Source organism: Octopus bimaculoides, chromosome 4 (genome assembly GCF_046866305.1).
Source record: "Octopus bimaculoides isolate indiv1 chromosome 4, ASM4686630v1, whole genome shotgun sequence".
NCBI lineage: Eukaryota > Metazoa > Mollusca > Cephalopoda > Octopoda > Octopodidae > Octopus > Octopus bimaculoides.
The window spans coordinates 15,293,582-15,365,670 of NC_142931.1; the positions used below are offsets into that span (position 1 = coordinate 15,293,582).

The 72,089-nt window shown below is 36.9% G+C and overlaps 3 protein-coding genes and 1 pseudogene across 20 annotated transcripts in view; 2 read left to right on the forward strand and 2 right to left on the reverse strand.

Annotated features, from left to right (window-relative positions):
* Positions 1–8,951: 8,951 nt before the first annotated feature.
* LOC106877053 (mitochondrial inner membrane protein OXA1L) lies at positions 8,952–23,464 on the reverse strand. 2 transcript variants are annotated; one of them, XM_014925845.2, is made up of 9 exons: positions 22,393–23,464; positions 20,522–20,695; positions 18,755–18,962; positions 17,838–17,981; positions 14,673–14,758; positions 13,407–13,571; positions 11,708–11,812; positions 10,042–10,201; positions 8,952–9,208 (listed from the first exon to the last, which is right to left on the reverse strand). In XM_014925845.2, exons 1-9 carry the CDS (start codon positions 22,465–22,467, stop codon positions 9,057–9,059), a joined length of 1,269 nt encoding a protein of 422 aa, XP_014781331.1. In that variant the 5' UTR covers positions 22,468–23,464; the 3' UTR covers positions 8,952–9,056. The 2 variants fall into 2 exon arrangements, with proteins under 2 accessions (XP_014781331.1, XP_052822856.1); XM_052966896.1 differs by lacking the exon at positions 22,393–23,464 and adding an exon at positions 21,629–21,742.
* Positions 23,465–23,495: 31 nt separating this feature from the next.
* LOC106877027 (putative RNA polymerase II nuclear localization protein SLC7A6OS) lies at positions 23,496–32,885 on the forward strand. Of its 3 annotated transcripts, XM_089350318.1 has the most exons (6): positions 23,496–23,696; positions 26,445–26,762; positions 28,746–29,052; positions 31,186–31,281; positions 32,346–32,415; positions 32,446–32,740. In XM_089350318.1, the coding sequence occupies exons 1-6, from the start codon at positions 23,496–23,498 to the stop codon at positions 32,549–32,551; spliced, it is 1,098 nt and encodes a 365-aa protein (XP_089206444.1). In that variant the 3' UTR covers positions 32,552–32,740. The 3 variants fall into 3 exon arrangements, with proteins under 3 accessions (XP_089206444.1, XP_089206443.1, XP_014781299.3); XM_089350317.1 differs by having other exon boundaries at positions 32,346–32,740; XM_014925813.3 differs by lacking the exon at positions 23,496–23,696 and adding an exon at positions 24,394–25,652 and having other exon boundaries at positions 32,346–32,885.
* A 5,937-nt stretch (positions 32,886–38,822) lies between these two features.
* On the forward strand, positions 38,823–39,093 carry LOC149135969 (signal recognition particle RNA; annotated as a pseudogene).
* Positions 39,094–60,660: 21,567 nt separating this feature from the next.
* LOC106877240 (uncharacterized) overlaps positions 60,661–72,089 on the reverse strand; it is a 156,995-nt gene continuing 145,566 nt past the window's right edge. For all 15 annotated transcript variants that reach the window (XM_014926142.3, XM_014926126.3, XM_014926104.3 and 12 more), the window contains one exon: positions 60,661–61,254. In XM_014926142.3, the coding sequence (XP_014781628.1) occupies positions 60,857–61,254 (398 nt within the window). In that variant the 3' untranslated portion in view covers positions 60,661–60,856. The remainder of the gene's footprint in view (positions 61,255–72,089) is intronic.

Here is a 72,089-nt window from a genome sequence, read left to right on the forward strand (position 1 = left end):
TCGATTATATCCTTTTCTACTCTAGGCACAAGGCCCGAAATTTTTGGAGAGAGGGGCAGTCGATTAGATCATCCCCAGTATGCAACTGGTACTTAATTTATCGACCGCGAAAGGCAAAGTCGACCTCGGCGGAATTTGTACTCAGAACATAACGGCAGACGAAATATCGCTAAGCATTTCTCCTGGCGTGCTAACGTTTTATTATTTCTTTATTGCCCACAAGGGGCTAAACACAGAGGGGACAAACAAGGACAGACAAAGGGATTAAGTCGATTACATCGACCCCAGTGCATAACTTGTACTTAATTTATCGACCCCGAAAGGATGAAAGGCAAAGTCGACTTCGGCGGAATTTGAACTCAGAACGTAGCGGCAGACGATATATCGCTAAGTATTTCTCCCGGCCTGCTAACGTTTCTGCCAGCTCACCGCCTTGATAAGTCGATTATATCGATACCAGAACGTGACTAGTATTTTATTTTATCGGATTTGGAGCTCTATTGTACTCTGCTGGTCTGTTGCATGCTAACTCAGATGAGCAGTCGATTAAATCACCCCCAGTACCTAAATGGTACTTTATGTTATAAACGCCGGAAAGATAAAAGACAGTCACCTCTGCGGGATTTGAACTCATCACATAAAGATTCAGAACAAAATACGATGCATTTTCAACCTTGGGCTAAATAGCTATGTTATTCTAAATTCGAATTATACCGAGATCATCTTTGCCTCTCTCTCACTCTCTCTCTCTCTCTCTCTCTCTTCAGAGTTGATAGAATAATTACCAGTAATATTCTTGGGTTGATTCAATCAACAATGCACCTTTAGTACAATGAAAGAAATTCTTACTTTTTATTTTCAGTTTTTAGTAACTCTTTAATGAAATATCGATATATAGGCGTATTGATTAATGAAGACATCAATAAGCTCTCACACACGTAGATAGATAGATAGATAGATAGATAGATAGATAGATAGATGGTGGAATTTTCCAATTCAGACTTCACATAATGTAGTATTATGGAAAATATCCATAATTGCTTCAATTTCCTGAACTTTCATGAACCTTTACTGCTGTTTAGTATTAAACAGATAAATACGTCTTGTCTCTCCCCATTTTCTTTCTTGTCCTGTCTTTTTCAATAAATAAAAGTGATCGCTTTAAGTTTGTATTCATTTATAGGAAATTTAAAAGGTCACTTCATAAATATAACTAAAATTAATTGTGTATAATTTTATTTTATTTTCCTATTTGCCTACAGAGAAAATAGATTTCTCTGGGTTTGACTCTTATTATAAAGCAACATTAAATTCACAATAAGTGATTTGAGAATTCAGGTTAAATAGAAAAATCAAACATGGAATATTCAAGATATATTAATTCACAGCAGCTTATAAGACTGTGTTTGTGAAAATGTACATCGACAAGTCAATTAGATAATTTTATGTTGTAGAAATGTAATGGGGAATGTACGTTGATATTTTTCCTGTCAACTGAATTAAACTGTGCTATGAAGTGAAATTTATGAAAACAAATAAATGGTTATCGTGCGAACAAAAAGCCAGTTAAATATATTTATATCTACAGGTGGAGATTCTGTAGAGGCTGTGCCGAGTAGAATTTTAAAATGCTATTAAAATAAGAGCTGATGCATAATTGCTACCAGAATAAAAACAAAAATGAGGAACAAAGAGAAAGCGACTTGCTTGCATCGAGCGAATGACATTTAGTGAGAAACAGAGAAACAAACAGATTATTCTGTGCCTTAATTGGATAATTAATTCCACAGATTACACGTCTCTGATTGGTCAAAACAACATTCTGGGACAAAAGCAAGTTGAAATATCGATAGCCAAAATGGCATCGCTACAAATTTGGTAAATGACTGACTGAACTTTTCTTTCTGAACTGTTTAGTTGTTTTTTAACCCTAGGTTCTGCTCTAACCAAGCCGATTACTGCCTTCAGTCCGTACGATAAACCCGTGTTTTATTTTTGTTGGCAGCAGCAACAGCAGCAGCAGAAGGCGGAAGCGTTGTTGTTGTTGTTGTTGTATACATTATTGCTTTAGTTGTTACTATTATAATGCTGTTATATTTTTTAATGATTTCACTTCAAAAAGTGGAGATCGATTTCGTGACGGAGGCTACCTTCCATATCATTCCTGATCGGACAGATCTTTGATAAACCGTGACAAATCTGTCTTTTATTTTATAGTTGTGGTAGCAATAATAGTTGTTGTACCTCGATAACCAATAACTGGCGGTCCCTCTAATTAGGGCCCTCTCAACTGCGAAGTTGATGAATAAGGAACATAATGAAAGGGGTTTTCAATGCATCGGTCCAGGCGCCTTTTTGAAAGCAGTGTGTATATATATATATATATATATATATATATATATCCTTTATGCTCATCTACGAGAAACGTTTTTGAGTAGGCATAAAAAGATCCTATTTTATTATGTTGGCTATAAAACCCAATGATACCAACAGTTTTATGAGGTTGTGCCGATATAGTGTAGGATGAAAATAGTAATAATAATAATCCTTGGATGGAATTTATAAATATTTTAATGCATCGCTACGCGCGTTTCCACAAATCACATGTTTCTTACGATCATAGTCCGTATTCCTGGGGTGGTTATAATACACTCCGTAGTATTCATGGACATCGGATGGATCATAGTTCATGTGTTCATTTCATATCGCCTGATGAAATGAACACCTAAACTATGATCCATCCGATGTCCATGAATACCACGGACTGTATTATAATCACCCCAGGAATACGGACTATGATCGTAAGAAGCATGTGATTTGTGGAAACGCGCGTAACAATGCGTCAAAATATTTACAAATTTCATCCATAGATTATTATTATTCGGTGAGCTGACAGAATCGTTAACACAGTGGGTGGAATGCTTAGCAGTATTTCGTCTGTTTTTACGGAATTCAAGTTCCGCTTAGATCGACTTTGCCTTCAATCATTTCAGGGCTGATAAATTAAGTACCAGTGGAATACTGAGGTCGATGTAATTGACTCATCCCCTTCCCCCCAAAAGCTGCCTTTGTAGCAAAATTTGAAACCATTATTATTATTATTATTATTATTATTATTATTATTATTATTATTATTATTATTATTATCATTATTATTATTATTATTATTATTATTATTATTATTATTATTATTATTATGTGTGAGTGTGTGTGTGTATGTGTCGTTGCGTGTGTCTCTCTCTATATATATAGATATATATATACTCCAACATGAACGAAGCACATGAGGTAGGTGTGTGGGGTGAGTGTTTGTGTGTGTGTTTGTGTTTATATATATATATATATATATATATATATATATATATATATATATATATATATATATATATATATATATATACTCCAACACGAACAAAGCACATAAGGCAGGTGTGTGTGTGAGTGAGTGTGTGGGGGTATGAATGTGTGTGTGTGTGTGTGTGTGTGTGTGTGTGTGTGTGTGCGCGCGCACATGTTTGTGTATGCACGTGGGGATGCCAAAAAGTGGCCTGAAACGTTCTCTGTGGGACAAACCTGTTGTAGTTCAGGTTTCCGCCGCTTGAAGTCACTTGATGCGACCTTCAGGTATCAGTCTGCTGTTCGGCGGCGTCCAGTGGTGTCATACTACCACGTGATGAGTCTTTGTTTTGCAGTGTTTCTTCCTGTTCGTCGATTTTTCGATAGTTGAAATGAAGGAACAGAATGCTTCCTTGAAATTCTGTTTTCTGATGGAGAAAACGACCACGAAAACAGTTGTCACGCTTCAGACAGTTTACAAGGACACTACTATGAACAAAACACAAATTTTCGAGGGGCTTCCACGCTTTAGGACTGGTGCCTTGTAGCTTGAAGACCAACCTCATTCAGAACGACCGTCGACCTCCCGAACGAATGAAAACACCGTGAAAATTTATGGACTGATCTTGGAGGACCGTCACTGAACAATTGACGCACTTGTTGATATGACTGGTGTGTCCTGGAGCTCCCGCCAACGAATTTTGAGCGAGGAATTGCGAATGAAATAAGTTGCAGCAAAAGTATGGACCTCGCTTGCTCACGGAAGATCAAAAGCACGACTGAATGCATGTCGTGAATTGAAAGAATTGTTAGAAGTTGATCTGGACCTCGTTTCGAAGGTCATCACTGGTGACGAAAGCTGGTGCTACAGAATTTACAGATGTGGAAGAGGTGAAGGAAAAAATGATGGAGGCGTTAAGAGGCATCACTTCGCAAGAGTTCCAGCACTGTTTCGAATAGTGGAAAACGCGCCTGGACCGATGCATTGCTTCAAATGGAGAATACTTTGAATCCGGTAAAAGTTTAAACACGTGAAACTAAGTGATTAAAATAATATTGCCAAATTCCGGTTTCTTTTGGGTACTCCTCCTCTCTGTGCATGTGTGTGTGTGTGTGTGTGTGTGTGTGTGTGTGTGTGTGTGTGTGTGTGTGTATACATGATTTGTATGGATGTGCATGGGAACATATATGTGTACAGTAATCACTCGCCATATCGCGGTTCACCTGTCACCCCTTCAGTACATCGCGGATTTTTTCTGGCTAATATATGCAAATTTATATAGCGGATTTCTGCGGCCGATAAGTATTTATTGTTTTTTTAGATTTTAATTATTTCTGTGGTACAATAAGCATTTTCACGCCTAAAAATTAATAAATTTATAGTTAAAAATACAGTAGTGCACTGTATACACATTAATTAGAATATATTAAAAGAAAATACGTAGTGTGCCATAGATGAGTAAAAAAAGAATCGTACATACTATATGGAAAACGAAAACTCAGGAGGTGAGTGTATGGTGTTGTTTTGTATTTATAATAAAATAGATATATACAAATAAAAATAATTTTAAATATATACAGAACAGTGCAGTATCTACTTCACGGATTTTCACGTATCGCAGCAGGGTTTATAGTTTTGGACGTGCACGAACATTCTCACATCCGATAATTAAAGAATCAATCAATGGAGAACGTAGTTCGTTACAAAAGTCCAGGGCTAATGTAAGGGAGACAACAATTACTTTTTCCTTATAAGTTACCTCCCATGATATGTATTTTTTTTTCTTTCCTTTTATTTCTTTTCGAAATTCGTGTAATTTCGTGTATTCTCTTGCAAAAATGGATATGAGTACCAACGTTCCAACGTAGTAGGCATGAAACCATTTTATATTCGAAAACAATATACGTATATCAGGTCATCCCATAAGTTCTGTCCGAATTTTGAATAAAGAAAACAAGTGATCAAATGTTATATTTAATTGAAATTTAATCATCAATGTACTTTCCCTGATTATCTATGACTTCCTTCCATCTATTTACAAGCCTTTTAATCCCATCAATGTAAAATTCTTCTGGTTTCAAAGCGAAGAACTCCGAAATGTCAATTTCGACCTCTACCTGGCTTGCAAAAGTTACGTTACCCAAATGATTCTGTAAACTACGAAACAAATGGTAGTCTGAAGTAGCAAGGTCGGGAGAATAAGGTGGATGAGGAATATTTTCCCAGCCAAGCTCTTCGATCTTCTGTGATGTGATCTTTGCAGTGTGGGGTCGCGCATTGTCCTGATGAAACATCACTCCTTTTCGATTCATTAAAACGGGGTTTTTTTTCTTCTAAACTTGAGCTTTGATAGTTTTATTAGGTGGTAACAATTCACGAAGAACCTTTTTCCCATGAAAAAGACTTTTCTCAAGTTCCAAATGTGAATTTTTTTCTGTGTTTTCTACATCCCAAAGATGGAGTCTTGTATCTTTGTTGGAAACCAGCTCCCTCCTCAGCGGAAGATTTATAATAATTTAAAAATAGAACATACATACATAATGCGGTACTTAAAGCTCTTGTACTCTGACTACAAATTCTCATTTGTACACATCACATGGGTGCATTATGCTACGCCACTACAAATTTGCCCAAAATCTTAGAAATGCTAGGTTTTTCGAAGAAAAAGCAAAAGAAACAGGTGTGGATTCTCTATAAGCGGCACAGTGAAGATTTGTAAGACATTCCAAAGATTTTCCACCTGATATTCTCTAGATGTACTCCTTTGAGTGTGTACATTGACACCTCAACCAACACATCATTTCAACCACACATCTACAAACACCGAGAACTCTTTCAATTCAATGTCTTATTGCTTTGTTAGCGAACGGTTTAGAAACACCAAAAAAAATTACAAATATATTTATATCAGTTAATTAATTTTATTGTACCGTAATAAAGTAAATGTACGTGTTGTTCTTAACTATATAAATGTTATAAATTTTTTACAGATGTCCTTGGGAACATACTGGCCATTCCTTTTGTTATCACCAAGAAATTTGGAATTGATATGGGAGGCAACTCTTGAAAAGTTATTTCCCTTGTTTTAAAATTGCTTAGATGAATGTTCATTATTTTCGTTCAAGACCTTTTTCAGCGTATTCATTTTCACTACCACTTTCGTGAACATTTACTAATTGGCCTTAGTAGACGTTACCTAATTGCCTAATGATCTATAATCCTGAGATTCACAGAAATACCCTATAGATTGAAGTATTAATAAAAAATTCAACGAAGGAAAATAACTCAATATGCGCATGATATGGATTGAAATGTGGAGGCGCAATGACCCAGTGGTTAGGGCAGCGGACTCGCGGTTTCGATTCCCAGACCGGGCGTTGTGAGTGTTTATTGAGCGAAAACACCTAAAAAGCTCCACGAGGCTCCGGCAGGGGATGGTGGCGAACCCTGCTGTACTCTTCCACCACAACTTTCTCTCACTCTTTCTTCCTGTTTCTGTTGTGCCTGTAATTCAAAGGGTCAGCCTTGTCACACTGTGTCACGCTGAATATCCCTGAGAACTACGTTAAGGGTACACGTGTCTGTGGAGTGCTCAGCCACTTGCACGTTAATTTCATGAGCAGGCTGTTCCGTTGATCGGATCAACTGGAACCCTCGACGTCGTAAGCGACGGAGTGCCAACAACATGGATTGAAATAAATCTTGAATAAGATGTGCTGTGCGCAAGAAAATCTTAATGATTTGAAATCTTCCTGTTATTTGGAAGAAAAAAAAGCAATACTTGATGGTGTTCGTTGGCAATGTAAAAACAAAACGAGACAATTTGGAAAACTATTTTATTAAAACCAATTTCTTTTAAATATAAATCGATAGAATTCTTTGAATTGAGGTTAAAAATTTAAATTGCAATTTCACTGCACTGTTGCTAGCTATAACTTCATTTAGTAAGCTCACAGGATAAGGAATTGGATAACTTTCTCACGTACAATGAATGAAATTCTTCAGCAGTAATAATATATTTTATAAGGCCTAGGGTCAGCTATCTTTTGGGAACAGGTACCTGTTAATTCTGGAAACCTACTTAGCATCATATCATCATTTTTCTTCGTTTTAACATCCACTTTGCCATGCTTGCATAGGTTGAATGGAGGTTATTGAAGCAAATTTTTTTATGACTGGATGCCCTTCCTGTCACCAACCCTCGCAGCCATGTTTCCACAAAATATTACAAACAAAGGACACCACTTGCATGATGGTGACACACGTTTACAACTATCATGTGATATCAAGGTAAGGGGACAGTAACACACACACACGTGATGAGGTTATTTCAGTTACCATGTATCAAATCCACTCACAAGGTTTTGGACAGCCTAAGGATATAGCTGAAGAACCCAAAAACCATATGGTTTCAAAGCAAACTGATTACCCCAAAACCAGGCCTGTACCTATCGAAGGAATTATTTAGCACTCATCTTCATTAACATAAAAGCTGAGATGTCTAAGTTCAATTTCTGTTAGCCTCAATTTAGCTTTCATCCCTCAGGGGATAATGAAATGGAGTACCAATGAAGTGTTGGTGTTGATGGTATCAACTAACCCCTGCCCTCAAAATCGCTAGCCTTGTGCCTAAATTAGAAACCAGCATTATTCAGTCTGACTCATGCACTTAGATGACCAAACTCTCAGGAAAAAAATGATGCAATTACAAAGATTCATCATCATCATCGTTTAACGTCCGCTTTCCATGCTAGCATGGGTTGGATGATTTGACTGAGGACTGGCGAACCAGAAGGCTGCACCAGGCTCCAACCTGATCTGGCAGAGTTTCTACAGCTGGATGCCCTTCCTAACGCCAACCACTCCGAGAGTGTAGTGGGTGCTTTTACGTGCCACCAGCATGAGGGCCAGTCTGGGGTACTAGCAACGGCCATGCTCAAATAGTGTTTTTACATGCCACCTGCACAGTTGTCAGTCCAGCGGCGCTGGCAACGACCTCGCTCGAATGTTTTGATAGCAGCTACATGGCCCCTTCTATTTTGAAGCCAAGTTTTTAGGTGGTTCAGTAGAGTTGCAGTAATTGTGCAGCTGGAAATGTGAGACTGAAGGAGATTTTGCTGCCATTTCTAGTCGGTCAAACAACAATATAGAGCTCTCCCTTTGGTTGCAGGAATGTGTGTACTTAGTTGAAGGCGACGAGCTGGCAGAAACATTAGCACCGCCAGGAGAAATCCTGAGCAGTATTTCGTCTGCCACTACATTCTGAGTTCAAATTCCACCGAGGTCAACTTTGCCTTTCATCCTTTCGGGGGTCGATTAAATAAGTACCAGTTACGCACTGGGGTCGATATAATCGACTTAATCCATTTGTCTGTCCTTGTTTGTTCCCAGTGTGCAGCCCCTTGAGGGCAGTAAAGAAATAAGGAATAGTGTGTGCTTAGAGAGATGAGCTTATATAGGTAGCTACATTGAAGGGGTTTACCAATTACTTCAATACACCTCTCAATGATGATGCAGAAACAAAAGTTGTGCATTTCAACAGAAATACTGTAACAAAAGGGTTAAACACAAAAATAAATAAATAAATAAATAAATAAATAATTGAAACAAGACATTTTTCATTGAAATATGGAACATTTATGAACAAACAGTATCTCACTATGTACAAAAATGGATGAAGGCCTTCAATTCCAGTTTACTAATAAAAACTCATTTCACTTCACTTCCTTTTATCAGCTGATTTAGCAGAAATGGCCTTTGGGTTGTAGGCATAGGTCTTCTGAATTGGACCCATACCAGCTTCTTTAAATTTAAGAGCATCAACTTTTTGTCTTTCTTCCATTTCAGCAGCAGTTTTGGCGTTGTTCCAACCTGAAAAAGAAATCAATATTTTATCAATAATAACTAGAGGTTCAATGATTGAATGATTAATCATCATTAGATGAAGCATTTTTGCATGTCAACACACATCGACATCATACAACTTGGATAAAAGCAAAGTACCAAGTTATCTAGCAGAGAGTATTTTTTTTGTTTGTTTTTGTGTGACTCTGAATATCATCATCATCATCATCATCGTTTAACGTCCGCTTTCCATGCTAGCATGGGTTGGACGATTTGACTGAGGACTGGTGAAATGGATGGCTACACCAGGCTCCAATCTGATCTGGCAAAGTTTCTACAGCTGGATGCCCTTCCTAACGCCAACCACTCCGACAGTGTAGTGGATGCTTTTTACGTGCCACCAGCACAGGAGCCAGTCAGGCAGCACTGGCGATTCAATGTAGAAGGAAGGGACTTCTGTTTTGAAGATGACATGAACAGCAATTTTCACAATAAACCCCTGCACCTATTGCTATTGCTTGAGGTAAGTTCTCCTTAGTAAGTAAGGTTCACTGAAGATCTTTCATCTTAAATTAGTAAGTCATCATCCTTCTTCTTACTGTTCAGATATTACTGCCAGAACCACTGACATTGAAGTCAGTTCAGTTCTCAAGTGAAACCCAAATACACACCAAGTGGTTTAACACCTCTACCTGGTCCTCGGTGGCTTGTTGTGGAGTTTACTTTGTTGCACGAATTTGGACCAGACACCTGGTACAAGTGCAGGAGTGACTGCACAAGACATGAGTTCTGTCCCTTATCAAATTACATTTAAAAGGGAACAGTTCTTCATACAAATCATACACTAAAAGAATACTCACTTTCTCTGAATCCTTCAATAAATCCCTTCTTCCGGATGCTTGTCTGGTCGTGTTTAACAAGCATTGGAATATTCAAATAATTTCGGATAGCTGGGATCTTGAGAAATAAAACTTGGATCAGTGAAAAGGTGTTCGATGTAAACCAGTAACACAGCATAGCCTGGAAAAAAGCAAACAGAGACATACATCAAAGGTACCTATGCAATAACGGTTTCAACTCTTTCACTACACATTTTTCCTTTATGGAAAAATTAAGCTCTGTAATTAACAACAAGACTGTCAACAACTTGAAATGGGAATCTAACTACTAGTTTCATCTTTCTTTAACCCTTTAGTGTTATGACAGTTTCCTCTAATGTGCTCTGTCCCCTACAGCCCTGCTTCATCAACTCTATTACTCCCATTTACACAAACTTGCCCTTCTTGATCAAAACGAATTTACAACAAGCATAACAAATTTTATGCAATCTCTTAATATAATAATGAGCGTAGTGTTTTTATATATATTTGTCCAGAATCATGCCAGATGTAGACGAGGAGAGAAAATAGTAATTCAGTGAAGGAGAAGTAGTGAGAGTAATAGCACTGACCGAGAGGGAGTGAGAGAAAGCAATAGTAATGAGAATGGAAGGGGTGAAAAAAAATCAACGTTTCAACTCTGTGTGAACATATGTGTGTATGTGTGTATGCGTGTACAAGGGAAGTATGTGAATGTTTGTGTGATTATTATGTACCTTATTTTGTATCTTATTTATATATAAAATACTACAATAAGCCATCATTATTGATGGCACGTGGTCAGCTAGTAGTAAAATGTTGACAGCCAGGTATTAAGAACTAGAGACTGAGCCTGGTGCAGCCTTCTGGCTCATCAGTCCTCAGTCAAACCGTCCAACCCATGCCAGCATAGAAAGTGGATGTTAAATGATGATGGTAATACTGATATAGTAGCATGCGTTATGAATTAATGCTTCTATCTCTTTACCAACACACATACTCAACACAGCAGTGACAGAAACATAAAATCTAATTTAATCAAAACAGAATACAAGTGTCAACTTCCTTATTATGCAGAAGGGTTCTTCATCATCATCATCATCATTTAACGTCCGCTTTCCATGCTGGCATGGGTTGGAAAATTTGACTGAGGATTGGCAAAACAGATGGCTGCACCAGGCTCCAATCTGATCTGGCAGAGTTTCTATAGCTGGATGCCCTTCCTAACGCCAACCACTCCGAGAGTGTAGTGGGTGCTTTTACATGCCACCGGCACGAGGGCCAGTCAGGCAATACTGGCAACGGCCACACTCAAAATGGTGTTTTTTACGTGCCACCTGCACAGGAGCCAGTCCAGTGGCACTGGCAACAACCTCGCTCGAATGTTTTTTCACGTGCCAGTAAGGCGACACTGGTAACGATCACGCTCAAATAGTGCTATTTACATGCCACCGGTACAGAAGCCAGAGAGCTGCTCTGGCAATGATCACGTTCGGACGGTGCTGTTAGCGCTCCACTGGCACAGGTGCCAGTCTTCCATACACATCTAGGAACATATGATCTTGTATATAGAACAATGGGATTCTAACTCAGATAAAGTTTCCAGTATATCACTGAATGGCATGCAAACAGAGATTTTGAAGCTGTAGAAAAGTATCTCAATACAAACCGTTGGAAATCCTGATATAATGGGAAACAGAACAACAGGCATCAGTCGGAAGGCCCACTTCATTGTGTGAGACATGGTTCCAGCTTTTACACCATCAACACCAAGCTGCAATAAGAGATATTTGGAAATCAGTATGATATAGACATGAAGGCAAAAGACTACTAACTCACAAAATCTGCATAAAATAACGAAACATACATCAAATAAGCTTGAATGAAAACTGCTTGTTTTTACATTTATATACATAGATTCTTTAACACTACTCCTCAACATCTCATTAGAACATTAACAGACAAGAATATATGTTATTTCATGAGAAAGTGGAGAATAAGTTCCACATTCAAAAATAATATTTTCAAGGCATGTCGAATAGATTTTTAATAAAACCCTTAAAATTAACTTGAAAAACAAGACATACAACTGCTGTTGTAAAAGTTTTCAGATACAATAATATCAAAACTTGAATCAAGAAACAAGCAATGTCTGATCAACATTGAAAAGCAATCTGCAAGCGTATTCTTCCTCTAAGACTTTGATCTAATTGACTCCACTCATCACCTCCTAACACTGGAATACATTTACTTAAATCTCTCGTTTCACATCTCTATTGTTCCAGCTACACTTTACATCCCAACTTCTTAACTGTTCTTATATACAAGCCACGGATGTCTATATTATTAACATTTTTATAGCAACCTGAGACTATCTGATTCTATTATGCAAACTTCCTGTTTAAATTGATGTAAGTTTAAACCTGCCATCATCGTTTAACGTCCGCTTTCCATGCTAGCATGAGTTGGACGATTTGACTGAGGACTGGTGAACCAGATGGCTACACCAGGCTCCAATCTGATTTGGCAGAGTTTCTACAGCTGGATGCCCTTCCTAACGCCAACCACTCTGAGTGTAGTGGGTGCTTTTACGTGCCACCGGCACAAAGGCCAGTCAGGAGGTACTGGCAACGGCCACGTTCGAAATGGTGTATTTTACGTGCCACCTGCACAAGGGCCAGTCCAGCGGTCATGTAAATTTATATTACAAACACCAAATCAATACTAAATTCTTCATTACTTTCAAAATTATTCAAGATATCTTTATAAGCCAAAATAGTGAAGAGAGAATCAGAGTAAATGTACAGGTTGGCATAGAAAGTTACAAATGTTTAGAGAATGGCATTCTTGAGTAATCCATTGAATAAAAGAATTTAGATTTTTGCTCTAGAAAAGCTGACAGTCACATTTCTTAGAAGTCTTAGATTTTCATCTAGGTTGTAAGTCGCAGTTTTGTGACTTACAAGCTACATAGCTGAAATTTTGCATGGTGGTACATCTTTTTATGGACATAGGGTATATATCTTTTTTATACTTTCTATAAATCAGGTAAAGCTGGGTATTGCTTTATAATATTTCATACTTTCCCTCTGTCCAATTGTACTTCATCATCATCCTTTAACATTTGTTTTCCATGCTGGCATGGATTGGACAGTTTGACCAGAGCTGGCACGCCGGAGAGTTGCACCAGGTTCCAGTCTGATTTGCTTTGGTTTTTATGGCTGGATGCCCTTCCTAAAGCCAACCACTTTACAGAGTGTGCTTTTAACATGGAACCGGCAAGAGCACTTTTACATGGCACCAGCAGAGGACTCTAGCAAGCCACAAAACTGAATCTAATACGAAGACAAAGTAAGAAATGTTCATACCTCTATGGTAGCTAAGAATGTTGTCACAGTGAGCAATGGTAAAGCATAATAGGAGTCGACCAGAGAGAGATCAGTGAACCACAGAATACCACCAGTGGTCAAACTTTCCACAGGAAGGTTACACATCCCTCGCAGACCAATGAAGACAGATAAGAAAACTGGCATCTAAATAAAGAAACAAAAACAAAAACTACAATTACAATTGGAAATCAAAAGACAGATCATCAACATCATCATCATCATTGTTTTTAAAGTCCACTTTTCTATGCTAGCATGGATTGAACAGAGTTTACAGAGGCAAATTCTCTACAGCTAGATGTCCTTCCTGTAGCCAATCCTTACCTGTTTTCCAAGCCAGGTAATATTTCCCGATGGCCAGAACACTGAAAATAAATGACACTGCTTGTATGACAGTGATGCTCATTTACAACAACCACATGATGTCAAGACAAGGATACACCCACACACAAACACATACATAGAATAGGATTCATTCAATTTCTGTCTACCATATCCAGTCACAAGTTTTTGGTCAGCTCAGAGCTATAATATAAGACATTTGCCCAAAGTTCCACATGTTGGGACTGAACATGAAATCATGTGGTTGGGAAACAAGCTTCTTAACATAGCCATGCCTGCACCTATTCACTCAATGTACTCATTCACTCATCGAATCTACATTGCTAATGAAGCATTCTTCAGACATACAGTGATCCCACTGCTTGCAGCCATGAATTGCATCTTATCATAGATATATAAATACCTACCAACAAAATCTCACAAATGAAGGTGCAGAAGTATGACTATGTAACTAAAGATTTCATTTCACACCTACATGGTTTTAGGTTCAATCCTGCTGCATGGCACCTTGGGTAGGTATCGCTTAATACAATGTCAAATTGACTAATGCCTTAAGAGCAGAATTTGATAAATGGAAAGTAGGCAGAAGGCCATTATATATGTGTAAACATTTCACAGATGTATATTAACAAAGATAGGTTTAAAAAACACAAAAAGTGCTGCTTATCCAATGAGATCCCTGATGATATTTGCTCTGCACCGAGTTACACAGACACTCCCTAGTCACACTCAACTTTGGAAATACTGTGAACCAGCTACTGCCCCATCAGAAAGCTTTACCAATGAACTTATTGTTCACCAAGTGTGATATAAAATTAAATTTTAAAAAGTGGCAAATATTACTAGCATAAAACCAAAACAAAAAAATAATAAATTTGAAACTGTATTATCGTTAATTTTACATACCTGTGCTAATGGGACAAGAAAGTTCCGAAAAGGTTTTACTTGGTTGCGTTTCATATACTCTATTAGTTCATTGCCAGCAAGTGAAGCTAAGGGGTAAAATAAATAGTACAAGAATTTTAGAAAGAATGTGCCTAGCAATTATCAAGCAATAAACACTCCCAGATCAAACTGGAGCCTGGTGCAGCCCCCTGGCTTCCCAGACCCCGGTCGAACCGTCCAACCCATGCTAGCATGGAAAACGGACGTTAAACGATGATGATGACGATTCATTTAATGCCCGTTTTCCATGCTGGCATGGGTTGGACAATTTGACTGAGAACTGGTAACCAGGTTCCAATCTGACTTGGTATGGTTTCTACAGCTAGATGCCCTTCCTAACGCCCAACCACTCCAAGAGTGTAGCAGGTGCATTTTATGTGCCAATTACATCACACCAGCATCAGCCATGACTGCTCTCTCACTTGGCTTGACAGGTCTTCTCAAGCATGGTGCATTGCCAAAGGTCTCGGTCACCTGTCATTGCCTCCATGAGGCCCAATGTTCAAACGATACTTTTTACATGCCAGTTACACATCACTGGCATCGGCCAGTAAAGTTATGCCTCGACCACATAACAGATACTGCATCAATAAAACTATACATAAAGTATATTGGTTGCACATACATTGTGTATGTGTTTATTTATGTACCTATTTGCTGCACGACAGCATTTGAAAAAGCTCCCTACAAATCACTGAGTGTTAAAGAATAACCAAGTGTCCCAGATCAGGCGAGACAACTTGCTCCGAATGACCTCAGTCATTAACACTTAGCGTCATGTAGGGAGCTTTCCGCAGACACTATCCCACAGAAAATGGACATGTAAACAAAACTCAAACGCTATGTATGTACACCCAATGTTTACATTACTAGAACTGCTTTTAATTCAGAATTTAATTTTCAACCCTACATTTCACCATATCACATTGGCAAAGCTTTGTAGTTACAAACAGGTGTAGACATGGTTGTCTCGTTAATACTGGACACAGGTATGGCTGTGCAGTCAAGACAGGTCTCAGGTATGGTTGTGTGGTTTTGACCAGGCACAGGTATGGCTGTATGATTGAGACTTGGCACAGGTATGGCTGTGTGAGTAAGACTGGACACAAGTATGGCTGTGTGGTTGAGACTGGACACAAGTATGGCTGTGTGGTTGAGACTGGACACAAGTATGGCTGTGTGGTTGAGACTGGACACAAGTATGGCTGTGTGGTTGTATGGCTGTGTAGTTGAGACTGGACACAAGTATGGCTGTGTGGTTGAGACTGGACACAAGTATGGCTGTGTGGTTGAGACTGGACACAAGTATGGCTGTGTGGTTGAGACTGGACACAAGTATGGCTGTGTGGTTGAGACTGGACACAAGTATGGCTGTGTGGTTGAGACTGGACACAAGTATGGCTGTGTGGTTGTATGGCTGTGTAGTTGAGACTGGACACAAGTAAGGTTGTGTGATTAACACTGGACACAAGTATGGCTGTGTGGTTAAGATATGGCTGAAAGGTTTTTCTTGGCATCTACACATTTTTGGGTTCGATCCCACTGTGCAGTACATTGCATTCTTACTGTAGACTCAGATCAACCAAAGTCTTAACAGTGAAATTTGGTAGTTAGAAACTGTGTAGAAGCTTTTGAGATGCACTTCTTCTGCTCCAGAGACCTAGACTTAACAATGCTACCTGGCTTTTGAATACCTTTACTAGAGCACAAATTGTTACAATTATCCTTAGACCAAGTGTCCACTTCAACATTAACTTCCTTCTTTCCTCCAACCACACTCAGAGGACCTGGAAAGGGTTACTGGCACTTCCCTTTCTTCCTTCCAACTCAATGATTGCAAAAACAGAAAAACAAAATCACATCATCCCAATGAAACAACACATTGAGACAGTGTATTTGCCAAACAACTATACCACAATATAAAAGAGCAAATTGGCAAAATCGTTATAGCACTGGATACAATGCCTTGTAGTATGTTCCAACTCACTGCATTCTGAGTTCAAATTCCACCAAGGTCAACTTTGCTTTCATCCTTTCAAGGTCAATAAAAGAATACCAATCCAAAGCAAGTGGATTAATAGAGCAACTGGAAAGACAGGCAAGTTGTCTGGCAGTATCTGTTCCAGTTTTTGGCATTCTGACACCAAGGCCTGTGGCATCATTGGTGCCAAGTTGTATCAGTCCAAAACAAAAGTCTTTCTATACTGATCGTGTGGAGAAGGAAGACTTGCTTGCATGGCCAACTACCAGTCTTAGTTAAAATAAACAGCCATGCCCAGGCCTGCTCATACACGTGTTGATGCATAATCAACCTTAATGACAAAATTTTAAAATAATTATATCATCACCATCATCATTTAATGTTTTTTTTCCATGCTGGCATGGGTCTGATGGTTCAAATAGAACTGATGAGCCAGAGGGTTGTGCAAAGTTCCAATGTCTACTTTGGCACAGTTTCTACACCTGGATGCCATTCAAAATGCCACACTATACAGAATGTATTGGGGGCTTTTTCATAACACCAACAATAGTGAGGGGACCAAATACTCACAAGACAACAACCCCTACTGACCTAGCCAAGTCACCTTTACTACCTTAAAGGACACATTAGATAAAGTCATCTTGGATACATTGTGCCCCACCAAAATTGCAGGAAGGTCATGGCCAGAATGCCTTTGATCACAGATCTGCTCAATTAGAGCTGACCTGGGTTAAATAACTTCAGTTAAAATTTAATTTTAAGCATTTAAATTTGAATATTTATTTAGTGTTGTTGTTTAACCCCAAGTCAGGGCTGATCAAGCAGGACTATGCTTGAAAGACATTACATCCATGACCATTCTATCCATTTTGGTGTGTTTTGGGTCAACATTATCTATTGTGTCCTTTCCTTATTTAAGACAGTAAAATGTGATTTGAGGGTATTTTATTTGCTATTTCTAACAAGTCAAGCAAAAAAATTGAGACCCCTTCATTGGTTCATTTGAAATTTTATTTTTAATTAACAGAAATAATGATCCTCAAGTTAATTGAAACCTTATGGCAATAAAACATATCAGGAAGACATGTTAAATAAGGGATGGAATTACGTGTTCAACCACTAATAGTGATCTGGGAGAAGCTTACCTTCAACAGGGTTGCCACTCAAGCGAGCATCAGAGAAGTTCTGTTGTAGACGTAGAATAGTAGGCATGTGGTTGCTCATGCTGGTAGCATTCCTCTGAGCTAAAACCACAAGAGGGAACATACACATTCGAACAATAATTGTACCTAAAGAAAATAAACAAATGGAAAAGATTGCAACAGGAATTAGTTTCAAATGAAGAATATGGAACATAAAAGTTCCTCATTCAGAGAATACAAGGGAAAATAAATCTTGAAATGTTTAACTTGAATAAAATCCTTTTACTATTTCCACTTCCATTTTGCTGAAGACTGGGTCTTTGGATTTACTTGTGCTACATTCATGGTATTAATATATGCTAGCCATCTGGTTCACCAGTCCCCAGTCAAATCATCCAACCCATGCTAGCATGGAAAGCGGACGTTAAATGATGATGATGATACAACTGAAAAATATGCATCCCTCTCACTTCATAGTTGAGTTGTTAACAAACAAGTACATGTTATGTAATTGTTTCAATTTGGAAACCAAACTAACCTATAACAGCTTAGAAAAGCATCAAAAGCTTTTCCTAAAAGTGTTAAAAAGTGATACTAAAGTTAGCTAATATATTAGTGAAATTACAGAAAATATCCTCTCTCTCTCTGTTCAACCGAGCCTGTTTATAAAGGCTCACAATTCATTACTTCATCCATCATTGTCGACGATGACAAAGGACATCAGATGGGAAAAGGGAGGCTAACAAGTACACATCTACTGAATCATTGGCTGTGTAATATCCTTTACAGGTCTTCAACATTCAGTATCTATATCTCACTGAACCAGGCGTCACCAGACTCCTCACGCACTTCTCATGCTGTTTACTTGCCACACAAGAAAAGAAATATTTCTGTTGCTAAAGAAAGAAACAATGATTTACCTAGAACAATTGAACCCCACCATGGCAGACCAACACTGACATGAAGCGTTTCCAAAGCACTTTGTATCAAACCACTTGGTGTCCAGGAGGCTAGGCCCAGGCTAGAGAAGGTAGGTTCTCCTAATGCATTCAATGTTTCTACTGGTGGTGGTGGTAGAGGCGGTGGTTCTGGAATGTACCCTGCAGGTAAGCTGCTTGTTAAGCTATCCTGGAAAGAAATATTATTGTATATTAATAAGAGGTAAGAGTAATATTTAAGTAATTCTGAGCAACAAATATTGAGTTCAAGCATTAAATATTCTGAGGCGTGATTGTGTGGTAAGAAGTTTGCTTCCCAACTACATGGTTCTGGGTTCAGTCTCACTGTGTGGCACCTTGGGCAAGTGTCCTCTTCTATAGTCTTAGACTGACCAAAGCCTTGTGAATGGATTTGGTAGACAGAAACTGAAAGAACCCCATTGTCTGTGTGTCTTTGTGTCAGTGTTTGTCCTCAACCACCACTTGGAAACTGGTGCTAGTGTGTTTACATCCTCCATAACTTAGTGGTTCAGAACAAAAGACTGATAGAATAGGTACCAGGCTTTACACAAAAAAATAATAAGTACTGGGGTTGATTCATTCAATTAAAAAACTCCTCATGGCGGTGCCCTAGCATGGCCGCAGTCCAATGACTGAAACAAGTATAAAGTATAAGACATATCTACCTCTCTGGAAAAACAGTATTATTTTCCACATAGAGTTTACTTTGAATGTTACAGAATCTCAAGAAAAAGAATTTGTAACAGTCTGTGGCAATACATTATTGAACAGAGCAATGGGAAAAGAAGCTGTAGCTATATCAGGGTGGCCGATGTCAGTGCCCCCTGACTGGCTCCTGTGCCAATGGCACGTAAAAAGCACTATCCAAACGTGGTCAACGCCAGTACCCCCTGACTGGCTCCTGGTGGCACTTAAAAAGCACCATCCAAATATGGCTGATGCCAGTGCCCCCTGACTTGCTCCCGTGCTGGTGGCACATAAAAAGCTCTATCCCAACATGATCGATGCCAGGCCCACCTGACTGGCTCCTGTGCTGATGGCACATAAAAAACAGCCACAACATTCACGGAGTGGTTGGTGTTAGGAAGGGCATCCAGCTGTAGAATTCTTGCCAGATCAGATTGGAGCCTGGTGCAGCCACTGGCTCTCCAGACCTCAGTCAAACCATCCAACCCATGCCGGCATGGAAAAGAGACGTATGATGATGATGATGATGATGAAAGCCAATCAAAATTACTGACTACCTTTTGCTACCATTTCTTTTTTAATTATGTTGCTTTTGTTTCAATTCATTTTGAAAATAATGAAAAATTTAGTTAAATAATTTTGTTGTTATTAAACTGTTAGTTGGAACATGAACTGGTTTCAAATTTTCAACACCAAGTCAGCAAGTGCAAGGGAACAGGTAAGTCGATTACAATGACACCTGGGCTCAACTGGTGCTTATTTTATCAATCCCGAAAGGATGAAAAGCAAAGTTGACCTTGGTAGAATTTGAACTTAGAATGTAAAGACAAACAAAAGCCACTAAGCATTTTGTCCGGTGTGTTAATGGTTCTACCAGCTCGACACCCTTATTTGGAATGTAAGTTAACATTGAAGATTTGATGTCAGATTTTGTTTAGCTCACAGGATGGTTTCAGGTGGATATCAAAAGGGTTAAAAATATATAAAACCATATGATAATAACTAAATACAGATTGGAAAATATACAAAAGAACAGCTTACTGTTGTTGCTGAAGCAGCCTGGTTCACAGCATCTGTAGAATTAAATAAAGAAGGTGATGCAAGAGCAATATGTGGTCTCCGAAGACTGAATTTATTCAACGAAGAGCGTCCTATGCAGAGATGGTTGAGAGAAGCTACTGTGTATTCCCTTGAAGCTAACATTGATATGTTCATCTACAAAATATAAAGAATTTTACAAACAAAATTAATACAGCAATAAAATAAAGATGAAATGGTGGATTTATTTTTTAATTTATGAACTTGTATGGTATTATGGTCAAACCCTAACAGAGTTAGATCAGACAAATTACTAACTAACCACAGTTTTCTTCAGTTTTTTTATTATTTATTTTACCTCCCTTACACTGTCTCTACTTACTCAAAAAGAATATATCATTTTTTCAGACATAATTAAAAGGAAGATTGAATGTAGTAAAAAACGCAGGATCAGGCGAGAGGGTACCGATACAAAATGGGATTAGGTAACTGAGTTAAGAGAGCCTGCAGAGAGGCAACACAAGACTGACTGACTTTTAAGTGATAATCCAAAGTGAAAGAATAAAAAAGGCAGAGCAAAAACACAGTATATGTGGGGCCATAAGCTGGAGTGTTAGTGAACATCCATGTCTTTCAGCTAGGTGGTTTTTCAGGGGATACATCAGAAAGATGCGGATGCTGCACACACAGGAGCAGTACTTCAACCTTTTAGAGAATTAAGAACTAAAGCATTTTCTGGGCCTAAAGAGGAAAGACCAATCTTTGGAAATACAGTTCTGGAGAGATCATCAGAGACAGTGAGGTTTAGAATTTGTAGCAACTTAGGATTTAGTTGTGTATTATTTATGACTAGAGAGAAGCTAAACGTGTGTTTCTTTGATAAGGGCAGTGATTGTGCTTTTGAACTATTGACAGAGACAAGATTGATATGGCCCCCATTGGAGACCGTTTCTGAAATCTCTGTTCATGGAGATAGAGAAGTTTTGATGCATAGAACATTAAGGACCTCTGAGATAGGTAAGCAGGATTCCCAGGCGACGCTTAATCACCAATTCAGTAGCCCCTTGTATGTGAATTCTATTCCGATTGGTGATCACTGATTCCACCTACCCTCGCACCGTGGCAGAATAAGTCCAGACCTCGACGTCTTGTTTCGCCCGCAGATATCGTAAGAAAGACTTGACCTATCGCTGGCCGATGTGACGTCATCTCGTCCCCTTCCGGTCGTCTTGCGAAGGTCCCTCTTTTTCCCTTCTGGACAATCACTCTTCCACCAAATACAATTGATAAAAAAAAAACTTCCAATTTCTTTTATTAACATTTATTATCACGCTTTGATAGATATTTAAAATAAATGATAAGACGTCATTGATGCAACCAACAAATAAACCTCTTCGTTTCAATAACTTTGCAATAATTAAGGAATCGCTAAAAATAACAAGAGTATCTTTGCAAGAATTTGTATCAATGAACTGCAAATATACCTAATATTTATATTTGAAGTGTGTTAGCGAGTAGTTGTAAACAAAACAGTTTAACAATTGTATTAGCGTCATATGACGACGAACGGTGCGCTGAAGGTCAACAGGAAGGGTAACCAACCCAACAAGGGAATAAACAACGTTTATTTCTACCCCAAAATAATATAAACTACTATTTTATAGAACATACAAATGATATATTATAAGCGATCAGTATTCTGTAGATAATTACTTAGAAATCTTTTAATCGGTAGATAAGCAACGACAAGAGATTACCGGTTGTGATAGCAGTAAAGTCATATAAAGTTAAAAGAAAAAAAAAACGACATTCTTTCATTTAAAATCATAACTTTTCCAGAGGTAGGAATCATCAATTTTGTAACAAATAATTACCTTCTGAGTCCATACTTTTCGAGAAATTCTTCTCGTTATATCAAATAAACGCACATGCCCCATGCAGGTAGCCATGATGTTGTATAACAGGTTACATCTAAAATATGGAACAGAAGATTAAAACGAAACGATCCTAAAAACTTGGAATTAGAATTACAAAGACTGGTGAGCGAAACTATGGATTGTATAAAATTTCGTTTCACGTGAAGGATTGTAAAGTACAGATAGTTTACATCTGATGAGTTAAAAAAACTGATTTTGTTTCTTACTTACAGTCTCGTGTTGTTGTTTAGCCGCAGGTCAGCTCTGATTGAGCAAACCTATGAAGACATCTTAATCTTCATCCTGTTTTTCCCCTATGTCCAGGGAACCCAAGACAACATTATCTAACAAGTCTTTTTTTAATTCGATAGGACGAGATTCAAAGAAGATTTGACGACTATTTCCAGCAGGTCAAACAACCACGTTGGGGTTCTTTCATTGACTCAAACTGTCTCATATAAATAATAAAGAATTTGTTGAAGTCATATTATACACATAAATATTATTATATATTCATAAGTCCATAAAATTCTAATAATGGATTGTTTTCCCATTCTTTCTAATACAAAGAAACAACTAAAAGTTACATCAGTTTCGGAACACGACTTGGAAAGCATTTTCTGGCGTTAGTGCGCAGTTCTCAACGAATTTTTGTCGAACTTTGCTGTCGTATGAAATCAGTGACTTTTAGGATTCTTACTTTGGGAACAAAAAAGTTTGCCAAGATCAAAAAGCAGAGTTGCCTCGTGCTTGGCCAAGAAACCGTGGATAAGATGTGTAAAGACTTGGCTTGGCCCTGCCTGTTATTCGAAACTGAAACCATTCGCTTGTTTCTTGTCAAACAATTCTTAAATCTCTTTATCTTTGCATCTCCACAGTGAATGATGTATAGCAAACACGTGACCTAAGACCTTTTCATAGTCACTTAAAGATCAGTCCTTTGTTTAGAATCTGAACTGCGTCCTAGCATAGTCTATATAACAGAGACCATTTCCTTTCTCCCTCCTTTTTGTGTCAGCCATGACCAGGAGCGACACTTCTCTTCGTCTTTCGGTCGTCATATGAAGAGCAGCTTTCGGCCGAAATCAAAAAGGGACGATGCCGCCTTTATCCTTTCTCCCTCTCTTGTCAGCACTGTGCAATCCCTACGCTTTCTCTCTCTACCAGCAGAGCGCAACTTCCACACTATTGACTACCAGCCAGCAGGAGAACCTTTTGTCATTGTCGACTACAATTACTGCTGTCTTGGGCAAATAAAAGATGTAAATAATACTGTAAATAATATTCCTTCCTTTTCGAAGTTCTTCTTCATTGGTATCTCTTGTCGTGAGAACCTCACATCAACAATTCGCTACATTTACAAGTGTTACATCTACACGCTACATTTGGCAGACGGCTACCTCTTACCGCTGCACTGACAATGCCGACGTGCAGACACATTTTTGCCGCTGCATTTGGTGACCTCCGACGAAAAAGAATAACAGCCTTCACTTCAACAAGCGTTAAATTGTAGACTTAATTATAACTTTATTGCAAGTTTTATTCATTTGTTGATTACTTACGCCTCATTCTAAAGAAACCCACGCCTCACCTTGAAAAATACTAGGCTCAGCGGATAGGAGAGTGAGGGAGTGACAACCCAATCTACATCAGAGAAGTTGATAAAGAATAATACTTTGATAAAGAAGTTGATAAAGAATAATACATCTGTTAGAGAAAGGATAATACTTTGACGACCTAATCTTCAGGAAACTCGAATGGTTGTTCAATGTAAAACTCTCCCCAGACTCCCTAAGTCTGCGCAAGTACTCGTCTTTATCTCTTCCCTGTTTTCTTTCCTCCGTCCATGCTTGCTCCCCTTTGGTAGGCCACACCCTCTCCTCTCCAGCATGGACTAATTGTAACAGGGAGATAGACGAAGCTCTTTCACAATGGAGAGAGGTGGGTTTGTCAGTTCCGGTTACAGTGAAGGATAGACGGAAACAGAGAGTATGGGACAATCTGCGTTCAGGTGTCATTTTCAACACTCTCCTTGATCAATCTGATCAATTTTCAAGGTGTCGCCTACTTTCAGCTAGTGCAAAATTCTCAGGGCACTGGATTGATACCCTGCCTGTGGCCAACATTAGAGGTCTACTCAGTCTAAATGAACTCCGAATCTCCATTGCACACAGAGTGGGAGCTGACGTCTGTAGGGGACCGAGATGCCGCTGTGGTAGGGCCCTCGACCCCACAGGTCTTCACGGTCTGTCTTGCCGCCTAAATGCTGGTCGCTTCGTTCGTCACGCCGAGCTAAACTTAATCGTTAAGCGGACCCTGGCTCAGATTAATATCTCCTCAGTTCTGGAGCAGTTGAGATTATCCAGAAGTGATGGAAAGAGACCAGATGGTCTTACCCTCTGTACCTCGGTTAGAGGCAGGTGCCTCATTTGGGACACCAGTCTGCGACTCCTTTGCTCCCTCCCAAATCCTGGATGCTGCAGTTAATGTAAAGGGTTACTGCTCCCGTAGCCGAACGGAAGAAAACCCTGAAGTATCGGGACCTGACAGTGAACTATCTTTTCCAAGTTGTGACGTTTGAGACGTTCGGAGGGGCTGAGCCGCTAACCGCGAAGTTCTTGTCAACGTTGGCAGCTCGCCTCACCGAGGTGTCAGGTGATGCCCGTGAGGGCGCTTGGCTTCCCAATGTCTTAGCCTCACCATCGCCCGTGTTAATACTGCCAGCGTGCTGGCTTGCTTCAGTAGGTTCCTTTAAACCTTCTGGTGTGCGACCAGTCGCTGTGATAAAAAAAAAAAATTCCCCACAAATGGTTTCAATGCAGTTTTAACAGAAAAATTTAGAAGAATTAGATGAAAGTTCTCCTGTAATTTTCTTTTATGTAAAAAATAAATGTTTATGTCAATTTTAAAATTTCCCAGCAAAATCTTATAAAATGGCAATGTTCTAAAAGATGTCCATGTTCATATGTTAGAAATGAAAATCTCCGCGTCCATGTAAGGTATGAGAAGAAATTGAAGTTATCTCCCTTGCTGAATTCTCAGAATTCAAATTTGGAATCATGGCGGCGATTATTCGTGTGAAACGTCGTATTTCCGATGGACCTTTGGAAAATATTGTTGTTTCTTGTAAAAAGAATCGCTTGATTGAGAACGTGAATACACCTAATGAGGAGATTGTTACTACAGAGTTAAAGTTTGCCGGAACTGTTGTTGATAAGGTAACATCTTTCAAATAAAACTTGTAACTTTGTCATTTTCTTGTGAGAGCTAAACACGGCAGGTATTGTTGTTGTTGTTATTTTGTCGCTGGTCAAACCCCAACTTAGGTGGGCTATGGGCCCTTCGTTTCTAGGTCTCCGTGATAGTTAAAGTCATAATTTACTTGTCCTGGTTATGATGAAGAAATAAAACTCACTGATGGAACCGTTTGGCTGTGTACCATGTTAACATGCGGTTTACCGATGTATGTGGAGGCGCAATGGCCCAGTGGTTAGGGCAGCGGACTCGCGGTTTCGATTCCCAGACCGGGCGTTGTGAGTGTTTATTGAGCGAAAACACCTAAAAGCTCCACGAGGCTCCCGCAGGGGTTAGTGACGAACCCTACTGGGCACTTTCACCACAACTTTCTCTCACTCTTACTTCCTGTTTCTGTTGTGCCTGTAATCCAAAGGGTCAGACTGTGTCACGCTGAATATCCCCGAGAACTAATTTAAGGGTACATGTGTCTGTGGAGTGCTCAGCCACTTGCACGTTAATTTCACGAGCAGGTTGTTCCGTTGATCGGATCAACTGGAACCCTTGATGTCGTAAGCGACGGAGTGCCAACAACCCATGTATGTATAAACAGATACATTTTCGCAAAGAAAACATGTGAATTGAAGTTGTCAAAAATTAGGTTAAAAGAATATGGGAGTTTCTTATACATGGATAATATCATAATCCTTGATAAAGCCTTTTTTCAAAATTTTAAGCCTAAAAAATTTAGGGGTTCCTTATTTCTTTTCTTTTAGGCAGATGCTATTTCACAGCACATTCGTAAAGCAATCAAAAAGGAAAAACTTGAGAAAGAATATAAACGTCATGCTTGCCAGAACCCTACTGTTAGAAGCCGCACCATTTCCCAGGCATCATCGAAGAACAAACGATATTTTGTTATTTCAAAATACAGGAGCCCAGAATTGGATAAAATTGATTCTGTAAACGTTGACGATGAAACTACTTCACAAAAAACGCAAGATGCTACCAAAGAAACTGTGACTGACCCTGACAGGGACAAATTGTATGTTCTGTATGATATTGAACAGGATGTGGTCCCCATTACTGCAAATGTGAGTTTTCCATTAGTCTTTTTTTTCTTTCTTTCATCATAGTTTAACAAATTTGTTCTTATGTCACATAAAATGCCATTTTGCACTATTGAATTTTCATCCTTTTTATGTTTCAAAATCAGCCTTCATTGCGATCCACTTTGCTTATCATCCTTCCAGGCTCATCATCATCATCACCATCATCATCATCATCGTTTAACGTCCGCTTTCCATGCTAGCATGAGTTGGACGATTTGACTGACGACTGGTGAACCAGATGGCTACACCAGGCTCCAATCTGATTTGGCAGAGTTTCTACAGCTGGATACCCTTCCTAACGCCAACCACTCCGAGAGTGTAGTGGGTGCTTTTACGTGCCACAGGCACGAAAGCCAGTCAGGCGGTACTGGCAACAGCCATGCTCAAAATGGTGTATTTTACATGCCACCTGCACAGGAAGTACCTGGGAAATATAAGGGTTGATTTAATCAATTAAGACTGTTCCAGTGACATGTAAGAGGGACCATTCGAGCATGGTGATGCCAGTTCTGCCTGACTGGCACGTAAACAGCACCATTCAAGCATGACTGATGCCAATGCTACCTGACTGGCACCCATGCCAGTGGCATGTAAAAGGCACCATTTGAGCATGTCCGATGCCAGGCATCAAGCTGTAGAAACTCTGCCAAATCAGATTGGAGCCTAGAGCAGCCTCCTGGCTTACTAGTCCTCAGTCAAACCGTCCAACCCATGCCAGCATAGAAAGCAGACGTTAAACAACGACGATGAACACTACCCACGAAATTTGTGTCTCTGTAACTATATTATAAATTAATATTTGGGGAACAGAAGGCAGTAAACTGGCAGAGTCGTTAGCACACCAAGCGAAATGCTTGCCGGCATTTTGTCCATCTTCACATTCTATGTTTAAATTCTACCGAGGTTGACTTTGCCTTTCATCTTTTCAGGGTTGATGAAATAAGTATTTATTTAGCACAGGGGTCGATACGAGTGACTTACCCACTCCACAAAAATTGCAGGCCTTGTACCAAAATTTGAAATCCATATTTTGGGTTTGTTAAAATTGATAGCCTATCGGATGGTTTGTTTTATTTCATTAAGACTCCTTAGTTTGTGACTTCAAATCCTGGTCAGCTCTGCCTGTCAGTTTTCTAGAGTTGATAAAGTAAGTACCAGTCAAATACTGGTGGCAATCTATCATTAGACTTGAACTAAGCACTGGAAATTAATGAAACGTTTGTTCTCTACACATTTAGTGCATTTATATCAATCCCAAATGTTGGACTCAGTTTAGTGAGTGATTGAGTTAATCTACTTTCAGAGTTATCTACCTTTAATGTTGTAAACATCACCTGTGCTGGTGCCATGTAAAAACACCCCAGTAAATTCCTGTAAAGTGGTTGGCATTAGGAAGGGCATCAAGCCATAGAAACCATACTAAAACAGTCTGTTGGAGCCTGGTGTAGCTCTCCAGCTTGCTAGCTGCTGTCAAACCGTTCAGCCTGGATAACAGACGTTAAATGATGATGATGATGATGATGGTGATGTTCTGCATTAGAACATAAAGAAGCAAAACCTGTGAGCTGGCAGAAACGTTAGCACGCCGGGCGAAATGCCTAGTGGTATTTCGTCTGCCGTTACGTTCTGAGTTCAAATTCCGCTGAGGTTGACTTTGCTTTTCATCCTTTTGGGGTCAAGGTAATCAACTTAATCCCCTTGTCTGTCCTTGTTTGTCCCCTCTATGTTCTGCATATAAATGCAGTAAAACCCTTGAACAATGTGCCCCAGCATGGCCACAATTTAATGAGTAAAACCAGTAAAAGAACAAAATAATAAATATCTTAATTTGTATAACATTCTAGTATTTCTATAGTAAAGCTTTATTGAAAATTCCATTTGATTAGTAAAGCATTGTCAAAGTTTGTATTTGATCATTTGATGAGTTTTCGAGTCATTAGTTGTTTTCTTGCTTATATCTTCCAGCCCCAGCATAAGGATGTTGTCACCTGCAATTCAGTCCCCATGGAAAGGGAAAAGGTACATCACAACACAAACGGAGAATATGTGTATGATTTATATTATACAAACCGTTCCGGATTTGATTATCGCTGGCTTGAGAGCACCTCGTCCATTGAACTGTATGAACAGATTTTGATGGACGACAGATTGTCTGATTCTGATGAATATGTCGAGGAAGATTCAGACAGCAATGATGAAAACAACTGGAGAAATGACTATCCTGATGAAGACCCCCACTTCTACGATCCTAATGAAAAAAACAGTGATGATGGTAAGCTGGAAAAACCTCAACTAGCCTATTATCATTTTAGCTTTTTAAATCGGCCATATCCAGTCCAAATATTCTACCTGCTTTGTGTTCAAACCAGCCAGATCTGACCTCTCATACCTACTCTACAGTGTCGTTCTAAAAATAAGCATCATTTTCATCATCCTTTAACATCCATTTTCCATGCTGGCAAGGATTGAATGGTTTGACCAGAGCAGGCAGCCCCGGTGAGCTGCACCAGGTTCAGGTCTTATTTGGCTTGCTTACTATAGCTGGGTGCTTTTCAAAATCTCAAAGTTTTGAGATAAAGCTTTATTAACTCAAAACTATGTGAAAAAAATAAGCTTTACATCTGACAGAATAATCTGAATGCTAAGGGGTTAACTTCAGACCAGCCCCAATTGAGGCATTCTAGTCATAACCATCTAGTGGTCTCTTCTTCTTCCCACCTCCTCCTCATCATCATTTAATGTCTGTTTTCTTTGCTGGTATGGATTGGACTGTTTGACAGGATAAGGCAAATTGCAGGGCTGCACTGAACTGTAACGTCAGCTTTGGCATGTTTTCTATGGCTGGATGCCCTTCCTAACACCAACCTCCTTACAGTGTATGCTTTTTTGTGCCACCAGCTCTAGTCAGGTTGTCGAATAACTTGCATGACAAAAAGAACAGAAAAGGATAAAAGCTTCCTGTTGGGAGGTTTTTATCCTTTTCTGACAGATTTTCTATACCCGGACGCCCTTACTGTTGCCAACATTCACCTGTTTCTAAGCAAGGTAATATTTACCAATGGCCAGACATTTTCTTTGTAAAAAATTGGAAATAAATGATGTTCATTTGCAACAATTATGTGATGTCAAGATAAGGAGACACAAAGACCCTCACCTTCACATACATATATGAATGCATGCATTGGACTTCTTTCAGTTTCTGTATACCAAATCCCCACACAAGGTACCATACACTGATACTGAACCTAAAACGATGTGGTTGGAAAGCAAACTCCTTAACCATACAGCCATACCTGTCATCATCATCATCGTTTAATGTCTGCTTTCCATACTGGCATGGGTTGGGCGGTTTGACTGAGGACTGGCAAGCCAGGAGGCTGAACCAGGTTCAAGTTCAATCTGGCAAAGTTTCTACAGCTGGATGCCCTTTCTAATGCCAACCACTCCAAGAGTGTAGTGGGTGCTTTTTACATGCCACTGGGGGCCAGTCAGGCGGCACTGGCATTGACCACACTTGAATGGTGCTTTTTATGTGGGGGCCAGTCATGCAGCACTGCTATTTACCACGCTCAAATGGTGCCATCGGCACAAGAGCCAGTCACACAGCACTGACATCGACCATACTTGAATGGTGCTTTTTACATGCTTCTGTCACAGGTGCCAATCAGGTGGCATTGGCGTCGACCATGCTCGAATGGTGCTTTTTATGCGCCACCGGCACAGGTGCTAGTCAGGCAGCACTGGCATCGGCCACAACTATGATTTCACTTGACTCAAAAGGTCTTCTCAAGCACAGCATATTGGCAACCAGGTATTGTTGTTTAGCCTCAGTCAGTTCAGGTGAAAGGGATACAATGAAAGGCATTCTGGTTATAACTGTCCCATTATTTTGTAATTCAGAAAATATATTATCAGTTCATCCAGAAGGTGAGTGGCTCATTGGTTAGGATATTCAGCTCACAATCATAAGGTCCTGAGTTCAATACTTGGCTGCATATTGTATCCTTGAGTCAGATCCTTTATTTCATATTGTTCCAGTCTGTTCAGCTAGCAAAAATTAGTAGTACATGTATTGTTACATTCTGTGTCATGCTGAAACTCCCTGAGAACTATGTTAAAGGTATGCATGTCTATGGAGTACTCAGCCACTTGTAAGTTAATTTCGCAAGCAAGCTGTTCCATTGATCAGATCAGCTTGAGCCCTCGTTGTCATAACCAACAAATTGCCAGTTATCAATTCATCGTTCCTTTTTTAAATAATTTAGTGTGATTTCAGGTAATTCTCTGCCATTTGTAACCGATGTAATGACCACAAAAATGCTTCCCCATTTTTATTGTGTTGATAGAATCATCCAGATATGTTTTCATGTATTATTAATTTTGTTCCCTCTGTTTTGTTTTTTAGATGATGATTATGGTGACTATGAAAACTTTGGTCTTGGTTCTGATGACGAAAAACAAGCGAATATGTTGGCACACAGAATTGAAAGATGTTTTCTGGGTAAGTTATTAAGTGTTTTAAATTGTTTAGGTTAACACAGCAGTTCTCAATCACCTTTTTTATCTGTCAACCTCATTGGTTTCTATTTTATTTTACTGGATTCTCACAGTCATTTGATGCTTAACCCTTTTATTATCGTATTTATTTCGAGATGCTCTGTGTTTCTTTCAATCAATTTTAAATATAACAAAGAATTTAGTAAAATAACTTAGTTATCGTTAAGCTAGTGTTAGGAACATAAATTGTGACTAAGGTTTGGTGAAAGATTTTAATTCAAAACTTATGGAAACAAGACATTTGTACTACAGAACCAGAAGCAGTTTCAGCCGGGTTGGTATCGAAAGGGTTAAATTAATCATTTGTTAACCCTTTTGTTACCATATTTCTTTTGAGATGCTCTGTGTTTCTTAGTTTTCATTAAGCTAGTGTTAGGAACATAAATTGTGACTAAGGTTTGGTGGAAGATTTTTTTAATTCAGAACTTTTGAAAACAAGACATTTGTACTACAGAGCCAGAGGTAGTTTTAGCTGGGTTGGTATCAAAAGGGTTAAGAATTATTGTTTGTCTATTATATTTTTTAACCCTTTCATTACTGTATTTATTTCGAGATACTCTGTGTTTCTTTCAATTAATTTTAAATATAACAAAGAATTTAGTAAAATAACTTAGTTATCATTCAACTAGTGTTAGGAACATAAATTGTGATGACGATTTAGTGGAAGATTTTAATTCAAAACTTTTGAAAACAAGACATTTGTACTACAGAGCCAGAGGTAGTTTTAGCTGGGTTGGTATTGAAAGGGTTGAAAAGTCATTCATATTTTTATAATTAAATATTATTTGGAGATGTATAACAAAATCGTTAAAATGATTTGTGTATTGTAGGAATATAAGCAGTATAGATGCGTAGACAGTATTGGTGAGTAACCCTAGTTTTGAAGCTGAATTTTTAGTAAACCATGGGGAACTAAGCTTTGTTAGAATTACCAGAAATAGTGACCTCTTGCTAAGAACTTGATTTTTTCTTTTATTTGTCTTCAATATTGAGTATTATTCATTGCAGATGATGAAGAGGAAAAAGAAGAAGAAGAACGGGAATATTACAAGTATCTGGACGGTGGTGGTGGTGGTGGTGGTGGTGGTGGTGGTGGTGTTGGTGAGGATGATGATGATGATGATGCATATTCAGTGGGTAAAGGACAAAATATCGATGGACGATCCTATGAACAATACAAGAAAGACATGTTAAAAGAAATGAACAACACGTAGAACAGAATGTTGTTTCTATTATTAATGTCAGCAACAAGTTGATATTGAGAAAGGACGAAGTTGTATATTGGTTAACTTTGACTTTCCTTTCTCCTGGGTCAGTAATGTATATATTTAGAGATTGATGGGGCTGTTGAGCATGGTTTTCACTTCATTAAAAATTATTGTACATCTTTGAGAAAATATTAACGGTCTATCTGGTAAATTCCATTATACAGAGAATATTATTATCGTTGTTTAGCCTCAGAGCAATCGAGATTAAACAGACCTATGGCCAAAGGCATTACTTTATCAAATGTATTCTTTCTACTGTTAGACTCATTTGCCAACTAAATCTGATATTGGAAGACTAAGTAAGCTTATTCTCGATAACATTATACCTTTTGTTATTCCTAACCTTGCTCTAAAATTATGGATTAATACGGATGAAGCACTTAATTGGTTTAGATCTATTGACAATAATAATAATTTTTCCTTCATCCAATTTGATATTAATAATTACTATTCTAGCATTTCCCCTATACTCCTTAACAAAGCTCTCATCTTTGCCAAAAATAGATCCCTAATTACTAGAGAAAAAATAGATATAATTCTTTTAGCTAGAAGAACCATCATCGAATTCGAAGATAAACTATGGACCAGATCAGACACCCCTGATAACTTTGATATCCCAATGGGATCAAGTGATTCGGCTGAAATCACAAATCTGGTTGGGGCATATCTTTTACACTGCCTAAATAGGGAAATTCCTGAACTCCAAGGGGGTCTTTACAGGGATGATGCATTATTTATCATCCCCACCAACAATAAGTCAGCCATAGAGAGAATGAGAAAAAATATTAGAAAATTCTTTAAAAGTTTTAACCTTAGCATTACTTTCGAATATGGTACTAAGATTGTTAACTTTCTCAATACCACACTAATATTAGCTCTAAATTACACTATTCCTAGCTCAAGCAATATCAATTGCATATCCAGTAATACAACCAGCAATATTGATATAACTAATTTAGATGAAGTTGTTGTATATTGTCAACTTAACGTAATCAACATAGTAATATATATATAGCTAATAATCCCCTTGATTGCAATTGTAGAATTAAGGCCCGCTGTCCGGTATCTGGCCATTGTTTAGCCCGTAACGTGATCTATAAATGTACAGTAACTACTCCAACTAATAATTACAGTTATGTTGGTTGCACAATCAATCTTAAACAGCGATTATACAATCACTTTTCCTCGTTTAGACTTAAACATAAGGCCAATAGCACATCATTATCTAATACAATTTGGGAATTGAAGGAAAATGGTATTGATTTTAACCTTAAATGGGAAATCATCAGGAGGGCACAACTCTATAGAAATAGTAGATATGGCTGTGGACTGTGCTCTATGGAAATTTATGAAATTTTTAAACTTAAGGATAATCCTAATCTAATTAACAATAGATCTGACCTTAGGTTCTATGTGTACAATGTTACTCTCGCACCTTTAAATATTTTAAAAAGTAAATCTTGCTAATAATATATTATTTTAATCCCTTTTGTTTCCCAGACTATTAACTACTTTATTTAAGTTATAGCTTTAAAGTATAAAAATTTTGGATTACATTTTAACCTTTCCCAACCTACTGATAATATTCCTACATTTCTCGAACTAATTCTAAGTCTCTTCTACCATATTATCAATTCTGAAACCATAGCTTTAATACTCTTAGTTTAGTCCTGATTTTCTAACTTTATTCCCCCAGCCCTTTTTTCCTTCTCCTTCTCCCCCCTCCCCCTTTTACTTTGATTTGTTTTAGCCATTGATATCTTCTCCTTATGGTTTTCTTATAAATAATATCTCTCTTCTCCTACCCCACATAAATGTATATCTTATCCTAATTTTACTATAAATGTTTGTCTTATTCTAATTTAACTAATAATGTTCTCTCTGGTTTTAATTTTAGTACTTTAGATTGTTGTATTATTCTAAATATACAAACGAATAGATATATTCTTAGTAATTCTCCAATATCTTGACCTAAATTCCCTTACCTTAAGTTTCCTCTAGCCACTCCTTAGGGTATTGTCCTTCCATTTTCATTTTTATATATATATATATATATATATATATATGTATATTTTTCCTTTCTTCTTCTCTCTTTTTTCTCTTGCTTGATTCACCTCTAACCTGCTGTCCCTTACTACCTAATCTACCTTCCTCTAAATTGAAATTACTGCTATCTTACTCCTCCTTCTAGAAAGAAGAACAAATAGAATATATAGAAATTAGATTCTTGTTTGGTTCACTAGACTGTTGATTAACAGCCCAGTTAAGATGGTATTTTTCTTCATCTCCTACTCTGGTATTTGCCCACATTTACAAAATGACTTTCTGAAATGAACTTCCATTATGCAGCTGAGGAGTACATTTTCATTGCTCATTTTATGTGGTGTTCTCACTACATAAATAAATGAAGTTTGTACGAAACGTACATACTGCTATAACCTAACACATTTTTGTTGCTTTTCTTCAAATTTTGTTCACCAAATCTCCTGATTTTGTTTTTGGTTTTTACCCTACCAAATTCTGGTGCCACAAACATTTTAAGTACCACATTTAATCTTTTGATTAAATAAATATATATATAATAATGTAACAGAAATTTATCACAATGAAAAGAAAAATATTTAATGCAAGAAAACGTGGCTCTAACAGCTATCTTTCTGTTTCATTGAAGAGAAATTTTTAAAGACTGGACTTCTTTGGTCTTTCACTAGTTTCAGTTGTTAGACTGCAGCCATGCTAGGGTACCACCTTGGAAGGAATTTTTAGTTGAATAAATCGACCACAGTACTTATTTTTTAAAGCCTGGCACTTATTCTATCAGCCTGTTTTGCTGAACAGCTATCTTAGGGGGATGTAAACACCCCAACAGCGTTGTCAAGTAATTGGAGCGGGGGATAAACACAGGCACAAAGACACACACATGCATGTATGTATTCTATCAGTTTCCGTCTACTCACAAGGCTTTGGTCAACCCAGGGCAATAGTAGAAGGTACTTGCCCAAGATATCATGCAGTGAGACTGGACTAGGGAGCATGTGGTTGACAAACAAACTTATCACACAGCCATGCCTGCACCTTGGCATGCAGTGGGCCTGAACTCAGAACCATGTGGACTAAGATTAGTTTTAGAATATACAGTTAATAGACAAAAGGATCTTATGAAAAACATTTGGGAACAAGATACAAAAAAACGGTGGGATATAGACAGAATGCAGAATAGAAAAATTGCATTTATCAAATAAAAGGGAAATTGGAGATTGGAAATAATTTTGAGAAAAGAACGGTTTACGTTTGGTAGTTACCGTATTTTAACGTGTATAAGGAACCCATTTTTGTCAAAAATTAGATTAAAAAAACATGAGAGTTTCTTAATCATGGATAGTATTATAATCCCTTACAAAACCGTTTTTCCAAATTTTAAGCCCCCAAAATTAGGGGGTTCCTGATACCCGTTAAAATACGGTATATGATTTAAATGTATAGTGTAAGGGACATAACTAGTAAATATTTTTGTAAAATGCAAGAACATAATGTATAATGTGCGAAATTTAATGAAAAACATTACATTGATAAATTAGGTGTAGCATTATATCTAAGTGTGAAGAAAAATGATAAGAGGATTAAGTATTTTACTAATTTCTAAGTGTTAAATATGGAGAATCATATTATATATGAGATAACATTGTAAATGAGAAAATATGATTAAATTAGTATATCTAATGAAGTGATTACAAAATATTGATTACATAAGCATAATGGAACTGGGAAAAAGAAAAACAGTTGATTAATTTAAAGAGTATATTGTATAGCAGAGTCTGTAAGGGCTTGGGAAATTATACTAGATATTGTGTAACAATATGATGATAAGCCAGAGTTGATAAAATGATTAGGAGATGAAATTAGTTCTTCAGTATATATTTATTGTTACTTTAGAAAGAAATGCTAGATGTGATGGTTTGGTAAAGCAAAAAAAAAAGAAAAACTAAGTTCATTCCACAATAACATGTAGTCGGGGCAGGTAAGTGTTTTTCCATGTAGCAGCGAATGAGAGTGGTCAGCAAATATTTGCATAGATATATTCCCAGACAATCAGGTTGTCAAAACAGAACCAATTGAAATTCTGCACATGGCAAAAATTCTGTTGGTCTTTCAGTTATTATATCAGTTAAAGAAAGTATTTCATTTGCAATCATGCTTTGTCACTCACGACTACCTTTTCGTTCCTATGGTCTGTATTTGTCGATAGCATCTTGTCTCATAGACTTCTCTCACTGATCATCTATTTTTACTTCAGTTTCATCTGCTATATGTTACCATCATCCATGCGGACACATTTCTGGTAGCACAAAAGTGGAGATGGAATATGTGCAGTTCTGCTTTTATATAATTACAGCAGCTGAATGGATAGTTAGAAAGAGGAAGGAGGGATCGATCTTACGAAAATGAAATATAGCCAAAGCTTGACAGGTACAGATTGGGAGCAGGAACATAGACATTAATTATGTGTTATCAGGACCTCATTTTCTCTCAGGTGGACAGGTCTTCTCAAGCATTGTGAGTTACCAATTATCTCGCTCCTTTGTCATCTCATCCATGAGACTCAGCATCCTGAGGTTGGTCTTTAATATTCCATGACACATATTCCTGGGTTTCCCTCTTCCAATATTTTCACATTCAGGGATCAGCTCTTTAAACAGCGATCCTCATCCATATGCATCACATGACCATACCAGTGGCTTAAGGGAGAGTGGACAATGACTGGAAGTACAGAGAGAGTGATCAGTGGGAAATATGAGTGAAGAAGGATGTCAGAAATGAGGGATGGATGCAAAGAAATGTGAATGAGAGCAATGTTGTCCAACTCCCTGTTTCTCAGAAGCCAAACATAGTGAGACGACCATGGAAGTTAAATAAAATAAACTAACAAGCCCACTAATGGTTGTGCCCCAGCATGGCCATTGCTTCTGGCTGAAACAAGTCGAAATAAATCAAAAGCAAAACAAAATCATAAAATATTTTTCTGCAATATTTTTATTGATTTGTAATATTTTCTGTTTACAGTAAATATTTTGGCTGTTTTCTTTCATTTCTTTTGCTTCTAAATCAGTTTGATATATTTTCTTTCTTCCATAAAACATTGTTGGGTCACTGATATTAAATATCTTACATGAAACAAGCATGTTAGTCTGTATAGAGACAGACTCTGAAATTGTGTATGAGCAGTTTATAGTGTACACGCATATATATATATATATATATAATGTATGAGGGTATCTTTATATTATAAAGGATATATTTATTCATTTCATTGATTTTTTTTAATGGAAATTAATATCGAATGATATATATATATATAAACAATTACAATTAAACAAAAACATTAGATTTGATAACTCCTGATGCCAGTCTAGTTTAAAATGCATGAATCATGTCCAATCAGAAGCTATGAAACATTTTTCTTCTAATTTTTACCTGTTTACTTGCACAAAATCGCATGTGCATACACACACTCACACACTACATCTCACACTGTCCCATCTCTCTTCCCTTTTATATACAAACAAATACAATAATTTCTGACTTAGGAACACAAAGAAGTTTACAACCTTTATAAGTCTTAGAATGGTTTTCCAATTTCAAGTGGCAACAGTGTTGGTTGGCCAAGAGATGAAAAATGCATGATAATGTGATGCAATGGCTGATAGCTTCCCAACAACTTAATTTTTCTCGTGCTTCTCTTTAGAGAGACAGAAACTATGGTTGCTTAGACTTTGTCCGTATATATAGAGTAATTTCTCTCCAATATAAATATGAAGTTCTATAGTTTTGGGATAATTTTAGTGACTTGAACACTGTAGTGGGTATATAGGTGCATATATATGCGCATGTGTGAGTCTGTACATACATATATATATGTTTGTAGAAAACACAAATCCGGAGAAGAAGCACGCTTTAAGATGTAGAGCAGTATATATTGAAAATAGGGAAGGCTGGTTTATGGGGTTACCTCAGGTTTCCCATCCATAAAGGGTTCAGCTTTATGGTGTGTCGTCAGACCCCTGGCCAACAGATTTTGGGGTCTGATGGTACACCATAAAGCTAAACCCTTTATGGACGGGAAACCTAAGGTAACTCCATAAACTGGCCTTCCCCATTTCTAGTATATATATATATATATATATATATATATACACACACACACACATATATATGGTGTGCTCCTGTAATCCAGCAACTCAGAGGCTTCGTTGGTCAGTCAGTTTGAGGATGGGAGTCCTGGTAATCAGTCATCTATGGTGATAGGGTGTCCACGCATCAATATGGTGTTGGCAAAGGAGTTCATTAGGACCAGGTTGTCTAAGGAGGGTTGCTTCAACCCAGGGCAGAAACGCATCGGGCAAAAGATCCCGTGTTGGGCAGTAGTGGGAACGAGTCTGTGAACAATCATAGGCTGTCAGCCTGTTCAATATAATGGAACTCAAACCTTTTTATTGTAAAGGCAGTGCCCCAGCATGGCCACAGATCTGGTTGAAGCCATTAAAAGCATAAAAGAACATACATATATACAGGTAGAGGTGTGGCTGTGTGGTAAGATGTTTGCTTCCCAACCACATGGTTCCAGATTCAGTCCCACTGTAAGGCACTTTGGGCAAGTGTCTTCTACTATTGCCTTTGGCCTTCTGAGTGGATTTGGTACATGGAATCTGAAAGAAACCCATTGTATGTATGTATATATATATATATATATATATATATATATATATACATACATATGATGGAACAAGGAAAAAATAAAAGAAATATATATATATGTATATAATATATATATATATATATATATATATATATATAATAGCTGTTGGACCCGGCATTGCTCATGCTTTCCATGTTGAAGTTAAGCCCACCTTGTATTGAATAAGCATTTCCTTAGAGACTATTCTATCGATTTTGTTGAAATTTTACACATGGAAAAATGCAAAAACTGCAGGAAAAATAACATCATTATGGGAATTTCCATTCAAACGCCCAACTGAGCTCTCAAAAACCGATGCCAACTGAGCATTATCGAGTTTTTGAAAAATTCTGGCCATCTTTGAACTTCAGGGCATGTGGTCTACCTATGTGCCAAAAATCATTAAAATCGGTTGGATGGTGTTGGAGGAGTTAGAGTAACCCCCAAACACACACAGACAGACACCATTGCAAATGTATGTATATAGATATATATTCACCCATATACATCACTTACAAGTGAACGTAACCCAGTAGCATTGCTTTGGGTGTTTGTGTAATCACAAATAGGCATAGATGTCCTCCCCACTCCTCCCATCCTCAGACCATAGTAACATCAAAAATATACCAGCTGGTGAGAGAGAGGGGGGGCTACATCGGCTATTGACCAGTATTCATTTTCTGCTGAGTAAATTGGTGCAACATGAAATGAAGAGCCCTGCTGAAGCTCACAATGAGTTGCCCCAACCAGGAATTGAACCTATGATCTTATGATTATGTGTGGAACACCTTAACTACTAGGCCACACATCTTGTGTGTGGTCTGTATTGGAGTATATATGTGTACTTTGTAGATATATAAATATAAATGTGTGTATGGTTATTGTTGGGGTATATATGTGTACTTTATAAATATATAAATATAAATGTGTGTGCGTGTGTGTGTGGTCTGTGTTGGGGTATATATGTGTAATTTCTAAATATATAAATATGTGTGTGTGTGTGTGGTCTGTGTTGGGGTATATATGTGTACTTTAAAATATACAACTATAAATGTGTGTGTGTCTGTACATGTATGTATGTGTTTGTAAAATATTACACAAAGAGTCCCATAGTTAAAAATGTTGTTCCAGACAAGACATTTCAATAAAATATCTAATAAGAACAATAACACAATATGGAGGTAATAAAAATAGAGATAAATTTGATATTACAGTCTGCAAAGCCAACAAGAGAATTGAAGTTGTGTGTTAAAGTATTTAGTGTTTATCAGTGAGAACCATTCAGAACCAATAGAGCATAATCACCATTTTTTTTTTCTGTCAGTCTTGATAAAATCTCTCTGTTGCTACTCGGTGTTAAGTTTAATATGATAACCAAGGTGTGAATATGAGTTTGATTTACACTTAACTGCACCATAAGCAAATAAGTGTTAAGTTTAAAAACGTGTGGTCAGAGATAATGAATAATGTAGATTGGTTGGAATGATATTTGAACGATGCCAGTATTGGGAATAGGTCTAAGGGAATTGCTACCTTGTGGTCTTGTATAAACAGGACAGATGGCAATGTGGATAATATTTTGCCAGGTGATATTATGCTACCCATCATTTGCCCCTTTTTATATAGTTTCTCAAACATCCTAGAAACACCAGCCAAATTTCACACCACTTAAAAAGCACCCAGTCCACACTGTAAAGTGGTTGGTGTTTGGAAGGGCATCCTGCTGTAAAAATCCTGTCGAAACAGTCACAGAAGTCTGGTACAGGCTTCAGCCTGGAAGGCTCTTGCAGTACCATCCCACCCATGCTAACATGGAAGGCAGATGTTAAACGATGATGATGCAGTGTTTCTCCATCATTGTTGTTTACCTATATACCCCCTTTGACTCCTATTTTAGTCAGCTGGACCCCCCATAACCATTCAATGTTTTAAAAATCCAATTATATTTTTATAATTAAGTATTATTAAGAATTGTATTTTTAAAAAATTGTTAAAACATTTTGTGTCTTGTAAAAGGATAATCATTTGTTTCTCTTCAATGAAGAATTCTATCCAAAATATTAGATTCTCTTCTTTCTTATGGCAAAATATATCATTCCATTCAGTGAATTTATTTATTAAGTTTTCCCTGTCAAGAATTTAAATAACAAAATCTTGTATGGACCCTAGGTAAGAATGACTTCTTTACTGTCTTAAAAAAAACAAAAGACCATATTGAATAATGTAGTCCAAGATGGACAATGCCTAGAAAAAAGTGTTTGTGGCTTGAATGAATTTTTTTCATTGGTCTGTTTGAGTAGAACTAACCAGGGTTCAAATCTCTTTCTAGTTTTGGCACAAGGCCAGCAGTTCTGAGGGAAGGGGAAAATCGTTTACATCAATCCCAGTATTTATTTTACTGGTCCTGAAAGGAAGAAAAGCAAAGATGACCTTAGTGGAATTTGAACTCAGAATGTAAAGCCAGAAAAAATGTCACAAAGCATTTTGTTCGACATGCTAACAATTCTGCCAACTCACCACTTTCCCAGGGTTAAATAGCAACTAGATAATGTAGGTTGATTGGAACGTAATTGAACAATTCTTGTACATCAACAGCTTTTAGTGAATGGTTACTTTGTGGTTGGATGTAGCAAAAAAAAAAAAAACCCAGTAAACATGGCACTACCAGCTACTAGCTTCATCTATATGGTTACTTGACCTATTAGAAACTGCAGCCAGATTTTACTCTACAACTTTAAAAATAAGAACATATTGAATGTAGTCCTGGATACACAATGCCAACCCCACCACCAAAGACAAGATGTTCATGGCTTGAATATTTTTTATTATTGGTTTATTTAATCAGAGCCGTCTGTGACTAAATAACAACAACAACAATCTTCAGGTGATCCAAATATACCCTCCAAAAATATAAGTTTTTTCGAAGTTTGTGGGTATAAAGAGCAGATTGATGATGGCTGAAGTAAAAAATGTGAAAACAGAGCAACATTTGAAGAAAGACAGCAAAAATGGAGTAAAATCTGGGGTGGATGAAACAAAAAATTTGATATCCTTCTTAACTCTGAATTCATAAGCTATGCCAGCACGGAACAAAGATGTTAAATGATGACAATGATGATGACTATTATTAGAAAACATGTCATTTCTCTTCAATTCAGAATTTGATCCAAAATATTAGATTCTCAACTTTCTTATGGCAAAATATATTATTCTATTCTGTGAACTTATTTAGTAAGTTTTCCCTGTCAAGAATATGGATATGTGGGAACAAAGATATGTAATACAAACATGGAATCTAAGAATCATTGGAAGAAATATTGGTCTCAAATTTTGGCACAAGGCCAACAGTTTCAGGAGAGGGGTCTAGTTGATTATATAAACCCCAGTTCTATGTTGGTATTTATTTTATTGACCCCTAAAAGGATGGAAAGCAAAATCGATCTCAAAAGAATTTGAACCCAGAACAGGAAGGCAAACGAAATGCTGTTTAGCATATTTCCCGGTGTGATAAATTCAGCCAGAATTGGAAGAAATTACACAACCTTTTAATTAATGGTTATGAGGCACATGAAAAGACATTCGAGCGAGATCATTGCCAGTGCCACTGGACTGGCTCCTGTGCAGGTGGCACGTAAAATACACCATTTCGAGCGTGGCTGTTGCCAGTACCGCCTGACTGGCCTTCATGCCGGTGGCACGTAAAAGCACCCACTACACTCTCAGAGTGGTTGGCGTTAGGAAGGGCATCCAGCTGTAGAAACTCTGCTAAATCAGATTGGAGTCTGGTGTAGCCATCTGGTTCGCCAGTCCTCAGTCAAATCGTCCAACCCATGCTAGCATGGAAAGCGAACGTTAAATGATGATGATGATGCCATTAGGAGCCTATTTTGTGATTGAGCTTTATCTGCCTCCTGGTTTAACACCTGGCTGTCATTAGCAGAAGCATTTAAGTCAGGTCTTTGATCTGAGGATAACTTCCTTCCTCTCACTAGTCTTGGGAAAAGGTCACTGCATTTCCTTGTCTGACATAAATCATTAAAAAAAAAATTCAACATTGAATAACTTTCAGTTTCAGAAAGTTTAGAATAAAGGTTAGGAATATAGTTAGTATTTAAATTTAAATAGAAAACAGATGTAGGAGCTCAAAAAGGTTCTTCACCGAAGAATTAATCAAAAGTCAAACATCTACTATAAAAATAATTCAAATATTTATCATACATCAACATCTGCAATTTATAAGAACTTTTATCAAATTCTGCAATAAGTAATTCAATTTCATCAAGAATTGTTGGACACCACTAAAACAAACAGTGCCAATGCCAAGTAAACAAAATCTCAACATTCATTGACAATTCACAAATTAAAAATTTTTTTTTTTTTGATCTCTTGAAATTTTATGTCAGAATTAAAATGGTCTGAAGAGTTATTAGAATTTTTAGAATCAGATCGAAACTTTTACATCTGGTTCCAGTTAAGAACCTTTTGGAACTTTTGAGGTGCAGACATGGTTGTGTGGTAAAGAAGCTCACTTTGCAACCACATGGTTTCAGGTTCAATCCCACTGCATGGCACCTTGGGCAAGTGTCTTCTACTATAACCTCAGACTGATCAATGGCCTTGTGAGTGAATCTGGTAGATGGAAACTGTATGAAAACCAATCATATATACAAGTTTGTCTTTGTGGTGTTGGTTTGTTTACATCCCCATAACATTGCAGTTCAGAGACCAATTGAATAAGTACCTGACTTTAAATAAATAAAAAAAAACAAGAAATAAGTACTAGGGTCAGTTTGTTTGACTAAAAGGCCCACAAGGTGGTGCTCCAGCATGGCTCCAGCTCAGTGATTGAAACAAGTAAAATAAAGATCTATTTTCTCTTTATGACCCAGGTAAATCCCCTTTAAAATTTCTGATTTCTTGGTTTGCAACAATTGCATCCAAGACTCAGGAACCCACATGGAAGATGAACATTTTCTTAGAAATCCCATTGAACTCTCCTCACACTTTCTCTCATTTCCCCCCTTATTACATGTTTTGTTCCTTTTGTTTGTTTCGAGTCAACCCAGTTCAAACACATTCTACCACCTATTCTTATATTCTCACTATCTTTTGTCCTAGCATGGAGGCGCAATAGCCCAGCGGTTAGGGCAGCGGACTCGCGGTCATAGGATCGCGGTTTCGATTCCTAGACCGGGCGTTGTGAGTGTTTATTGAATGAAAACACCTAAAGCTCCCCGAGGCTCCGGCAGGGGATGGTGGCGAACCCTGCTGTACTCTTCCACCACAACTTTCTCTCACTCTTACTTCCTGTTGTGCCTGTAATTCAAAGGGTCAGCCTTGTCACACTGTGTCACGCTGAATATCCCTGAGAACTACATTAAGGGTACACGTGTCTGTGGAGTGCTCAACCACTTGCACGTTAATTTCACGAGCAGGCTGTTCTGTTGATCAGATCAACTGGAACCCTCGACGTCGTAAGCGACAGAGTGCCAACAATCTTTGTCCTACCAAATACTTGTAATAATTTTACCACTCGAGAACCCCCTATCTTCGGTAATTCCCTTACAATTTCAACTTCTTACCATAATTCAAAAGACATGAAGTTTGCAGAATCCTTAGCATGTCACACAAAATGCTTAATGGCATTTCCTCCAACTTTTAACATTCTGGTTTCAAATCTCGCAGAGATCAACTTTGCTTTCAATCCCTTCGGTATCAGTAAAATAAAATACCAGTCAAATACTGGGATCAATTTAATTAATTTGTTTCCTTCCTTCAATATTGTTGACCATGAACTCTGCAACAGACTGGCACCCCATTCAGGGGGAATGTTGTGATCTCGGTCTCTTATACGATGTGGAAACCAGAAAACCAGCCGGATATATACATATGCAACCGTTCATACATGCACACATATGATACTTGTTTATACAGCTAGTGCAAACAAAACCCAGAGAATATTCAAGAAAATAAAGCAAATATATCTTTCAAGATGAAAAAAATTGACATAACTTATTTAAACATTGGGAAGGGATTATTTTTATTTTAATCATAAATTTGTAAACAAGGCTTCTGGTTGGCCAATAACTGGTTCACTGCAATTTTAGTTTTTAGTTGTGAAAGGGAAGAGTGACAATGGAGTGTCTTTGTAATTCAATGCAGAACAAATATCAAAAGGGACTTCATTCAAGAAGTACCGGTCCTTTGGTTTTTTAATGGATGTTTACATCTTTTATTGATGCTCCTCAGTGAAGGATAATACACACATGTAAATAAATACAGATACATATATATATATATATATAGATATATCCATTCTTACACATGAATAATAGAACCACAATGCCTTGCCAAGTTCCAGTTGTTATAATTGATGCCATTATGCAAGAGATTGACATAATCTACAAAGCAATCAATAAAACCTGAAGCTAAAACTATAGTCACTAACAGAATTTGATAACAATATTTGAGGGTGATAATCTATCCCTAATACTTTATATCCAAGCAATGACTCTTTGTCAGTAGTCTTGTTAAGGAAATGCAAAGGGCAACGTGATAAGATCTGCATATGAAAGAAAAATTCATGTCACCTACATGTTTTTTTGTTGATGGCCTTAAGATGTACTTGAGTGATTTCAGGACATAGGAGTGGAATTAGGTCAGGAGAAGTGTTCATATAATATTCCAAACTGTACCTACCATTGAGGTTCTTAATGATGCAAAGTCTTGGAACAAAAGTACCATCTGTATAAAATTTCATTTTGCCAGGTAAACATGTAGCTGGCATCAGAACATGAATTTCATCGCAACAAATAAAAATAACAAGGAGAGGATAATTTTTAGCCAGAGAACAGGCATCTCTTTCCGGTAGAATGCTGGCAGAATTCTTACTTTAAAAGCTTTTAGATAGAAAAACATGCCACTGCAATGCTAAAGTGGTTGCAGACAAAAGAGGGAAAAATTCTTGTACATTGAACATAATTTTCATTACATGCCAGGCAGATGTTGAAAATGTAATAATGACCTCTCTGTACTTTAACATTACAGCTTTTCTTGTGGTATATTTGTCAACATCCTGTGAAATGGCCTATGTTTAATTAAACACAGCAGTTTTTATCATCCTGTGTTCATTCCAGAAGAGAATAATGGTCAAAAGGAGAATCAGTAGACTGCATCCTGATAAAATATAGGTGGCCAAAGCATATATATATATTATGTTTTGATAAATGATCTCAAATTTACACATTAAAATAGTGTATAAGGAACCCTTTTTTGTCAAAAATTAGGTTAAAAAAATATGGGAGTTTCTTATACACGGATAGTATTATAATCCCTTACAAAACCATTTCTCCAAATTTTAAACCCCCAAAATTAAGGGGTTCCTTATACACATTAGAATACGGTAACTCTTAAAAAAGCAGAAATTCTGGTCCAACTGATGGCAACATGGAACAAGGGCATTAAATAAAGATGATATGTCAATGGTCTTCTGCCCTCATCTTCTTACATTGCCAATGAGACTTCTTTCTTCGTATCAAACTTCACTTCAGAAGCCAATTTTCAGATGAATGCATTACCAATAAGAAAATACATGATTGGCTCAAAGAGAATATATCTGTTCACTGCGAGATTAGATTTTGTCTAACAGTAATTTCCCACTCTTAAATTTATATATAAGCTATAGACTAGCTACAGCCACTATCTGGTGAGGCCTGTTTTATTATTGGTCTATTTAATCAGAGCTGTCTGTGATTAAATAACAACAACAATCTTCAGGTGATCCAAATATACCCTCCAAAAATATAAGTTTTTTTGAAGTTTGTGGGTATGCTTTTAATGAAGATGATGCAAAGAACTGCTAAGTCATTGAAAAATCATCACCAACTCTGGTAGTCAGTCAAGTTAATCAGATGCTGGTTTGTTATGTGTACAGAAGAGTCTAATTCGTAATAATGTATTTCTAGTCTTGTTTTTAAATAATTTTGGAAGCGACACACACACACACACAGGTTCAGCAAGTGAAGAATTGTAATTTCAGTCTACAGGGTGTCCACAAAGTCTTGGTACATGGAGTAAATAAAATTAACATAAACAATTAAATATAAGAAATAATAATTTCTTTAAAGTAATGTGTTAATCTCCGTGTACCCAGACTTTGTGGACACCCTGTAGTTAACTATTTAAGCTTCGATGTAGTTTGTATCATGCATGCTGCTTCAATCAGATTGTTTATGTAAGCAGTTCAAACGTGAAATAAAATGATTTGCTAAAAGTAAGAGAAGTGTAACAATTCAGGCAATACACTTTGCTGGAGAGGAATGTTTTGCAGTGGTGAGAGAGGGGGGGGAGAGGTCAAACTAGTGAAGTATAAAGAAAAATCACAAAGTAAGAGATGTTGGAGAGCAAAGAAGGGAGATAATCAACAAGAACATTGGTGGAAATAGGAAAATGAAGAGAAGACAGCTAGAAGATGGTTAATAACAACGCTTACAACTGTGAGAAACAGGAAGGGTTGGTAACAAATTAGAGAACTAAGGGAAGATGGGAGTAAGGGTCTGGAATAATATTCAGAATAAATTCCCAAACTGGTATTAGAGTATGAGAAAAATTAAGTAAAACAAATGTGCATACATGCATGCATACACACACAAGTTCTCTCTCACACACTTATAGAATCCACTACACCACACAAACGCCCATCCACACACAGAGGAAAGTGCATACATTTAAGAACACATACTCTCACACACACGTTCTCTTTCTTCCTTCTTTTCCCCTCCCCTTCTCACTCACATCCATATAAAAATATAAATACAGAACCTGTAAACTAGGAGACAGAAAGACCTGAAGCAGATCTTGAGTAGGAGAGGGCATGTCACTGATGAGGTTATGACTGGCAACAAAAGGACTTTGACAAACTTAGCTGATTCGGTGACTAACTGACCGAATGATTAATCAAACAACTGATTAGTTAATTGATTAAATAGTCAACCAAATAGCAAATAAAGAAGTAAAATAGAACCAGTGTGTGTTTATTATTGGCATAATGACCCTCCTGAGATACAACAAAGTATGCATAAATTTTATTCAGATTTCTTTGTCAGATGTATTGCTTATTTATTCACATAGTTTTGAATTAATCATGCATTATTTTGTAACTTCAAAATTTCAATGGTGTGTTTGTATATTTTTACAATGATATTGTGGGGAAGGTGTGAGAGGTTGGATCTGGTCAGTTTTGACATAAAACAGGTAGAATATTTGGGCCAAATATGGTCAGTTAAAATGCTAAAAGGTTAAACTAAATGAAATCTAATCAGGCCAAAATAATGGTCTTTTAGATGTTGGATCTGTATATTTTCCCAGAGTTAAAATCTTCAAAATTATTTAAAGTTAAAGTTAGAAATATCCTGATCATCATGGTTCTTTTTTCTTTTAATCCTTATATGTGGAGGCGCAATGGCCCAGTGGTAAGGGCAGCGGACTCATGGTCGGAGGATCGCGGTTTCGATTCCCAGACCAGGCGTTGTGTGTTGGTTTATTGAGCGAAAACACCTAAAGCTCCACAAGGCTCTGGCTCTTTCGCTCCAACTTTCTCTCACTCTTTCTTCCTGTTTCTTGAGTAACGCTACGATGGACTGGCATCCCGTCCAGCTGGTGGGGAACACATACGCCATAGAAACCAGGAAACCGGGCCCATGAGCCTGGCTAGGCTTTAAAAGGGCACATAATAATCCTTATATAGAATTATTTGATTCAGAAACGTTGTGATATGTTGTATAACTTTCCTTTTTCAGGAAATTTTGTGTAGGCACAGACAAGACTGTGTGGTTAAGAAGCTTGCTTTGCAACCATGTGGTTTTGGGTTCAGTCCTACTGTGCCACACCTTGTGCAAGTGTCCTCTACACTAGCCCTGGGCCAACCAATGACTTGTGAGTGAATACGGTAAACAGAAACAGCAAGGAAGCCTCTGCGTGTGTGTGTGTATTTGTGCTTATGTTTGTCCCACCCCCTCCACCACCACAGCTTGACAATCAGTGTCGGTTTATTTATGTCCCCATAACTTAGTGGTTCAGCAAAAGAGACTGGTAGGGTACGTACCAGTGTTAAAAAAGTAAGTACTGGAGGATAGGGTGGAGTAGGGGGGGGGGCAATTTGTTTGACTGAATCCTTGAAGGTGGTGCCCCAGCATGGCTGCAGTCCAATTACTGAAACAAGCAAAAAAGATAAACGATGCTCTTTTATATCAGAGAACTCATATGGCAGATGGAATATATATATATATATGTATGCGCAGGAGTGGCTGTGTGGTAAGTAGCTTGCTTACCAATCACATGGTTCCAGGTTCATTCCCACTGCGTGGCACCTTGGGCAAGTATCTTCTACTATAGCCTCGGGCCGACCAAAGCTTTGAGTGGATTTAGTAGACGGAAACTGAAAGAAGCCCCATCGTATATATATATATATATGCATGTGTGTGTATAAGTTTGTCTGTCTGTGTTTGCTCCCCCCCCCCCATTGCTTGACAACTGATGGTGGTGCGTTTATGTCCCTGTAACTTAGCGGTTTGGCAAAAGAGACCGATAGAATAAGTACTAGGGTTCCAAAGAATAAGTCTTGGGGTCGATTTGCTCGACTAAAGCGGTGCTCCAGCATGGCCACAGTCAAATGACTGAAACAAGTAAAAGAGTAAAGAGTTAACACACAAAGCGCAACAGGCCATGATCATGGCCGTCAGGCACAGGTCGACCAGCCACGATTGTGGCTCAGATAGAGGCATTTAATTTATGAGTGTTTCTTGGGGTCTAATGTCACTCTAATTCTCCAATACCCATCACCCACCAAATGCAAGAGGACTAATAGTTCAATTAATGACTTTGCAGATGATGTAAAACTTGCCACCATTATATACTAAGAAGATATTTTAGCTACAATTGCAGCATGGAAGGTGTTTATAAGCCATTTAAAAACACACACAAACCATTAGATTCACTTCAAAATTTAATTTGCCAAAATATTTTCGTCACTTTGAGACTGCAACCTGTTCACTGACAAAATTCCGTGCTGCATCTTAAATTAAATTTCAATGTTGAAGTGAATCTAACAGTTTTTGTGTGTTTTTAAATGGCTTATAAACACCTTACAGACTGCAATGTTTTTGTTTCAGCACACAATCTCAGATCAGGTCACTTGCTATGCAAGTACATCTCCAATATTTTAACTATTTTTTTTTGTTTTTTATGTGAGCATGGTAGTCTCATTTTCATAAAATGTGCTCAGCAGTCCATGTTATTTAAGTGCAAGTCCCAGCGCTTTATGGGTTGAAGAAAACAACCCTTTAAATAAGCATGGAATTAACTAATGTTTTGGGTGGCAAAGAAAGTTAAGAAATTAGACCTATGAAGGTAAAGCAAATTCTCATACAACAACTGGGGGTGGGCAAAAGTAGGTATACAGTTGCTTAGTTGAATCGTTGAGGTTTAAAAATGAAAAAGGCATGAAAAGAATATTCTACCCATATTAAACAACTGTATGCCTACTTTTTCCCACTCCCAGTATATTCATATTTGAAGAATTTTCCAACTTTATATTAGCATAAATCTAAAATACAAAGGTAAAAGATATTTTAAAATGTTAAAATAATAAAGGGAAATTGTTATCCCAAACTCCATAATTCTTATCCTGTTCCATATTCAAAGAATGAAAAGCTTGCTCTCTCACCTTTGCAACATATCTTTATGCTTATCTTTGATATATATGAAACCTGATCTTTTCCACTATTGTACACCTTCCAACATACTGAATTTTTGTTTGTTTGGTTTTGCTGTTTTTTGGTTTTTTTTAGTATTCACCAATTCTAAACTATGCCATCTTTACAACTATTCATACTTTATATGCCTTACATAACAATACATATATATGCGCACACACATTCTCAAATATATACACATACATACACAAACCCATAGACTCAGATGGGTCACACATCCAGTGGCTACCATGGGTTTAAAACATTCAGCAAATCTTTAGAATTTGCATAATTCTATGACCTATGAGATAAATGGATCAATTAAACCTGTGTTATTTAATTCTCTAATCCTCAAAAACAAAACAAAGATTTAATCATATGTTAAACTATATTTCTGTTATAGAATTCATGGAATCCCATATTTAGAACCAAAAGTGAAGATATTAAGCAAAGTTTAGGTAAGTTAAAATATGTCTGTGACTTATTTCAACTGCTAAAAAGCAAATTCACTGCAGTTACCATGGAGAAAATATCTCTCTTATGGCAAAATGGTGTGGAAACACCTTATTTGAATACATTACAAATACAAATGTTTCTTGTTGAGCAAAATATTATATTCCCATCTCAATATCTCATGTGATATCATTTCTCTCCCAATGATTTTGTGCGTAAACTCAGTGAAGCACTGGTAATGAGAAATGGGAATTTGTTCCCAGGATTCTTCGAACAGATTCAATGGTTTTTTAAGCTTTGATGTTATGATCAGCTTCATTCCAGAGATTGTTTCGTAGATTAAGTAGAGGTAGAATATTAACTGGTTTTTTTTTTTTTTTTTTTGCCTTTTTAACTTTATCAGAACAAAACTGATTGGCCAAATGTGCAAATATGTTTAGGGCTCATTGTCATGCATCAGTATCCATTTGAATGGCAAAATATTCATCAGAATAGAATAAAAGAACATCTCTCAAGATGTGAGTGATGTAATAAACAGAACCAAGTTTTTGATCTGAAAAACATCTCCAGAACATGATATTGACTCACTTCATGGTGCTCTGGAGATAGGCGAGATTCTATTTGTTGCTGGAACAATGTCTCATAAACATCCTGCAATCAGATCTAAACTGACTGAACCTTGAATTATTTATTCATTCCACAAGACTTCACTTAACAAAGGTCCAGCTTTTAAGCCATGGCAAATTGAAAGCACGCTCTCTGGTTCTTCAAGAAAATGAATGACTTTTTCCGAGTGAAATTTTCATATAATGCCACTCAGTCGAGCTGAATGGGATTATGGCTGTATCCCATTGTAATGGGAATGGTTGAAATCAAGTGTCTAAGTCTCTTGTAGATGTCTAGACACTACTTCATGGTCAACTGCAGTCATTTAGTGATTAGAATCCAACAGCCTGTGATTAAACCCATCTTCTCTTGAGGACATTTTCATGAGTCTTGTTATTTCTATAGCAGTTACCAGTCTATAAGAAAGTGACAGCAAAATTCACACAGGAAGAATGACTGTAATTCAAATGCAAAAGCAGTGTCTCTGTAGCAAACACCAATCACTAAATAACCAGTTAACATCAAAACATACAACAAACACATACAATCGGTTACAACCAGGAATGTGCAACATGGGTAGGCAAAGTAGGCAGTGCCTACCCTGAATAAAATAGATCGATAGTAACATTTTCCTTTTATGGCAAAATATACACCTAATACAATAAAATTATGAAGGTTAGTCTGATTATTATGCATAAAATGCAAAGTGTTTTATTGTTTTGTAGATTAAGTAGGCATAATTCACCCCTACTTTTCAATCTCATTATTAAAACTATGCATAATACTGCTGTAGTACACGTGCTGCATACATTCCAACAGTTTTCTTTACATCCTATAAAGGCAGAAGTAATTCTGCCTTCCACTCAATCGTGCACCTGTGTTTAGCTTATTTTTTTTTTCTGTTTTACTACATAAACATCACCAACTGCCTGTCGCATAACCAGCCCATTTATTTAAAAAGTACCTTTGAATTGTCAGGTGACATGCCATGCTTGAGGAGACCTATTGAGTCAAGTAATTCAAAATCTAAATAAAATCAAATCACAATCAAATGGAAATTGTAGTTGTGGCCGATACCAGTGCCGCCTGACTGGCTCCCGTGCTGATGGCAGGTAATAAGCACCATTCATGCGTGGGTCATTGCTAGTGCCACCTGACTGGCTCCCCGTGTCGGTGGCACATAAAAAGCACTATCCGAATGTGGTCAATGCCAGCCTCCCTGCCCCAACTGTCTCCTGTGCTGGTAGCACGTAAAAAGGCACCATCCAAACGTGGCTGATGCCAGTGCTGCCTGACTGGCTCCTGTGCCGGTGGCAAATATAAAGCACCCACTATACCCTCAGAGTGGTTGGCATTAGAAAGGGCATCTAGCTGTAGAAACACTGCCAGATCAGATTGGAGCCTGGTACAGCCTCCTGGCTTGCCAGTCCCCAGTCAAACCATCTAACCCATGCCAGCATGGAAAACAGAAGTTAAACGATGATGATGATGATGATGACGTACCTGGTTACAACTGTTTACAGACAGCTAAACTGATAGAAACTGAATGAGAATGTCACTGAGCAATGTGTGCCAGCCTCTCGTGCTTTCCCGTCTATAGCATCCTGACCAATCTAAAACTATGGAAAATATTATGGATTCATAAATTTGAACAAATTTTGCAATTCTTTATCTATGTCTCTAAAGTTATGGAGTGGTGAAATTTAAAACCAAGGAAGACTTCTATGAAAATATTTTTCAATAAAGATATTATCAAACAAGTCTTTATCTATTTTGAGCGCTTGTTTATAGTGATATAAGAAAATTAATATGTATTGATTATTGATTATCAATTTTATTTGAAAATTTAAAAAACAACATAAAAACATCTGCTCAATGGTTTTAACCCATGGCTGCCACTATGTCACTATACATGAATGTGCATACACACACACACACACACACACACAGAGTAATTTCTAACTTGTTTCAGAAACAAAAACAAAATGTACTCAATATATTGTGTTTAGCGACTATATTTATTACGATACAGTAGATAAATATGATTAATCTTCCCTGACTTTAAGTTTCATGCTAAACAGAGCATAGCTCTAATAGATGTGATCTGAGAGACAATCTCCATCCACATTTCATCTAAATGAGCAATGCTCTATTGAGCAAGAAAATTAAATTCATAAGAAAGTAGTCATATCTATTTACTATTTTATAATAAATATATACACACAAGTATGCGTGTGATTGTGTGTGTGTGTGTGTATATATATATATATATATATATATATATATATATATATATATATATATATTATATATAATATATATTATATTTTTGATGATGATGATGATATATATATATATATATTATATTATATATAATGTACACCTGAAAATTAAAATGTCAGCACTATCAAATAAGTTAAATAAAGATACTCTGTTAGCAAAAATTTATGAAAAGGAATCAAATCTCTCGACTCAAAATTGGGTGAACAAGCATAATTTTTTGTTGCACATCTTACAACTTTCACAGAATTTATATTGAGTATTCTAAAGAGAAAATGAATTTAAATAAATATAAATAGAAGCAAATAATAATTTTATATATGTGTATATGAATAATTTTGTACACATGAGCTAATGAGGTTGATTACATTACCTTGTTCTGTTGTCATTCATTAATTTATATATACACATGCTAGAGACATTGCTTCAATATGACAACACACACTCTCACACGCACTCACTCACACACACACTAACTCACACACTCTCTCTCACACACACACACTAACTCACACACTCTCCCTCACACACACACTCACTCACACACACACAAACATACATATGTATGCAGTGACGGACTTGCCAGCTTGCCCAATGGCAAGTGGGCCCCTGTGCCATTAAAATCCATATATGGGGGCCCATGTTAGTATCTAAGTTTGAGAATTTTTTATTCACTCCTGGAAGAAAGCATTAATTAATTCAACCTGGCTGTGTTTGCAGACAGTTGAAAAGAATACTTTTAACAAAAAAAGAAAGAAAAAAAAAGAAAAATTAAATGATAGCATTGTAGTTGCGGGTGGGCCCCCTTGTAGTTGTGGGTGGACCCCCTTAGTCTCCTGGCAACCAATACTTTTAGACCCAGTCCGCCACTGTATATATGTCATTTACACATAGCGATCGTAAGAACCAGTTGTTAAAACTCAATATGGATGTGTAGTAAAGCATTAGGTAGGTACAAAACATGATATTAATTAATGAATTACAAAGGAACATGAGTCACATAACCAAGTTCATTAGCTTACAGGCGTTTCTTCAAAGCCAAATAAGAACTCAACTCTGAGTGCACTGCATAGTATTAGTAGGAACGCCTGTAAGCTAAAGTTGATTACATTACCCTGTTCTGTTGTCATTCATTAATTCATATATGCACATGCTAGAAACACTGCTTCAATATCACGACAACACACATACATACATATAAGTCTCTCAATGAGGGCAGTGCACCATGTGCCAAACCTTGAGCCTGGCACTAAATTGGCCTTGCCCCTCATAAAGAAGAGCAGAGCAAGACTAACTCACATTGAGACGCTCATTGGTGGCTGTACTATGCTGATATCAACTATTGTTCTAACACAAGAATAGAAATGACTCGAGAGAGGGAGCAAGAGGAGGAGGTGGAGTTAAGACTGACAGTGTATACTCCTTGTATATGTATGCATATGCACATTATATACGCATGTGTATATACAATATATATGTATGCATATGTGTATATACAACATATATGTATGCACACATTATTATAATACATATATATCATCATCATCTGACTGCAGCCATGCTGGAGCACCACCTTTAGTCAAACAAATCAACCCCAGGACTTATTCTTCGTAAGCCCAGTACTTATCCTATCAGTCTTTTTGCCAAACTGCTAAGTTACGGGAACGTAAACACAGTTGTCAAGCGATGGAGGGGGGAACAAACACACACACACATACAAACAAACATATACATATATGACAGGCTTCTTTCCATCTACCAAATCCACTCACAAGGCTTTGGTTGCCCCAAGGCTATAGTAGAAGACATTTGCCCAAGGTGCCACGCAGTGTGAGTGAACCCAGAACCATATGGTTGGTAAGCAAGCTACTTACCACAGAGCCACTCCTGCGCCTAATAATGCACACATTATTATTATTGTGTGTGTGTATATATATATATATATATATATATATATATATATATAAGGATTTACTTTTCGTAATGAGATAAAAAACCTAGGCTGTGTATAATATAGAACATATATAAATAGAAGGTCTTACAGCTGTTTCCAGGATATTTATTATATATCTTCATCGGAGACGTTTAGTTAAGATAGGAAATAGAGAGTGAATGTAGGGATATTGTATTTGTAAATCCATTGTTTAGGCAGAATGGTATACAAATATCCTGGAAACAGCTGTAAGACCTTCTATTTATAAATGTTCTATATTATACACAGCCTTGGTTTTTTATCTCATTACGAAAAGTAAATCCTTATATTCACACGCTGATATATGACCTAGACCCCTTATTCACATAACCACCGAACCTGGAGCTTAACTATGGTCGATCCATAGCATTTACTCAGGATTACCTGAAACTTCTGGGTCTAATTGACACCACTTTCGCTCATAATATATATATATATATATATATATATATATAAACATTATTTTAGTAAGTGTGCACATATGTATAAGCATTATGTATGTATATATGCCTGCACATTGTATATGTATGTATGCATATGAATATCTGATCTCTCTCTCTCTCGATATATATATATATATATATATATATATATATATATATATATATGCATATTTGCACATACATATTTATATATACAAGCACATTATATGTATGCACATGTGTGTGACTATGTGTAGTGTGCATGTATGCAATTGTGCATTGGGTGTGTCACGTAACAAAAATATTTGAAATCATGGAAGGAGGAGGAGGAGAGGCGGGTTAATTCCAAACTGAAGTGGCTATAAATTAACATGTTATTTGTTTAACAAAAGAAACATACACAAACGAAAAAATTATTGTCTATATCAATGAAATAGCAGCAGAAATCACAGGAAATTTACTTTATATTCATCAAAAACATATTAAAAAAAAATAAATAAAGAAAACACAGGGCTTGAAATTTACAGACATTGACAAAAAAAAAATACAATTTCCGTAGTTTCATCTTGTCTACAAAATAATGAAAAATACAATTAATAATAATAATAATAATAATATTGTTAACAAACCAGTAAAAGATTTTGTATATATTTTAAATATCAAAATGAACTTTTAAATTTTCTCAAGTTTTTTTTGTTTTTTTTTTTGTTGAAAAGGAAAGTTTTAAAATTTTCTTTTTCTTTTTATTTATTAGAAATGCATCAGGAAAATATTTCATTTTTCATCATTGTTTTTTTGGGTTTTTTTTTTTTTTTTTTACATTGTTCTTGGCAATATTGAATGAAATTTTGAAAATGAAATTTTCTTTTTCTTTTTCTTTCTTTTTTAAAATTTTGTTCAATGTATAAAGTAGAGAGCATCGTGGTGCTTTTTAAATGTTCGCATTCGGAGAACTCATTGTATCCATGAAATTATCTTCAGTAAAGGATAATAATTAATTATGACAAATGGAGATCCGGAGTAAATGGATTTGAGCAATGTTATTGGCTATTAAGCGAATAACTTATCTGTCACAGCAGCTCACAGAGACAAAGGTTAGATAGGCAAAGAACCAGATATAAGAAATTAAGGATTAAGTTTGGCTTATAATCCTCCTGATCAATGAATTTTCATACACAGATTTATAGTTAACACTGAAAGGAAAAAATGACAAGTCATGGTGTGAAATATTCGCAATGTGTGTGTATGTATGTATATATATATATATATATATATATATATATATATATATATATATATAGAGAGAGAGAGAGAGAGAGAGAGAGAGAGAGAGAGAGAGAGAGAGAGAGAGAGAGAGAAAGAGCTGTCTAAGAAACCATATGTCAGAAAAAATATGCACTCCTATGTTTGTGAATACAGAGAGTATGTTAATCACAGTATACAGTATTATAGATCCATTTCAACCAATCGGTTTCACACTGGGTATTAGACTACCAGATATTAGATAACAGTATGGCTAACCAACAACAACGTGCTCTGAAGAGCATATAGTGATGGTTAACCATGCTGTTATCTGATACCCAGTAAAATTGGCTGAAACGTATCTATAATCCTATATACTTGATTCACATATGTTTGGTGGAACAAACCGGAGACTGACAACTTAATACATAAGAATATATTTTATTCAGCTGTACAGTTACATAAGTGACCCAAGAGACGAAAGGCTTGTGCATTGCCTTTATCAAACTCTAACTAGTGAGATAAACGTAATGCATGAAGCCCACAGTCCTTGAGTCACTTACGTAACTCTGCAACCAAATAATTTATGTATGGCTGTCTCATATATATATATATATATATATATATATATATATATATATATATCATCATCATCGTTTAACGTCTGCTTGCCATGCTAGCATGGGTTGTATATATATATATATATATAACTTGACAGACAGACTGAGACACACAGACAGAGGGAAAAGACAAAATAAACAGATAGGTAACTGAACAGTTAGATATATATGTTTTTGTTTAATAAAAGAGAGAAAGAGTACTCAATGTAGGTAATACAGTAGATGTAGAAAGCTGGTGATTCACTCTGCTTCTATCTGGAGTTTACCATTTGATGCAATCCTCCAAGCTTCAATATGAATTATTTGTTAATGTCATCTCTTCAAGGATTGTAACATGCAAGAAGCTTTAAGTTTAGATGGAGTGAATTCTCAGCTTCGTACAATACATATCTATATAAATGTGTGTGTGCGTGTATATACACATATACATACATGTGTGTATATTACGCATATGCATACTCAGGTGTACACACACATACATACATATATGTGCATATAAATATTTATATAAAGGGCATTATTACAGAAAATAATAACGCCACTCAGTGGACTTCTCAAAATAACCACATTTAGTACCTAATGCGAGGAAAAAACAACCAACAGAAGACGACCAACTTTCTTTTAAATAAACTTAACTGTGTATCGGCCGATTTCGCGATTACTAGAATGAATCTAGATTTCGTTCATCAGCACATCTAGATTCATTCTAGTAATCGCGAAATCGGCCGATACACAGTTAAGTTTATTTAAAAGAAAGTTGGTCATCTTCTGTTGGTTGTTTTTTCCTCACATTAGGTACTAAATGTGGTTATTTTGAGAAGTCCACTGTGTGGCGTTATTATTTTCTGTAATAATGCCCTTTATATAAATATAAACGAATAATTATATTCTTGGGAATAGAAATTTCCCATATGAATTTTTTTACACACTGGCTTCTTGATAAAATTCTTGTAAAAGAGTTTTATTCCTTTTTGAATTTATTTATGTGTATATAAATATATATATATATATATATATAGCTTATTTCAGCTATGAGTGTTAAGGGAACATACACTTAATATAGATAACTACATATTTATATAAACACATACACACACACACACACACACACACACACACACACACACACACACACACACACACACACACACAATATAAAATCAGATGTACATATGTGTGTGTGTGTGTGTATTCAGGAACTGAAAATAAGAGAGTGAGGCAAAATAAGGTGGGGTTTCCCAACTACAGCAAGAGAATTAGATAGATGAAGTGAGGGGAGAGAAAGCAAGAGCCAGAGAGAGAGAGAGAGAGAGAGAGAGAGAGAGAGAAATAGAGAGAAATGACAAATGTTGTTACTGAAAGTGATAGACAGAAGGTGGTTGAGAAGAATTTGATACACCAACAACAGAAATAGATGATACACTAAGCGTATGACACATATTATCACCTGACCAAAGAGAAAGTGCATACTACGTTTCACGTGACCAACAGACAAATTTAGAAAACACCATGTTATTTTTGTCTATCTCTTTTGTTTTTATGGTATGTCAAAGCTATAATTATCATCTGATGTTGCTTATATACATTAAAGAAATGTAAGAAAAATATTGGGAAAGAAAAAGAAAATAGTATTGGTCCAGTGTTGATAAGGGCCTCCTAGTGACCCCATAAATCTTGTAAATAATATATATTTCCTTTTCTTTGATGATTGCTTGTTTTTTTTTTTTTTTCTGTTTGCTTTTAAAGAAATTTGAGAGCCAAAGAAAAACAAATATAAAAATAAATTATGTATGTGTATACATGTTACTTGTATTCGTGTTCGTCAGGATTTCCAGATACTCAATGTTCTTGCATGCACACGTACACACACGTGTGTGCATGCATGATGCATGTGTGTGTGTGTGTGTGAGTGTGTGTGTACAGAATTTGTGCATGTTGAATGACAGAAGAAGGAGAAAGAAGACAGAATTGCTGAAATGAATTTCCAAAAAATTTCTTTGGATAGATTTGAGAGTGAAGCTTAAATTTCTATAGGTCAAAAGGCCAGGATATTTTAAAATATCAATGACGTATTTGAAAGACTTGGCACATTTTGGAGAGTTAAGAGTAGTTTGTCTTGAAGGCAATGTTCCCATCTGCTCTCAGCGGTTTAATAATGTTCAGGGTATGGTAGTTAGCTATCAAACAAACTGTGAGACAGATTTGGATGCAACAGCTGTGCTTCTGTCGATGTTGCTGTGGTTGTTGCTGCTGCTGCTGTTGAATTAGTTGCTGCTGTAGATGATGATGATGCCTCTTCCTCCTCTTCTACTTCTTCCACTTCTTCTGCTAGTGCTCTTTCTGTTGCATTTCTTGACTTAGCTGTGGGAGTCTGTTTTTGATTTCTGGAGGGTAACTGACTGGGCATTGATATAGCTTCTTCATATGATGGAGGTGGATAATCAAGTTCTGAGTGAGGTCCTGCCTCGGTCCCTCCATTCATACCTTGCAAAATAATGTGCACTCTGGGTTCAGCATCATCCCCAAAGGTAGTCTGCGAAGATGAATTTATCCGGCCGTTTTGAACTTCTCCTAAAACAGCAATAAACAAAATGAAATTAATTTTTTTTTTTTCAAATAAATTGGAAAATGCAAATGCTGTAAAAAATAACAAAAAAAAAAGAATTTTAATTATTGCCTCAACATAATATTAGGATTATGGCTTGGATTATAGAAGGGAGCAGGCGTTGGGAGGAGGGAAAGAATGTGAAGAAGATATAAAAGAAGAAAAAAGAAGTAAAGAAGAAGATAAAGAAAAACTGAAAAGAGTGACAAAAGTTAAAGAGAAAGGAAATGGAAAACTAATACAAAAAAAAGTACAGAGAAAATTAAAAGACAAAAACATGTCCCAAAAAATGAGAATAGAATGGGAAAGAGAGAGAGAGTGAGAGAGGGGGGAGAAAAAGAAATAGAAAGAAAAAGTAAAAAATGGAAAACGAGGAGAGAAATAATAACTTAGAACAGGTTCAGTTGCTAGCAACGTTTTTTTTATGGATTACACGTGTTGAGGTTGACTGGGCTACGCATTAAAAATAACGTTTACATGAAACTAAAGAAGCTTGTATGAGGAGATGGAGCTAAATGGAAAAGCAGGAACAAGCAAGAAACTCAGAAAGAAATGAGAGAAAATGTATTCAAAATGAACAGCTCTAAAACTGAATCTAAATTGCTTAAATGTATTCACACATTGAGGGGAATCCATCTGGAAAACATCTGCACCAAATATAAATATTTAACTAGGTACCTTGTAGAGTTCCTTCTGACTACTTGTATTTGGAATATTTCAGGTAACCAAATCTATGTTGTATTATACTGTAGTATAGCCTGTTCTCTTCAGATTATATATATGAGTTTGTGTTGGCCTTGTAGACTATACTTGAGAAATATGTGACTTCTGACCTGCATGGTTAACCACATGTAATAAAAACTGGCGCTATACAACAATAAAAGAATTGCATAATTTCAGGTGCAGGCATGTGTTGTGTGGCTAAGAAACAGGCACGGCTGTGGGGTGCAGGCATGGATGTGGGGCGCAGGCATGGATGTGGGGCGCAGGCATGGCTGTGGGGAGCAGGAGTGGCTGTGGGGCGCAGGTGTGGCTGTGGGGCGCAGGCATGGTTGTGGGGTGCAGGTATGGCTATGAGGTTAAGAAGCTTGCTTTGCAACAGCATGGTTCCAGGTTCAGTCCAAACACAACACCTTGGGCAAGTGTCTTCTATTATAATAGCCGCAAGCAGATCAACGCATTGTGAGTGAATTTGGTAGATGAAAACTGTGTGAAAGCCCATCATGTACAATGCATGTATGTGTGTGTGTGTGTGTGTGTGTGTGTGTGTGTGTGTGTGTGTGTCTTTGTGTCTGTGCTTGTCACCTCCACCCACTGCTTGACAACCAGTGTTGGTTTGTTTACATCCCTGCAACTTAGTTCAGCAAAAGGGATCAACAGAATAAGTACCAGACTTAAAATAACCCCAACACCACCACAAAAAAAAATTTTTTTTTTAAACCCTAAATTCCTGGGGTCAATTTATTCAACTAAAACCCTTCAAGATAGTGCCCCAGCATGGTCCCAATCCAATGCTTGAAACAAGTAAAAGATAAAAGACAATTCTACTGTCCAACAAGAATTCATAATTAATTTAAAAGCATTTTTGTTCTCATTCTTCTTAGAAAATGGTCAAAACATTCCCTGGCCTCAGGACTCTGATGTGAATTCAACAGAAATGTAATAATTTTCAATCAGCATTAAATTGTTGTTGTTGTTGTTGCTATTAGTTTTTATTAGCATCTTTTCTGTGGCTTCTGTCATTAGAAGCCTAATATGTGCCTGCCATTTTTCATTTGAAAATCCTACATTTTTTCATTTCAAAATCCTACTAAGCATCTCTGTCTTACATTATTTACATTATTTACATTTGACGGATATTCGTCCTCATCTTGTTTGTTGTTAACACAACGTTTCGGCTGATATACCCTCCAGCCTTCGTCAGGTGTCTTGGGGAAATTTCGAACCTGGGTTCTCATTCCTATCGATGTTACTATTATTATTATTATTATATGGAAACCACTTCCCCCTGTGGGATGAAGTTAAAATAATAGACAGGGAACAACACTGGAAAATACGAAAACTAAAAGAAGCAGCACATATGCTAGGACACAACAACCTCCTAAGCAGACCGAGTGCAGATATGAATAGCATATGGGAACCGGTATTGAGGAAGGATAGAAAAATAATAGATTTATAAACCTTAAAATTCACCCCATAATTGCCCATGGGCATATGGCGTAGTGGTTAAGAGCGCGGGCTACTAACCCCAAGGTTCCGAGTTCGATTCACGGCAGCGACCTGATTAATAATAATAATAATAATAATAGTAACATCGATAGGAATGAGAACCCAGGTTCGAAATTTCCCCAAGACACCTGACGAAGGCTGGAGGGTATATCAGCCGAAACGTTGTGTTAACAACAAACAAGATGAGGACGAATTTCCGTCAAATGTAGATAATGTAAATAATGTAAATAATTCCTCATCTCTTAAATATAGAACTGTATCTCTGTCTTATCTTAATAACAAATTTAGCATTTAATCTGACCTAATATTCTAACTGTTTTATGTTAAAACTGACAAAATCCAACCTCTCACACCTACCCTACAATGTCCTTCTAAAAATATACAAACACACCATAGAAATCTTGAAGTTACAAGATAATGTGTGATTAATTCAAAACCATGTGAATAAATGATACATTTGACAAAGAAATCTGAATGCTAGAGGGTTAAACCTTGCAGCTTAGAGTTCAAACCTTAACCAATTTGTTCTCTCATCCTTCTGTAAATAACAGTTTCTGATTTAAGTACAAGATCAGGAGTAGTTGATACCATCAACTACAGTACTAGACTAGTAATTTATTTTACTGATCCAGATGATGAAGAGAGATCATCTCCTAATGATGAAGAGGAAAGATGAAAGGAAAATTCAAATTACATGTAAATTTTATTTTGTTTTTGATTGGTTTTACAAAAGATAAAAAAAAAAACCTAAAATATCTTAAATAATATACATACATCATAAAGATATATATAGACAAATTCACATATGTCCAGTGCAGTCACGGCTGTGTAACTAAGAAGTTTGTTTCCCAACCATGAGGTTCTGAGTTCAGTCTCACTGTATCACACTTTGGGCAAATGTCATATATATGTTGTGTGTGTGAGAGAGACAAGGTGTCGCATTTTGACATCACAGGAGAGTCGTAAATGAGTGTCACTGACATGCCAGTAGTGTCACACATTTCCAATTGTCCATGAAAACACATCCAGCTGGGAGATAAGTGAGGATTGGTGACAGGAAGGATATCTAAGCTATAGAAAATCTACCTCAATAAACTCCGTCCAACTGATGTAAGTTAGGAAAAGCAGATACTCTTTTTACTCTTTACTCTTTTACTTGTTTCAGTCATTTCACTGCGGCCATGCTGGAGCACCGCCTTTTAGTCGAGCAAATTGACCCCAGGACTTATTCTTTGTAAGCCTAGTACTTATTCTATCGGTCTCTTTCTGCCGAACCGCTAAGTTACGGGGGTGTAAACACACAACCCTCGGTTGTCAAGCGATGTTGGGGGGGGGGGACAAACACAGACACACAAACATATACATACACATACATATATATATATATATATACATATATATGACAGGCTTCTTTCAGTTTCCATCTACCAAATCCACTCACAAGGCTTTGGTCGGCCTGAGGCTATAGAAGACTCTTGCCCAAGGTGCCACGCAGTGAGAATGAACCAGAGACCATGTGGTTGGTAAGGAAGCTACTTACCACACAGCCACTCCTGTGCCTTGTTAAGATAAAAACAATAATGGGACCTTGTAGACAATCTGTAAGTTAATATGTAAGTAACTAGGCTAAATAACATATTAAGACCTTGTAGGAGGGAGCTGAAATTAGTAAGGTCAGGATTGGCAATGAAAGAAGCGTGAATATTGTGATGGAGCATGGCTGTGAGGCAAGGAATTTGAAAAGAAATGTGTTATGCATTGGATGTCCAACAGCAACATCCATAAAAGGAGAACTGCAAGTTAGCTGAGTGATGAGGCATTAAAGACATTAGCTGGTGCATCTACAAGAGGCAAGAGTATTGGTATGGACACAGGATGGAAATGGATGACGACACTTTTAGCGTGAAAAAGAGGCATATACAGACAGGGGAGGATACATGTAATAGAGAGGAAGATCAAAGATGGAGACTGTTCAGACAACTGGGCCTTATGCAATAAACTGAAGAGTAACTGAATGATGTGCTACAAATTTTTATAAGCCATGCAAACACAGAAAATGGTATAAACATGATGGTAATGATATGATGAGTGTCCATTAGGGTTTCACATTATTAACCCCTCATCTCATGCACCCCTTCTAACGGTACTCAAAATTAGACACCTGTGAAATTTTTTTTTTTTGTGTGCATAAATGACTTTTTTAATGATTTTCTACTGAAATACACTGCTTTTACTGCAATTAGTTTTGAAAATAATGAAGAATTTTGTAAAATAATTTTTGTCATTGATAAGTTGATGTTTGAAACATAAATTGAATCATGATTTTAATGGAAGTTTTAATTCAGATCATTTTAAAAGATGAAGTTTGTATCAAAGAACCAGGTGTTATCTCGGGAATGCTGGTATAAAAAGGGTTAAAAATAAAAGGAACTAACCAGAAGCTGCAAAGAAGTTCAAATGAGTAGAGCTTATGCCAAACATTCTAAAGAAGATTACGATCAAGACTAAAATGTCACTTTGTAGAAGGAACGACCATATTCCAACTGCATCATGGGAAAAGCAAATACTCATCATTATACACACTCAGTGAGCAAAATGTTTTAAGCTAGTTGTTAATCACTCAAATACAAAGTTTGACAACATTGATTTTATTAAACAGAGCAATGAGCCAGATCTAAAAACACAATACCAAATGCAAGCTTGTGAATTCACAACTTTTGTCCCCCTACTTTAAACTATTTCTTGAATTTGGTTGAGGCAACTTATTTCAGTGAGTTTTTCCTGTTACTTTGTGTTAGCCATGCTTGGCACTCAACAAGCCAAGATTTTGAACTCAGTTACCATGCCTACTACTCAAGAAGCCACACCTCAAATTCCATAGCCATGCTTCTAACTTATCAATGCCACTCTTCAAACCCAGCAAAACCAGATTTATGACTCATTATGATGATGATGAAGGAACTCCTCTGATGTGCTGATACACCCATATTGTGGTGATAGGAATGATAATGATGCTGTTGTTGATGGTGGTTATGGTGATGACAATGATGACATTTCTCTATGGTCTAAAGCAGTAAGATAAGACAGCACTTTTCTCAGAAAAGGACATCATTTCAAAATATCACACACACACATGGCTACAAATAAAAATGCCTCAATTAGAGAGGGAAGTGTCCCCAAAAATGGTGAAATGAACAGCTTGCATCAGTATGGTACTCAACAATTTGAAGTGGTGAGCTGGCAGGAGGGTCAGCACACCAAAAAAAATGCTTAGAGGCATTTCGTCCGTCTTTATGTTCTGAGTTCAAATTCCACTGAGGTCAATTTTGCCTTCTATCCTTTTGGGGGTCAATACAATAAGTACCAGTTGAGTACTGGGGTCAGGGCAATGTAATTGACTTATCCCCTCCCCTGAAATTGCTGGCCTTGTGCCAAAATTTGAAACCAATATTTGATGTAGTTCCTCAAGAAGTGAACACCTCTCTAAAAATGGGTAACTATGACTGTAAGCAGCAGCAGCAGCGGTAGCAGCAGTGGTTAAAACACCAGGTCTGCTCTGCCATGATTGAGTAGACATAATGAAAGATATCCTTACCTGAAACCATTCTGCCCATTTTTTTTCTACCCAGACACAATGTATCCAGGATTACATCATCTTATATGACATTCCTGTTTTTAAATGACAGGATGTGATTCAAGGGAAATTTAGTTGTTATTTCTAGCATTCTGAGTGATTGCATAGTGACTTTCTCATTGGATCAGAAGTCATAAATATAAACGTTTTTTCATCTGTTTGTTCATTTTATAACGAAGAGAATGGCTTTTTCATGCAAATTTCCACATTTGAATGCTGTTGAAGCTATTCAATTTACATTTGAATGTCCTTTCTATCACTGATAACAAGCTCCAATTCCTCAACTGCAAACAAAAACTGGAAGAGCTTGTTATCAGCCTGGTAGATAAAGACAGGCAAGCAAGATATGAAGTGACCCAAAGCCACAAGACAGTGACTGCAGTAAAAGCTGAACTCAAATCCACTGACACAGTAGTTTATTTTTTCAACTTTACCCGTCACTGTGTCTCATATGTGTAATTAGGACTAAACCATCTAGGCTAGTTTTTGTCAAGAATTAAGATTTGATAGAGCCTTAATGTTTCAGTGATCTGACAATGGTCAGGCTAACAGACCATCGCCCAGTAATGAAGGATATCTATTCTGTTCAGATTGAGAAAGTCTCCATTATTCTTTCTCGACTCTTCATGGATAAGCTTCTATTGCTAAGATGTCACAAGGAACCAACCACATACACATGCAGCATTTGCAATGTAAATAACAAAAATAATGATGATGATGAGTTATTTGCCCAGGGATGTCTAATAATGATGATGGTCACTCCTATCGATTTCGACGTATGAGTGTTTGAAAAAAAGGATTTTCAGGAAAAAAAAAGGATTAAAAATAATAATAATGTGATGATGATGATGATGATGGTAAGAATAATATAAAAGACAGACATAAAATTCTAGTAATTTGATAGACATCTCAATCCCTTCTGACCAAAACAGTGTCTAGAAGGTCAAGACACCATCAAAGTACAAAGATCTCGAAACTGAAATAAACATGTATAAAAAGGTTAAAACAGTAAAAAAAAAATATTTTAACGTCAGGTATGATAAAGAGGAATATAAACAAAAATATAAAAACAATAACAGGGCACACAGCTCTACATACAGTAAACAAAGAAAATCTGCTTAGTTACAGTTCACATCTTACACAAGACAACTGGCATCTTAACCCTTTCGTTACCAACCTGGCTGAAACCGCTTCTGGCTCTGTAATACAAATGTCTTGTTTTCAAAAGTTTTGAATTAAAATCTTCCACCAAACCTTAGTCACGATTTATGTTCCTAACACTAGGTTAGTGATAACTAAGTTATTTTACTAAATTCTTTGTTATATTTAAAATTAATTGAAACAAACACAGAATATCTCAAAATAAATACAGTAGCAAAAGGGTTAAAAAATATAATAGAGAAACAATTCTTAACCCTTTTGATACCAACCCGGCTGAAACCGCTTCTGGCTTTGTAGTACAAATGTCTTGTTTTCTTAAGCTTTGAAATAAAATCTTCCACCAAACCTTAGTCACAATTTATGTTCTTAACACTAGCTTAATGATAACTATGTTATTTTACTAAAAATTAATTAAAAAAAACACAGAGTATCTCCAAATAAATATAGTAACGAAATAGTTAAAAATATAATAGAGAAATAATTCTTAACCCTTTTGATACCAACCCAGCTAAAACCGCTTCTGGCTTTGTAGTACAAATGTCTTGTTTTCTTAAGCTTTGAAATAAAATCTTCCACCAAACCTTAGTCACGATTTATGTTCCTAACACTAGGTTAGTGATAACTAAGTTATTTTACTAAATTCTTTGTTATATTTAAAATTAATTGAAACAAACACAGAATATCTCAAAATAAATACAGTAGCAAAAGGGTTAAAAAATATAATAGAGAAATAATTCTTAACCCTTTTGATACCAACCCAGCTGAAACCACCTCTGGCTCTGTAGTACAAATGTCTTGTTTTCAAAAGTTCTGAATTAAAATCTTCCACCAAACCTTAGTCACAATTTATGTTCCTAACACTAGCTTAATGATAACAAAGTTACTTTACTAAATTCTTTGTTATATTTAGAATTAGTTAAAAGAAACACAGAGCATCTTAGCAGAAATATGGTAACGAAAGGGTTAAACAAAGCAGTCTGCTTACACAAGATAGCTCACACCTTACACAAGATAGCTCACACCTTACACAAGATAGCTCACACCTTACACAAGATAGCTCACACCTTACACAAGATAGCTCACACCTTACACAAGATAGCTCACACCTTACACAAGATAGCTCACACCTTACACAAGATAGCTCACACCTTACACAAGATAGCTCACACCTTACACAAGATAGCTCACACCTTACACAAGATAGCTCACACCTTACACAAGATAGCTTTAATTCAATAGCACAACTCATACTAAACACTTGCTGCCCAATTCACACAGCATGTACTCTACAGCAGTGCTACTCAAAGTGGTGGTTCACAGACCGGCACCGGTCTGCAGACCAGCACCAGACCGCAAGCCATCAGCTGCCAGTATGCGGTGGCAGACAGAAAAAGGTCGAGGGTGGAGTCACCACCCAAAACCCTAAAGAAAAGAAAAGCAGGGAAGGCAAAAAAGAAATATGTGGATGAAACAGAAGACACAGAGAATCGAACTATGGAACCAGAGATAGAAGAAATTAGTGAAAATGACGGAATTAGACTGGAGAAAATGGAAGAGTGGATGAATAAAGTACAAGAACAAAGAGTAAAAGCAAGGAGGATGGGACGACCTTCGGGTCGAAATTTAAGAATGTTAATGATCTGTAAGAAAGATATAGAATTGGAAAAGAGGTATAACGAAGATAAAAGGTGTGATTAGAGTAAGATTGGAACCAGAATTGTTTGAAACCAATGAGAAAGCAGTGTTGCTGGAAACAGAGAAGATACAAAAACTAATAGGAGAGTTCCTGGAATTAATTAAACAAATGGATATATATGTTCGATATGAGAATCTGCCCAGTGTGATTGAGAGAGAGGATCTGCTCGAATATATAACGGACGAATGATAAAAAAAGATAAGAGAATGATTATAAGAACAGTAAAATGGGACTGCGAACTTTGGGGGAGCTCGTAAGCCATTTCATCCTTTTCATTATAAATATTTCATTACATATTCATCATTCGTTACATGTACCCCACGTTTTGTGTTGTCTGTCCTTGTAAAGTTCACTCTATGTTGGGGCTTTATTCCATAAATAAAGAGATTAGTATGCAGTGTTTCCAGAAAAGAAAGAATAATTATAAAATACTTATGTAATATTGTATTATTTGTTTACAAAATATATATAAAATTTTAAAATTGTCAACTTTTATTATATTCATTATATATGTTGTTTCTGGTATAAATTAATATTACTAAGAAATATGACCGGTTCCTGGCACATCATCATCGTTTAACGTCCGCTTTCCATGCTAGCATGGGTTGGACGATTTGACTGAGGACTGGTGAACCAGGTGGCTACACCAGGCTCCAATCTGATTTGGCAGAGTTTCTACAGCTGGATGCCCTTCCTAACACCAACCACTCTACAGATGGATGCCCTTCCTAACACCAACTACATTTACGTGCCACTGGCACGAATGCCAGTCAGGTGGTACTGGCAACGGCCATGCTCAAAATGGTGTATTTTACATGCCACCTGCACAGGAGCCAGTCCAGCGGCACTGGCAATGATCTCGCTCGAATGTCTTTTAACGTGCCACCAGCACAAGTGCCAGGAAGGCGACACTGGTAACGATCACGCACATTGGGAAAAAAAAAAATGCCGGTATGTCACATCAGATAGTTCTATAAGCACTGCTCTACAGGATCACCAACCAATAAAATAAAACAAAATAATACTTTTATATCATCCAACACCTGCTATTGTAACACGCTTCAGATATCACCAGCAACTCCCACAACTCACATACTTCACACAATGAACAAAAGTAACATTAGAAACAACAAAGAAAAAGCAATGGTAGCACACAATCAGATATTGTTGTAAACACCCCAAGAACATGGAGGTGTATCTGGTGCTATTGCAAAAACTAGTATAAACACGATAATAATATGTCAACCTCAAATTTCTTGTCAAACTCAATTTCATTATCTTTAGTTTCAATTATGTTGTCAACTATCTCAATTTCATCACAACAGACATCGACTCCATCATTGTCAACTTAAATGTCATCACTGTATGATGAAGTGACTATTCTAATAAACAGACATTGACATTAGTGATTATTTGTTATAAAATTATAAAATATGGTAAAACGGTTACAAGTTTTATCTAATAGAAATTGTCACATCTTGCATTACCATAAATATACATACATTTACTTTTTTACATGCAAAATTACATACTACACCATATATATACACCATATATATATACTACACCATATATATATCTGCAACAAACTGGTTTCCTGTTCAGGAGGCAATATGTATGCCACAGAATCTGGGAAACTAGCCTTATGAGCCTATTGCCCAGAGAGGGCCTCTGATCCCTTTTTTTATCATCATTATCATCATCATTTAGCATCTGTTTTCTATGCTGGCATGGGTTGGACAGTTTGAGTGGAACTGGTAAATGAGAGAGCTGTAGCCAGTTTAATTTTTTTATTCATTGGTCCTATTTCTTAACTTTCTTAACAGATTCCTAACAAAAATCCAGCACAGTTATCTTTGGTAATCAAAGTCAGCCTGGTATCGATCAATATATTTATATTCTACACAATTCCCAAACATTAATATAGCACAAACCAGACAGAACAGAATATAAACAATCTCTGTCCAGCACTAAAATACAATGCACTAATCACAGAGTATATAGGAGACATCAAACAAAATAACACAACTCACATCACACATATTCTACACAATAGACAAAATATTAAAAAATAATACCAC

Bases quoted from the DNA above. Each gene is read 5' to 3' on its own strand.
- LOC106877053 (XM_052966896.1), bottom strand. From the start codon at position 21,727: ATGACGTCACATCGGCCAGCGATAGGTCAAGTCTTTCTTACGATATCT. The intron at 20,696-21,628 runs GTAGGTGGAATC...TATATTTTGTAG, and splicing joins TATTCTGCCACGGTGCGAGG to ATGAACATATCAATGTTAGC. The intron at 18,963-20,521 runs GTAAGCTGTTCT...ATTTCTTTCCAG, and splicing joins AGGCTGCTTCAGCAACAACA to GATAGCTTAACAAGCAGCTT.
- LOC106877027 (XM_089350317.1), top strand. From the start codon at position 23,496: ATGAAGAGCAGCTTTCGGCCGAAATCAAAAAGGGACGATGCCGCCTTT. The intron at 29,053-31,185 runs GTAAGCTGGAAA...TTTGTTTTTTAG, and splicing joins TGAAAAAAACAGTGATGATG to ATGATGATTATGGTGACTAT. The intron at 31,282-32,345 runs GTAAGTTATTAA...TATTCATTGCAG, and splicing joins AATTGAAAGATGTTTTCTGG to ATGATGAAGAGGAAAAAGAA.